Consider the following 72,089-nt stretch of genomic DNA (forward strand, 5'->3'; position numbering starts at 1 on the left):
ATTATGTTTGATACTTGATTATATTATGTTTAACTAAATTATGTTTCATTTTATTGTAGATTTTATTGTAGATTTAAGAATGTACTTGATAATTTCAAATGTACATTTTAAAAAATGTAATTAACATTTTAAATAATATTGATTAAAAATAAAACATTTTATTTTTATTATTTTTATATTTATGTGCAGTCATATTCTAGAAGTTTATAGAACGCACTCTTCTATCACAGATGTATTAATAAATAAATTAATAAATTGAAAAATGTTCTCTTTTATCTTTCTACGTCCATACTTAAAATGTCTTATTTAGAATAATTTCTTTATAAATAGAAATCATGTTTCAAATTTAAAATAAAAAAATCCGTTTATGCATGTATATTAATTTTTCGATTTAATTCTTGAAAACTTACCTTCGTTACATTATAAAAGCTGGATATTTTATTTTATTTTTTTTTTGTTTATACGTATTATGATGTATATTTGAAAATACGTACAAACTGCATCGACAAATATACTTTATTAATTTTTTTAATTCGTATATTATACATAAAATATTAGAATTTTATGTTATTATCAATAATTGTTTCTAGTTTTAAGAAAATAATTTACCATTAAAAGAAAGATAATAATCAGATAGCTTCATACCATAATTTTTACAATATTCACAGTGTACATCCATTTAAGATCATTGTCATTTATATTTAATCATATTTAAAAAAACATATTTAAAATAAAGCATATTTAACTTACCATGTTGATGTGGTGCTGAGAAAGCAGAGTGCCTTCGCGGTGACATATTCGAATGATTTCCTTGTGAACCAGGTGGTTGCATCGACGAAAGCGCTCCAAGCGGAGTGTAAGATTTGCACGGTTGCTCCTTCTGCAAAAAAAGTTATATTCCCTTACTGGTACCGGAGAAGAACCTACATGTAAACATCGAAACATGTTATCTGTCACTTCAAATACTACAACAATAGCTTAAGCTGAATTCCCTTCAAAATTAACAACGAAAATTTATAAATTTTTTATCTTATTATCTTTAAAATATTTCATTAATGATTTTAGTACTAATTTTAAATATACAAAACATTAAGGAAAAGAAAATTCATTTTTTCATTTTTTCATTTCTTAACATATAAATAACAAGTAATGTACTTCTAGAATTTTCAAATTTGTTATCACTTATTCAAATTTTAATTTATTTATATCGAGATACGGAGTGCTAAATGTAATCAACTATTATATTTATTAGTTTATTGATAAAGTTAAAATAAAGTTAGCCTTCCATATATAACCAACATATATTTCAAGTATTCAACGTTAGACTTGTAATAAAAATAAAATTGTATAAAAATGGAATATTTGATTAAAAGATATCAATGTTTATAAGTAATGTCTCATAATTATAAAATATTAAATGACATCTAACTTACCCAATTAAAAATGATACTTACATACGTACACATTGAAAACATTGAATATTTAAGAATATTAAATATTCGTCAATTTTTAAAAGCATAATATTTGCACTAATATAAATATAAAATCCAGAAAATTTTTTAAAAATTCATAAATATTGAAATCTCAGCTTAATCACAATCGTAATTTTAATTTTATATTTAATCGATATTGATCTTCATAAAAAATATCGATATTTCATATGGCCTTGAGAATTATTTTAAAGCATTTTTATCAATGGAATTTATAAATACATTATTTTAAATATTAGAATCCAATGATTCATTATTAAAATTTTTATTTTTTACATAATATTGAAAAAATATAAAGAAATAGAAAATATTTTTTAATGTACTCTTATAATACATTTCTATATGAACAATTCATTTCACAAAAAAGAGAAATTCAACGATTATTATACCTGATCGTGTAGCTCTGTAGCAACCGCTGTTGCAGCAGTTTGTGTGTGGCTAGTAGAACATATTCTGTACTGCATTCCAGCAATACTACAGAATCCTTCATGATGAGTAGATCGAGTTTGATTTACATAAACACCTGAAACAAATAAATTAATATATAATTTACGGTGTTTGTAATATTTCAAAAGAAATATTTGGACACTTTTGAATTTACTTATAAAAAATCTAATAAAATATATTTGTTATTATTATATGAGAGATGTTATTTTATTTATTGTCCAATTTAATTCATTTTTAAAGTTTAATTTATATAAAATATTAAGAAAAAATAATATTAAGAAAAAAAGTTAATATTCAAATAAATTTTTCAAATAATTATTTCATGCTTTCTCGTTTAAATTAGGAATATTTTTATAGTCTATTAAATTTGTATTTTTTACTACGTTTATATAAAAATACAAAAATCGTTGATAGTGACAAATTAAAAACGTATTTCAATGTGTACATATAAGATATTTACAATAAAATTTAAGCATGTGTTCCTCAAAAAAAATTTTTAAATCTTAAATTATTTCAGGATTGAATTACAGATATTAATTAAATATAAATGATAAAATTTGTATTCTAAGTATTCATATAGAAATATTCCACTCATTTAAGAATTTTGATAAACAACAGAAAAAGTTGTTATAAATAATAAAATATCAATATTGAATAAAAACCTACCAGTTATTGTAACATCAGTGTCCTGATTAACTATCATTACTTTCTTGGAAGGTTTGACCAAATCATCGGCATCTGAACCGCCTTGACGCTGCTTTCTCTTATCTATGTCTGAATCACTTTGACGTCGTCTTTTAATAAATTCAACATCTGATTCACTACTTGAAGAAGATTCACTACTAGTACCTAAACGATTCTTTTCATCGGAATATGATGCGGCAAGAATAGCAGAAGCATTTAAACTAGCCATACGTTTACAAACCACCATATCTTTAAGGTCCATAATTTCCGTGTTCTTTTTTCTTCGTTTTTGTTTTGGCTTTTTCATCGGAACAACCTCTATCTCGTTCCCTTCTTCCCCTTTTTTCTTTTCTCTCTCTTTTTCTTCTTCTAACTTTTTTTCCTTCACCCGTTCTAGTCTTTCCTTTTCCTTTTCTTTTTTCTTTTTTTCTTTTTCCTTCTCTCGACGCATTTCTATATCTTCATCGGAAGAAGAGGAAGAAGTTAATCCCTCAAGCACGTCATAATGTTTTCCACGCAATCCAGGAACATTTCTTAACTTTCTCTTTGCAGATGTCTCTTCACCTTTACTCTTATTGCATTTTTTATCCTTTTGCTGAATTTTATCTTCTTTTTCTTCCTTGCATTTTCTCGGCTTGTTTTCCTTATCCTTTTCCTTCTCTTTTTCAGGCTTAGGCTTACAGAAACCTCCCAGATAAACACCTCCATTCTCATTCTCATAAAGACAATGCACTTTTGCTAATGCGTTCAATGAAGCTACTCTATGTCTTTTCGGTCCGCTCCAAAATCCAAAGAGTTTCATTCGATTGGTCATGACTCGTTCCTCAGAAGGGGTACGTTCTTTGATTTTTGAAAAGGTCTTAGATCTACTTCTTCGAGCATAATCCTCGTCACCATCTTCTGATTCCGAAGTAGATACGCTTTCACTACTCTCGCCATTTACAGTTTCGACTTTTAAATTCACTTTTATCAAATCTTGCTCTTCCTTTGTCGAATTAACGGCATTTTTAGATTGATTTTCTATAGTCTTTGATTGTTGCTTTATGTTCTCATCAGATGTAATTTCAGTTTTGTCGGTATCAGTATCGTTTGAAATTTTTGAATTTTTAAATGATTTTTTAATTATCTTTTTGGCAATTTTTAATTTTGAACTTTTTTTAGAATCTTCTTTAATTTTATTTATTTCCTGTTCATCGATAATTTCTTTCTTAATATTATCTGTATGTACAACGCAAGATTCCTCTTTTGGAGATTTCTTTATTTCGCTAAAATTTGTATCTAAATCTTTGATGAAATCTGATTTTTTCATAGAATTTTTATCAAGATTTCCATTTTTTACCTTATCCTCGTTTTTTACAATTAAATTCATTTTTGTATTTTTTTGTGACAGCCTTATTGTTGCTTTCACAGATTTCTCATCATTAAACTTCTTCGCTAACATATCTTTGACTTTTGATGATACCGACTTTTTCTTGTCTTGTTTTAAATCTTTTATTATCTCAAGATTCATCAATGATGATGAACTAGTCGACAAATTCTCGGCTCCTTGTGCAGATTTGACTAGCTTCGATTTCTTATCGAATAATTTTTTAACTATTGGTACATGGGGTTTTTTCGTACCAAAGGCAGTCTTTCTATGTGAATTTTTTTTCGATGATTGTTTCATCTTTAGTTCCTTCTTAATCCTAATTGGAGATGATTTTTGTAATGTTTCTTGTTCTGGAGATTTTTTACGTTCTGGTTTTTTGATATCTTTGACAGTTATAATTTTTAAATTATCCTTAGATTCTAATTTCATTAATTTTGCTTCTCTTCTTTTATTCTCCTCCTTTAATCTTTTTTTAACCGGTAGCATTGATATTTTATCGTCAATTTTATTTTCAAGAGTGATTTTTTCTTCGATACCGTTTAGAGATTTGGTTTTTTCATCTTTTTCCTCAATTTTATCAAATTGCTTTTTTGCTTCTTGAGTGTATTGTTTGTCATTTTTACTTTTGTCATCGGGTTTATATATTTTTTTCTTATCCGAACTATCATTTAAATCTATATCTTCTCTATCTTCGATTTTTTTTTCTATCATTCTGTCACACTTTTTTTCAGGTTTTTCTATGGATTCTTTAATAATTTTCTGTTTCCGTTCGTCGACTTTCGGTAATTTTTCTTTTTTCTTCTCGACTATTACTTTCTTTTTCTTTAATTCCGAAACAATTTTTTTTTTTGACTCACCCAGTTTTGTTAACTTTTTAAAACATTTTTCTTTTTTTAATTCCAGTATAGCAGACTTTTCAAGAGATGCACTTCGTTTTTTGGCAACCACCGATGTTTTGGTTGCCTTTCGGCCAATTATTGACTTTTTCTGCGGCTTCATTCCGCTCTTCAATGTTCACATTTTCGAAGATATCGTAAACTTGTAAGTATTATGATTATGAATAGATATCCAACAATCTTAAACTACCTGACAACCATTTTTAAATAATGTAATTGTGAAATCTTGCTGCATATTCATTTATCTGAAATTATAAATAAATATTTTATTTTAATTTTGTTTAAATTGCAACTTAAACTGAAATAAAAACATGTATTTCATAAAAATGTGTTCAACTTGATTAAATAAACATTGCATATATATTAAAGATTTAGAAATATATTATTTTCAAATATTCAATTGTTTTCTTTCATTTTATTTGATAATTAACTTTTTACAAAATTGAAACCTTAAATAAATGTTCATCTTCTACAAAAAATAATTTAACATATGTTTAACATTTTTGGTGTTATATATTTTCATTAATTTTAAATAATATATAATAAAATTTAACAATAAATTAATGTCATAATACATGTTTTAAATAAATAGATATGCTATCTAATATTTGTATAAAATATTGTATTATTTATAAACATATAAAAAAGAGAGTAAAAATAATCACAAATAATTATGTAAAATAAAAATTAGAGACTTTTACTGTGCATCAATTTGAAAATTCATTCATGAAATTTCTCTTTGACTCAAAATATCAAAATGAAAATGTTTTAACTCGCTAAATTGAAAGTATTGAAAATACATGAAATATCAATGAAATATTTTACCAAAAAGTATATAAAATTTAGGGTAATATATTAATAAATACGGTTATTAATAAAAAAAAAAGATTCAGAAATTTATAAAATTTAAATAGATCCAATTAAGTGTCAGTACACAATTCAGATTTATATTTGTTCTTGTCTTATCAAATTTAAAATTAAAAATATTTTTTTCTAAATGTAAGACAACTTAGATAAAAATAAAGTAAATAATATTTATAGTTCCATGGTAAATTTGTGTATTTAATTAAGACATCAAAATAAAATTATTTACTAACATTTTCAAAGAATATATAAATAAAAAGACCTGTTAAAATTCTTCGAATAACTGAAAGTATATTTATGTACAATACATTAGACTCAGATGATGATCATAATATTGCAAAAAATCTGTTAACCATCAGCGTATCATAAAACTAATCCCGTAACGCTGAAAAGGTTCGATATGCCGTTAAACAAGAAAATCGCCGAATAAATAATGCAGATACATCGATACTATTGAGAAATACGAAAGCGAGATTTAAATTATTAAATTAGTAACAAAAATAAAGTTTGCGGCTTCTAACAAACTTTGAACTTTAAAAATGAGGATATGTCATATTTCCTTATTATTAGACTAAAGGCCATGAACTTTTCCACCAACATCTAATTCGATTATATTTAAATATTGACTGTTGTACCTATTAAAGTGATTAATTAAAATTTAATAAAAGTGATCAAATAATTAAAAATTATTTTAAAAAATGTAAAATTAAATTCAAATTGTAATAGTAGCAATTACTAAGTTAAAACATTATTTCTATGCAAGATGTATTATAAATGTTGTGTACATCTAAAAGAATACATTAAATCATTTTTAATAATTGAAATAATTCACTTTGTGACTTTCAACATAGTTTTAATGATAGAGTTGTTGCTATTTGATCAATGAAAATATTGTTATCCACTTTAAAATAAAATTAACATTCGTTTTTCATAAAACAATTTACATCAATGTTCAAAAAGAAATTTTTTTGGAAATAAATTTTATTAGATAAATATAATCGACTACACGTTATAATAAAATAAAAAACACAAGTGTTAACAATAATTTAATATGATCCCATTTTTAATTAAATTTTTAATAGTTCGTTTATATTTATTATTATATTTATAAAATTAAAATTTATGCCGTATTCCAATTTCTTTTATCATTTTAATTTATTGCAGCAGTTTAATATAGTTAGAAATATGCTTTATAATCAGCAATCATTAAATATTTTTATACTGTTATTACTTTTGCTAAAATTAACGAACTTCATAATAATAACTTATACTTCTTAAGATTTTAGTTTCCTATTATTCCTAATTGTAACTTTGATCATTACAAAATTTACGCTAAAATTAGAATAATTTATCGATATGACCAAAGGCATATTGTAATTTTAAATCTATGTAAATTAATTTATAATTAACGTAATTACCTATTTTTATTCCATAAAATAACAACACATTATACATATTATACATTCTCGCGTATTAGATTAACATTTTTATTAATTTAAACTAAATTATAAATATTAATAATAAAATACAAAATACAATTGATTCTTACAGAAAATTTCTTATCTGATTCATGTAGTAACTATTACAAATATAAAAAAATCAACTGATACCATTAATTACACAATATATAAAATAATTTTTATATAGCATTTTAATATGAAGTCTATTTCATTGAAATCGTTAATATATATTAAATTTATTATCAATTTCTTAATTAAAAATACAATTAATTTTTTTAAAGTATTAATTAACAATATTTGTTATTATTTGATACATCTAAATTTTATAAATAAATGTATATCTTTCTAAAAATTAAATAAAAACATTTTGAATACACCTCAATAGATATAGGATAGTTTTAGATAAGTAAGATGTTTTTTATATAACATACAAAATGTTTAAATTTTAATTAAAATAAATATTGTGTAATTGCATAATATATGAGCATATGATATTATGTTATGAATTGAATAATATATGAGCATACGATATTATGTTATGAATTGAATAATATACGAGTATACGATATTATGTTATGAAGGATTAAATAGATCATAGTATAGTTTTTCAAAATTAATATATTAATAGAGATTTATAAATAAAATAAAAATAAAGAAATAAAAAATATTACTTAATCAAGTAATTATTAAGAGTTATTATTTTGTAAAAATATCGTTCAAAAACACTTTTAATATATACGATATTTATATTTACTGGTATATACATAAATGATAAAAATAATATATACATTTGACTTATTATTGAAACTACTTTTATCAGTATATTACATTATTTCTTATACTAATATACAATCAATATACAATACGGTTCAAATAAAATATTTTATATATTTTATATAATCTTTTGACATTAAGCACTGAATATTTAATTTTATAAATATTTAATCTATTAACATGTAAATATTAAAAATTCAATTTTTAATTAAAATTTTAATTAGAATTATACGTTTTTATAAATAAGATTTATTTTTCGTTCTTTTACGATTAATTTAATTTAATAAAGAGTGACCGATATAGCTATAACTTTTTTTTAATATAATAAACACGTGTAAGAATAAATCAAACCGTTTTCAATAATGCGTGTTTATTTATTTATTTATAAAATATTAAATATAATTTATATTTAATGTAGCAAACAAAAATTTCTAAAAGTAAAATGAAAAGTAAGACAAAAAAAAGTTAAATTAAAAAAATAACATATAATAAAATGTGACTGAATAAAGGAAAAAATAAAAGCCTCATATATTTTGTCCAAATAGATTTATTAGAAGCAAAGACAGTTTATAATAATGCAATTAAATAAAAATATTACTGTTACTATTAAATAAATCTTTCACCATAACTAATAGGATAATGATGATTAAGATCACAAATTTAATCAAGATATAAGAACAAATGATAATTTTACAAATACAAAGATATTGTTCTATTTTAATTATATTTAAAAAGTAGTAGTCCAGACTAGAAATATATTTTATAATATATTAAATCAAATTTTATAATTTTAGAATAAATTTGCTATACGTGCAGAATAAAGATGAGAATTCTAACTAATATTATCTCTTATTTTAGCAACTTATATTACAATAAAGTAATAAATGATTAATTAAATTATGTTATACATACGATTGCGTTAGTATGTACATTACATATATGTATGTATATATATATATACATATATATATACTTTTCCAAATTACATGTTGATTATAGAATTATAATAATTTTCTTTGATTAAAAGAATGTTAGTTGAATTTAAAATAGCAAATACTATATGTTGTGACTAAACATAAGAACATTCCAAATTCACAAATAAGAATATATTAACTGGATCAAAATTAATTTTTTATACTATTAATTAACTTTAGAATAATTATATATATATATATATATATATATATATATGTGTGTGTGTGTATATATATATATAACACATTATGTATCATAAATTATCAATTGTGTTTAAGTTTTTGACACATTATTTAATCTTAAAAAATTACTCTAAGTGGGAACTGCTTTAGAGTTATTACTACTCTATAAAATGTCATTAATGTTTTGAATATATAAGGATAAGAAAAAGCTTTCTTCGTCTATAAGTAAATAAGAAAGTGCTTAATAATATAACAAATAGATTTTATTTTCCATATTTTAAGTATATTACCCGAAAATTTATAATTTGCTTTTAATTTTATAAATTACAGAATCAAATTCTATACAATAAACAAATTTTATATTTTTACACATATAATAATGTACTATATATGTACTATAATAATAACCAATATATTGAATAATCTTAAATATATTATTAACCACTGGGGATATAGTTTTAGATTAAAATATTTTGTCCCTTATTGCTTGAATAGCGAATAAAAATATACGATTTTTTTTTGTCACTATGTTCCTTATTTTATTTTCTCTTTAAATATATTTCGCAAATTAACTAATAGAAATACATATTTTAAAATGAACAAAATATAAACATGCAATAAGTGTTCCTGGAAAATTCAAAGAATCTATATTTAATTAAATAATTGAGCTATTAAGAGATTTATTTTCTAATTAATTTAATAAAGTAGTTTATAAAATATTTAAATTGAAATGCGTGTTTATTTTCATCTGAATGCAATACAAAATAGAAAACAATGATATTCATGTATAGTAATTTAATGTTGGTTATTCATAATAAAATCATCGGTATTTTGTACAAAACCAAATTTCTTTATATTTATATTAAACTTGCTCAATCAAAAGAATTATGGTAACATATCTACTATTTTATGTTAATATTTTGTCATATTTATCTACTATTTCTCAATAGACTCTATTTTAGATTGTATTGATTATATTATTATATTATATATTATTATTGTATTTATTATATTTATTATATTATATTATTCATACAATATTACATCAAAAATATTATTAAATTATATTATTATAATACATAATAAGAAAATCATTTTAAATAAACAAAACATTATTTTAAAGCTAATTATATAGATAGATAATTAATATGTTTGCAAGTGAGCGAGTAAGAAAGTGTTTGTATGCTCGCTTATAACAAATTTGTATAAATAACGCTATTAAATAGTTACTGAAAATGAAGTTATATAAATATTTTTAACAGGTCTCTTTTTTTACGTAAAATTACCATACTTTAAATATTTGTATGAAATATTAAAAGAGGCGGATTCAAACAATATTTCAGAATCAGTCTAGATAAATCAATTATAAACTGCATATTTAACGAATTTCATTTTAATTAAGTTTACAATTTAGTTTATAATTACACTTTTAACTGCAATAGTATCACATAAAAAAAGAAATATACAACATATGTCCGTAATTTTTTATAATAAATAGCTTTTTGAAATAATTTAATAATTTTATTGTAAAATACTTAAACCTTATTATGTATCAAATCTATAATGAACACTTTTATTTTATTCAATATTGTTATTCGGTAATAATTATTTTATTTTATATAAATATTTATAAATATATTTTCTTTAGTCACTATTAACATATTTTGTATAAATATAAACTTTTACAATATTTATTGAAATTACATTTTAAATTTCAAAAATACCGATAGAATGGCTATAGTTTGTTCAGTATATCGTTGTTATAAATAACATTCGACTTTATAATAATTTAAAAGCATTTATAAAAATTGTCATTCACTTAAAAGATTATTTTCCATTTAAATATAATTGTACATAAAAACCAATATATACCGTGATTTGGAATTTCGAACTCTCTTTATGAATATATCATCGAATATATTAAATTCTTATTTTAGTTTAATCGCATTTCAAATAGTTAATCTATTTATTTTTAATTATTTTACAAAACGTATGTGTTGAAAATTATCAATTCATGTTGAGTCAACAATTTAATATTTATTTTATTACATATATACATTAAAAAATAAAATATATGTTTATCTATATTATTTGTAGATATGTTTAATCTACATGTTGTATTTTTATTTTAAATTGATATCTACAAAATATATAAATAGAATTATAAAATACCATAAATACAAAATATATAATTATAAAAATTTCAACACATATTTTCCATATCTTTTTTGTGTAAAAGCTTTAAAGGTAATTAAATGCTTTATTATTTTTTTAAATAATACTACAAAGTTAATTTATAATAATAATCATTACAAGTAATTATATACGTAAAAAATATTCATTTTGTTGAAAATAATGTGAACATATCATTAATTCTATAAACGTTAATAATTATAAATATTTGAAATAGTAATTTGTAATAAAATATTTATCAAAAAATAAAAGCTTTTATTTGTAAAAATTCAGTTAAAATGATCTAATTCCTTATTTATTATTGTAATTTATTGCGTGCATAAATAATTTCAGTAACAATAATCTGTAATTTCGAATATATATGGTAGCATTCCAAATGTACAATAATTATTTATTTGGTAAATAATTAATTTGCCAAAAAACATGCCAAATTCTTAAAATTTAATTGTCATTTATATTATTTGAAGGTGAATATATTAAAATTTTAAAAATTAACAAATTTTCTTGACAAAGCACTAAAGTAATAATTATAGTTGTTATAAAACTCTGTAAATTGAAAATATATTAAGTCCATTAATACGGTTACCGATAAAATGGCAACTCCAAAAGGAAAGTTACTAATTTGCAAAGTAGCGATAGGAATATTTTGCATTTTTCAGACGTATACCTTCATTTTAAACTATGATCTAACGTATCTAGAGACTTCTCACTTACGTTTACAACTTAAAAAAAAAGGATTTTGTTCGTCTAAATATATGATAAAATAACGGTAGTTGTATATAGTAAACTTCGCTAATTAAAATAATTAACAGTTGAAAAGTATCTCTTTTCCTACATTTGTACTTTCTTATCCGAAAGGTAGAATAAAATCAGATTCTCAACAAATTGCTACGGTAAGGTTTCTTTCTGTTAATAATTAAATGTCCTATTTTCAACTAACGTTTGCGTTAGTCACCAATATTATTTTCTCTATTTGACTCTGACGAACCCTCTTCTCTTAATATTTCTTTGACCGATCAGGATAAAACTCTACGACGACTACCGCCGTAATGATCGATTTCCTTCATCCACGATTTGTCTCTATTCTATAATACGCTACTCTCCCTTATCAAAAATATGAAGAAAAAAAATTGAATGTCTTCAATTCACGAAGAGTGTTGTTGAAAAAAATAAATGAACAAAATGGAGCAAAGAAAACAGCAGGTAAAGTTATAACCTATAAAAAAAAGAAGGGGTCAGACACGAAAGCGGAAGAGAAAATTATTAGAAAGACGACGTGGCTTTATACTCTTACGTATAATCCCTTAGTATTTTTCTTTCTACTCAACTCCAAGGGATTGTTATAGTTATAGATACGAATGTTGCAAGAAAGCACGAGGACAATCGTGTTTACCTGTGCCTCCGTCTGGCTCTGGTTATAGTAATCAAAAAGAAGTCTGCTGTAAGGGTATTGTTGCCACTGGCATATATTATGTATTTATTAATCGGCCTATATAGCCCACGACCGTATACACGTTCACAAACACATTCGCACACGCACTTTGTCCTTCTCTCCCCCTCTCTCCTTCTCGTTATCGTTGATTGCACTGTGTAGCTATATACAGACTACTCTTTTTTATACTCCTTGACACTGAGCTACTACATAACATACACCTTTCATGATCCGATGGTATTTATAATATCGCGACAGAGAGAAAGAGAGAGGGAGAGAGACAGAAGGGGAAGTATACACGCGCCTATTCTCTTCGTTGTCTTTTTCTTCTTCCTTCCTCTTCTCACTCGATTGCTCTCTCTCTCTCTCTTTCGCGTGCTTTATTTTTTGGAGCGCGCACTCACGAGGATTGCTAAGTATTGTGTGCACGAACGTCGCAGCAGCGGCGCGCGTAGCTACTTGATGCGTACGTGCACAAATTTGTCTCACTCGCCTTTTTTTCAGCGACATCAACGTCGACGTACACTAGCGAATATCCACGACGAGTCCGTGTATGTTTCGACGCGGCACAACACTTTATAGCCCCGTCGTCAGGATGACTGGGATGCACTATCGTGAACGACGGCACCGCGCTCACATACACGGAGAGCAGTCGGCAGCTCCACAATACGTCCCTGCCCTTTTCTCTCAACTTTGCTGCTGCTGACACTACTGGCCCCAGCATCGGCCATTTTCTCAAGAACAAGCAGCGTACAGCGCTCTGTGAGCCACTTCTGGCGCTGCACCGAACACTATATCAACTTTAAATAGACTGCAACTGTGGTGTAGTAACTGCGGTCGGTATGGAAGAAAGACGTTGTGAATAATGAAAGCAAATGCTAGAATCAACATTTACCTAGAAAATACGAAGGCGGCGTTACTCATTGTGCATACATTTTTTTATTATGATTGATAGCTATGAATGCTTTTCTGATTTTTTTGATAATCGCGCATAATACTATGGTAATATTTTGCAAACACTAATTCCAAGGTTGTGCAAACTCGACTGTAAGAGTATGTATATACATATATTTCATACAATGCATTAATGCCTTATAAATACAATTATATTTAAATAGATTACGACGTTGCCTTTATATAATTGAAAAAATAATGCGAATAGACGCACTTGAAATTTTTGTACGAATTTTTGGAAATATTTATGAATCAAGATAATCAAAAGAGAATAATACGAAAAAAAAGTGTACATCAAAGTACATCTTAAATATTCACGTAATTATTATTCGTTGAAATCTAAATTTTAAATATAATGAACTAATTCTGTACAATACACTAGTTATATATAAAGCATAAATTAAAAATTAATTGAGAAAGTAAGTTTCGGCTATAAAGTATTGGAAATTATTTAGAATAGTGTATCAAGTCTTTCGATTAAAAGTAACTATTAACATATTCATTGATTCCTATGTTATCTATAAAACATGAATAAATTATATCAAAGCTCATAAATATTTATATAAATTATATATTTATAATAATGAATTTCATATATTTATTAAACTTCATATGTTATTTATAGATATTAATTATAAAATAAACATGTTTAATATATATATATATATATATATATAAATATTTATACTATGATCGTTATGAAGATAGACCTACAAAATACAAATTTTTAACAATTTAACATTATGTATATAACATTTAGTAATATTATGTATATTATTATAAATACATTTTATTATAATTTATATTTATCGTATTAATTAATATAAAATTACTAGTATTTGGTATTTTAAAAAAGATTATTAGTAAAAAAAATAATTAAACACATTACCATATTTAATTTTTATTTTATTTATTCAATATTCTATATTTTCATTTGATTAGACAAAATTAGAAAAAGTTACTTATCAGTTATACAACAATCATTTTGAAATATATAAAATTGAATATAATAGTTAAGTAATCTTAATAATGAATATTATATATATATATATATATATATTATTATATATATAAAATAATTTAACTTTAACATAAATATTTGATGTCTATATAACAAAGTAATCTTATTTATCTGTAAAATTAAAAAAAAAAACAGATTTTCGAAATTTAGGATCTTTGTAATAAAAACTTAAATAAATTATTAATGGTGTTACATAACCAGTTTATTCTTTGATGTCATGAAATTAAAAATATTATTATTTTATGTAATAATAAATATATATAATTATGACTTTATATGAATTCAAATAGATGAATAACTACCCTTAATTATTTCTAAATAATTATTTGCTCATGAAAGGTTTAAAATTAATAAATAATTTCTTTGCTGTTTATTAAAAAATTGTACCATTATCTATATAAGCTAACAAAACAGCTCAATGTTTAGTTTTACTAATAAAACGAAAGTTTATTATCAATAAATAATAATTAATTCATTTTAGAGTGTAAATATAAAAAGTAATTTTTAAAGTCTAAAGATAAACATACACATTTTCTAATTAACGATATAATTTATGAACTATTTATATTATATTCATAGCTTTAAATTAAAACACGTATAAGAAATAATTGAAAGTATTTAAATAATGATGTCCAATGTATAAATTTTGGAATTTTTTACAGTAAATTAAATAATTTATATCTATAAATATTACATATCGTTTTAATAACTTATATTTATTATATACTTACATATTTTCTTTCTCTGATTTATCATTGGTATAAAATTATGAATTCAAAACAATATCGGAAAGCTTATTAAATTTTTTATCAATCTTTCTATGAATTAATAAAAATAAAGATAACAAAATGAAAATAAAATACGATGAAGTAAATATAAAATCTATAATAATATATGTCGATTTTCATTGAAACGATGTAAACAATATTAGTAAAAAATAATAAGTAAAAAGTAAAATCCCAATTTAAATACAAAAATTACTGTTTTGTGAAAACATATACGTCTAATTGAATATTGTAAAAGTCCTGTTAATTCGCAATTAAAAAATAAAAATTTATACGATTAAATTTTTACTGTCAAACTATAATTTAATTTGCTTGATTTTCTGTTATATATCTTGTTATTAGTTTATCACTAGAATATTTTAAAATCTAAAAATAAAACTAATTATCCATTTTATATGATCGCATTTCAAAATTAGAACATTTTGTCCCATTTTCATAATTTGCATTATTTACAATTTTAATTTCAAAGTTTTAAATTTTTTAATTTTTAGGTCACAGTTCTTGAAACTCGACTACTTTAACAAAACCCATAACAATTAATTTAAATTTCAATAAACTGTCAAGTTAGAATAAAATGTAATAAAATGAATTACTAAAATACCTCCGAATAATATAAAATATATTGTTTCGTTAATCAAATTACTTTTTATTTTAAATATATATTTATAAGACAATACAAGATATTTTAGAAGCAACTCAAAATTGAAACAATGATCCGGATTAGTTAAGATAAGGTTTTCAGTACATATAGTGCTTATAAATTATTTAAATAAAGCAGAAAAAAATATCACAGAAATCATTTATAAAATATTTTTATTAGATTATATTTTAGATTATTAATCAAGACAATTTCACTTCATACGATTTATTCAGCTGATGCCATCTAAAAAATTAACTTATACAAATGGTATTTGTTCCAGATTCCAAGAATCTCTCGTATCTTATAAAACTCCAATCTTTGTCATTTCTGAGAAAACCTCAACCGTTATAATTTCTGGGAAATCCTCTAATGGTTATAATTTTTGAGAAAATCTCCAACAGTCGTTAGACATCCGGAAAAGCCGTATATCCGATAAAACAACCACAATCGCATCCACTGTTTCTAGCACCACAGTCGCCTTCATTGTTATTAGCTAACTAAGCTACCGTGTGGATATTTGAGGTAAGCGCACTCTCTCAAGGAATCTCACGCATAGTGCCAGAGCGCACAAAGCGGTTGCAAGTAAACTCTCAGCAAGGAACCTCTCACTCAGTGCCAAAGCGCACACTCTCAAGGAACCTGAGACTCAGTGTCAAAGCACACTCTCAGCAAATGTTCGCTTCCCCGAGTCAATGCAAGTAAACACCACTCGACGCCACATCAAGGTATCGAACCATTTCTTCACATTTCCACTCTGGAAGACATCAAGATTATGCAGTTTTTGCACCTCACTGAGCTTGCGGCTTTTGAGGATCATTGATTCAAAGAGATCACGGAATATAGGTCATGCTGCGTTCGCCTGAGAATTTGGAAAGTGAACGTGGAAGCCAGGTCAATTCCCTTGACTACCATATCGTTGGCGATACATCATCCGACTTCGTTGTTGTCCTTTTTGATTCATTTAATACGCAGCTTGTTGATGGTTGATTGCATGATTGAATCAAACGAGTAATGTTTAAGTTCTTCCTCTTGCGCGTTCTTCGTGAAGTATTCATAATTTTACAACACTGACGGCCATGTTAACTAAAGATAGCTGTGTTCTTTGTTAAAGGTCTTGTGTAGATCTTTAACCTACCCCTTTACGCCTAGGACTTCTTCAATGGGTATGTCCAAATGAGATGAAGGGAACTCGTTAGCGCTCCTTTATTGCTGAAATACGATTCCACTGACTTTGAGCTTTCAAAAGCTCAGCGGGTAATCGCTCTGTAGCAATACTGCAGGTTATGCGTTCTTCCCTATCTTGTGTAATAGGCACTTCAGGTTTGTAGTTTTCTTTGTTTCCTTCTTCTCACGAATTGGTATTATATTAATGATTATGTAGTATATGAGAAGAACAACAAACGGGAATAGTTACATCGGTGAGAAGATTTGTTGGTAAGTTGTGGCACAGACTACTATGTGTCCTTATGATAGAAACAGCAGTGTTGCGATGGTATAAGATCAGAGAGTGTAACGGCACGTCTGCTTATCATATAAATACTGAAGGAATGAGCTGATTTCTACTTATCCGGTTCAACGGACCAAAATGTTTAGAATTAGACAGTGTCCACTGTGAACACATCGTGATCCACAGAGAAAAGTGTGGATAAGTGGAAGGGGTAGCTTTATTTGGTATTGTTATTGCGTTTTATTTTACAACTACACTATATTGATTTTACGTTGACGATGAGTCACTGAGATCTTGCCGTTCCTCGGTTGGTGCCACGTGGTGTTAGCATACACTACATGTAGAGGTAGGAGATCGTAAATCTCCGGATCCTCTTGACGTGGGGCACTTGGTGGTGGATTTTACATGGAGAAGTGTGCGGTCGTAAATTTTTGGACACTTCTTCGTGTAGCTCCTCGTTGATGTCTTGTAGAGTGGAAGTGCGAAGAAATTGTCTCATACCTTGATGTGGCGTCGAGTGGTGTTTACTTACACTGACTCGTGGAAGAGAGCACTTGCTGAGAGTGCACCTTGGGACTGTGTGAAACGCTCCTTGTTGAGAATACGTTTTGGCATTGGCATTTGGTATAGGTTCCTGGTTTAATCCTAAACATCTTGGTCCTTCGACCCGGGTGAATGGAATTCGAAACAGTATTCGATTTAAAGGAAAATAAAGTCAACTAAGCTAGCTCCATCTAAGATACTTCAAAAAAAGCCAATGGTATATATAATTTTTCTTTTATTCTAAATTTTTATTTCAATTTTCATACAAAACAAACAAATCCTTAGGAGTTCCAAAGCTTATGCAACAAAGATAATGCCTATTGAAGACGCACTGATCCCATGAGATAAGCGGTGAGGGAGGAAAAAAAGGACTCATTTCACAAAGGTTCATTTGAATATATGATACACATTGATTTTATGATTTTCTTATGATTATAAATAATCATATAAATGTATCTATAATTATATGATTTATACTAAATTTATATTTTTATATTCAATATTATATATGTACGCCGTACGCAAATTTGATGAGAATATTTTAGAAATTGACAGGATTATCATAATAAAATTCAATCTAAGTCAAAATCTGTTTTCTTTTAGTGGTAATTCATTATTATATCCTTGCAATCAATACATTGTAATCTAAACATATAGTTTATGTAATAAATCATAAAGTTTATTGAAAGACACTTGAATTTTTATTAGTAATAACAGTAGGTTATGTAGTAGACACATTTATAAAATATTTTTCTGTTTTTGAAATTTCATATTAACAAGCAATATATTATCTTATTAAAAAAAAAGAACTATAATTTATATAATTAATACTCTAATAAAATAATTTAATTAACACTTTTATCGGTAATGAGGCATCTTCATTCTAATAAAAAATAATATTTGTATACACAGCTCCTGTATTAACTCTTTTTAATGTTTAGAATGGTGTAATATATATTAATATTACATAAGTTCTCAAAATATATAGATAGTAAAAATGCCATAGCTAAAATAAAATATTTGTTATATAAAAAAGGGCATTTTTCGTAAATATAAAAACATTATATAAAGTCTGTGAAGTCTGCATATAAATACATAAAAACTTTTTAAAATTCTATTTCGTTTTATTTATCAAGTCTTTAAAAATATAAACTGAATCCATTATAAAAAGTAGTAGTAAGATTTTCGTGAAACATGTAACCACTATACTACACCAGATTATTCCATTTTTTTAGCATTTTAAAATTTATAATTAATTAAAATATAATGATTACCTATTAAATCGTTATTTTGCCTATATGAAATTTAACTTCAATTCGAGTGAAAAACGTGACAGGCTTCCGAATTAAAGACGTTAAAAAGGAATACAGCGTCAACGAGTCACGAATAAATGTTTTCAGCAAACAAAAGCCTTATATTGGCTCGTAATTATTAAATATATAACTACTACATATAAATTGTTATTTAAGATAGTAAAAGATTCAGCTTTCTTGTTTCATTATAATTCAGGAAGTAAGAAGATTCCTCGGAATTAGTTCCAAAAAATCTGAAGATTATATGTTCTCGTTTTTAATAAATGTTGGTTTCAAAACCAAGTAAATTTTTTTTTTACAATGAATTTACTATATTTTTATGGGGAGGGGATAAAGAGGTTAAAATAAAAAAAAAAATTTTAACAATTCACGTGTATCAGGTAATTTTTGTTAAAATTTATTCAAACAATTGAAAAGTGAATACTCGTGTACATAGGACTATGAATTATTTAATGTAAAATTTACTTGATATCTAACAATTTAGCTTTCTTAATACCAAAAAATTTTGTGAACAAAATAATTATATCATACGGATATAAATAATTAAGAAGATAATTAAATTTGAATAATTAAGAAATAAAATTTAAATAAAATTTAAATATAATTGAATATATTGAAATTATTGAAACATTCTCTTCAATTTCTTAGAATAAAAAGATCATTAGTATAAGAATAAGTAAAATTGAATTTGCAAATAATTTCATTTACTAATCATGTTAATTACCAAATATTAAGTGGCGTAAATAAATATTTAAATAAACCAAATTACATTACTTATCGGTTTATTTCAAAGTAATAATTATTAATAACAACAGTTTTTTAATAGATTAAAAAGTACTAGTAATTTGTTACATATATACATTAAATTATATACATTAATTATATGCAATAAAAATATAATTACCACCATAATTTTGTGTAAATTTTTGTAAAAATAAAATGATACATAAAAATCTTAATTACCAATTCAATCATTTTACAATTGATTTTTTGACAAGTTGCCCAATTAAAGTTATGGGTTCGTTATCAATAAATGACATATTTTTTCGCATTACAAAATTATTATACAATAAAAATTCATATCTATATTATATTTATATAAGCAACAATAAAACACTGTAAAAAGCTATTGCATATTGATTTAGCATTAAACTATTATAAATAGTATAATGGGTACTATTGCCAATATTTTTACTCGTACATTTGTTCAAATATATACAATTTATGCATAGATCGGTGTGGCAAAATATTATAAATTAGTTATTATTGACAATAAAGAAACAGCTATTCTTGCAAATACAAAATTTCATCGTTTCTTTAATAGTGCTAGAAATTTTTTGCAATCATTAACTTTTAATATTACAATATATTTTAGATGTATTGCATATATATAGAATATGGCACTGCCACAACTTAGAATTTTGCTGCATTATGATTAATATTCAAATTCATTACGTTTATAAAAAATAATAGAAACCGGTTTTATCACATAAACTTTTGCAGTTTTATTTTGATCTTATATTTTATAAATTAAGTTTATTTAGAAAAATTTATATTAGCAATTATTTTATAAGCTATATACATTCATATTTCATTTCACACATCATTTCGTATATTTCACTTGCTAATAATTTTCTTAAAGAGTTTTATATTAAAAAGTATTTTCAGTAACAGTGGTAGTATTAAAAGCTTTTTTTTGATCCGAGTAAATATTAAGATACTTGAAAGTTGAAGTAATTTTTATTTTTTTTAACTTTAAACATTTTATACTGTACGTGTTATCATTTGTTACTCTATATTATTGATATTTTAGGATTTATAAAGCTTTTTATCCTTTAAATACATTTTGAAATATCTAACTTTTATTTATTGATTAATAAATATTGGTCAAATGTTTCTATTTTTCTGAAATTCAGAATCAAATAATTGATTGAACATCCTTATGTTCTTTTCTCATGCAAGAGTGCATTGTATCAAATTTGTCTGTATATTTAAAATTGTATTTAGAAATTAATTAGCTGAATTTCATTTTATTGATTTTTATCGTCATAAACTAGGATTTAATTTTTCGTAACCAAAAGAGAAATGGAACGAAAGAACTGCTTATACTATTAGTGTATCAATTAATCTATGATTTTATATCTGATGGAAATGATTGCATGTTTAACTATAGTCATATCGCCGATTGTTAAATTGAAGAGAAATTAGTAAGCGATAAGTTTATAAAATATATATAATAAAAGACATACATTTTATTTTATCATATATTTTATTAAAATGATATAATTAGTAAAATAGTATTTAAATTATTTGAATTAAATTTTGAGTCATGATACTCTATAACTCATAGGTCAACTTAAAATATTATGAATTTATTTTACATGATAATCATTATTAATTTTTAAATAATTTCTTAAGAAATTTATGTTCATTATACTAGCACTACGCTAATGTTAGAATTTGTTTAAATATTACAAATTTATTTATCAAAATTAATTTAAAAATAATATAATTATTACAAAAATAGGATAGCGATTTATTATACATAAAAATATTTCTATAATTTTATTATTTAATAAAAATGATATTCAAATACCAAAAGATTAAAAAAATATTTAAAAGTTAAAATTATTTTACTAATGATTACTTCAGTGATTTTTTTTTATTCTAAATATTGTTTACATTGTAATTAAATTCAAGTAACATTGCGTCCACCAATGTTCCTTTGTCGAGTTCTTGTATTGACGAAGATTTTTGTGGCAGTATCAATAAAGCATTTGCATTTCTGCAGCTAAGTAACTTACTACTACATTGACTACCAGTACTATATGCCTGCGGATAAATTTGATTATCTGTCCATCTAAGTATAACTCGTGCAAACTCCTGTCTTGAGTCCAATATGTATTTGGATGTTAACTGTTAATTAATTATTAAAATTAATAGTTCATATGAATGAATTTATCATTCTTTAAATTGTCAACAAAACAAAAATAATGGCGACGTAGCCATACAATCAATTTATTCTTATATAATGTAGAAATAACGGTATAAATTCTATTAAATATAAATGGATGATGTAAATCATAACACATAAGACTTTATTTTTTACTTTAAATATTTTAAAAATCTATCAGTATTCACCTGTATTGTGCAAATATACATATCAAATTTCCAAATCGACTTATAAAAACATTAATTACAAATGGTGGATTGGAACCATTAATAAATTATGGTGTAATAATGGTTAAACCACATTAAATAGTTTGAGTAATAAGTAATAAAATATTTAATATTGTTTTGTCTAAAAAAAATAAGCTGTTTTCTGAAGTTTTTCATTTTTAAAATTCCAAGAATAATTATTTTATTGTTGATATATTTAAAATAACTTATTAACTTCTTTAAGTGGTAAATGTTATTTGTGCGTGCGTGCGTGTGTGTACAGGGGCGACAGTAATGCAGAAATAAGTTATTTCATAAAATGGAATGGAAAAGACGTTGATAAACAATTTAATGTATAAAATTATATTTAAAAAATCTTATTAAATTAATATTTATAAATTTTCCAAAGTTATTATTGCTTAGTATTGCTTTCTGGAAGATTTAAATTGCTTTAGAAAGAATTTATAAGAATAAATTGTTGATAATAAAGAGACGTGTTTATAACATAAGAATTTTGAGGATAAATAAAATTTAAGATAGATTAAAATGTTAATTTTCAATTACCATAGCTTTTACTATAGTAAGCCGTTCATTGTTGTTCGTTAAATAATTCAATAATGGAAAGACGAATAAATTTACGGCTACCATCGCAGAAACAGGATTACCAGGTAGACACAACATATACTTCTTTTTTCCAAAATAATTACAAGTAGCATACGTTGTTGGCATTCCAGGTTTCAAATTAACACGACCTTCATCAAAATTAAATTGTTGTTTTTTAGTTTGATCCATAATATGATGTCTCATATTTGATTAAATATAAAAGATTAAAATATAAAAATAGTATTTAGAGATAATTTAAAAAAGTCACTTACTAAAAAAATCTAGAATAAATAGCTAAATAATGAGGTTATAGATAAAATATTGTCAATAATTTCAAAAACTACCTTTTTAAAAAAAATAAAGTAAAAATCCATTTATTAACAATTTGAATTGAATATATACGTTAATTTATTAAACGTATAATCATGTTTAAATAAAGTTTCAATTATTTTAAAGTCTTTATCAAGAATTAAATATTTTATTTTTAATTTAAATAACAATTTAAATAATATAAATAATTTTAAAAACAGAAAATATTTGAATGTTTAAACTGCATTAAAATTAAAAATCAGGTAGTTAATGTAAGTTATGATATAATTTTATTAATAAAAATTTTAAAAAATAATTTACTTACCAAAATGAATCGTTGCATTTAAAGCTTCTTTTAATACACGTTTTAATATATCTTTATCGCCCATTGAGACAGATCCCGTTGTAATAAGAACATCCACTTTTTTCAAAACTCTTCCAATTCTGTCCACCATTAATGATTCTCTATAATTTTCAATTTAAAAGTTAAAAAATAATATCAGATCTCTTTTTAAATTTAATGCTTACTCATCGGATACTATGCCAAAATCGATTGGATTAAACCCTTTTGCTTGTAACATCATTCTTAATGTAATTCTATTACTATCATAAATATAACCAGGGCGTAATATTTCACCAACGTCTTGCAATTCACTTCCAGTCGATAGAATTCCAATTTCTGGATTGGGTGTTACAAAAATTCTATTACATCCGCAAGAAGCTAATATTCCGATTTCTACAGCACCCATTTTTGTACCTGCCATTAAAACAGCACTGTTTCGTTTTATATCACTTCCAATTGATCTTGAAAAATTAAAGATTGTCAATCATAAAGCAAATTAATTCAATAATGCATATTAAATAATATTTTTTGATACATCAACAGCATGCATCTAAAAATGTTTGAATAATCAAAAATAAAATTATTTTATAAATAGTATGTAATAATGAACTATTTATCTTTATGATAATTTTTTAGAATCATTGTTTAAACATTTATTTCAATTATTTATAAATAATAAATCATGTATGTAATAAATGTCATTTGATAAATTAATTTTATCAATTAACAGTTTTCAAATTATGAAAAAGCTATAGTTCATACATTTTCAGAAACTTAAAAAACAAAATTATTGAAAATTGAAGATATTCATTCTTATAAATTAATTTAGATTTAATAATAAAATGTATATATATTAATTTTTTATAACATTAAAATTTTTAAACCCATAAAAAACAAAAACGAAAAATACCTAATATTTAATCCATCCGTCGGTTCAATAAGAATTTCTATTTCTTTTTCTTCTATATCATCAACCGCTGCTTGTAATAATTTTGTATCTTCAACTTGCACTATTGCTGTAGCATCTGAATGTTTAATTCATTTATTTAATATAAGTAAATTTGAATATAATATAATTATAAACACATACCATCTGGAACAACTGCACCAGTATTAATTCTAGCACAAGTACCAGGTAAGATTTTCACACTTCTTAACTAAACGTATAAAGTTAGATTTGTTGCATTTATGTTAAATTAAAAAATTCGTTTAATAAACTTATGTAATTAATTATTATCTATAAAAATATAAATTTTTTATGTTTTAAAGCATATTATAAGTAAAATGTAGATAAAACTTATTCAAATAATTTGTAGTATTTAAGACTTTTTAAATAAATACTTTGTTTCATAAAAATTCAAAAATAAAAATAAAAATAAAAATTCATAAAAAATTTAAAAAATACCTAAGTTTATAATGATCATATAGTAGTAAAAATATTAAAAAAGTATTATGAAAATTAAATTATTATTAAAATTTTCAAACATATTTATATATTTGAAATATTATGAATTATGAATCATACAATAAGGATGAAATAAATATCAATACTCAAATCTGTATCTAAATATAAAAATTTAAAAGAAAACTTTCAATTTAAAAATTTAAAAAATAAACTTTTATTTAAAATGTAGAATGTACACGTAAAAATGAAATGGGAAATAGAGATATTTATAATTTAAATTACATTTACATGTATGTTGATTAATATTTAATTAAAAAATTTGTTTTTTCATTTCATTTTATAAAACATACTTCAATGTTAACTTGCACCTTCAATTAAACATATATATTACACTTACATTATGACCTGCTACCAAACCACATATAACTGTACGTTTGCCTTTACCATCTTGAGCAATTACTGCATATCCATCTTTAATAGATGCATTAAACGATGGTACATCAATAGGAGAGTAAACTGTTTCTGCCAGTACTCTTCCAAAAGATGACCCTAAATCTATAGTTACAGAAGGTATTTGTTTCTCTACAGTATTTCTTAATATATCTTGGGATTCTTCTAAAGAAATTAGTGGAAAAGGTGATTTTCGATCTCGATGCGCAATTTTATATAAATTCAAGGGATTTTTTGAATTTTTGCATAAATAATTGTTATGTGTATCATCTTGATTGCTATGAGTCATTACTACACTTTTTTTATTATCTAAAATTAGATCAACAGCATGAGGTATAATATTAGCTATAGCATTAAAGCACTCTTTTACTGCTTTTGGTGATCCAGGTAAATTTATAATTAAAGTTTGATTACGAATACCACAAACAGCCCTAAAAAAATTATATAGTTAGTAATATTTAAATTCATTAATATATTTTAAAAATTTTACAATAAATGAATATTTATAAAAGTCATAAAAAGAAAATTTATTTTATGAAATTATAATTATAATTAACTGATAAGCAAACAATTTTATTAAGAAAAACCTTCAAAGCTATGAAAAAACTATAAATTATATTAGTAAATATAGCTTTATTAATACCTGGAACATGTTTTGTATAAAAAATTTTATGATATATTTCATTATAAATATATAAAAAATCTGAATTTATTATTATAAAATAATCTTAATTAAATAATCTCATGATTTAAATAAATAAATAAAAATGACTATTTTTTATTCTAATAATAAATCAAAATTCTCAATACAATGAAGAATTGAATAATTCGTATATTTCGATTATTTAGAGTTAATAAAGTTTTTATACAACTTAATTTGTAAAACTAGGTCACAAAGAATAAATTTTTAAATAGATTTTTAATTATTTAATACCTAGATAGAATTGCCATTGGAGTAATTTTTAAGCATTCAGAAATCATAGCATATACAATTCCTGGAGCTTCTTTTTGAATAATTTTTTTTGTAGCTTCCGGAGTAACATCATGACTTGAAAAACCAGTTCCTCCAGTCGTTAAAATAACATTAATTTTTTCTGTGTCAGACCACCTAGTTAATATTTCCTATAATGTATCAAAATTAAATAATTAATAGTCTGATATTAGTTTAATATTAGAGTAATTTAAACATTTTTAACATACCATTATAATAAATTCATTATCTGGGACAATATCACTACATTGTATTTGAAATTCTTGTACATTATCATTTTTAGATTCTTGATTATTAACTATGTTTTTTAATATTGAACCACTTACATCTTTTGCTTTATGTTTAAAACAAGAATCACTTACTAAAAATGAAAATCAGATTTAAAAAAAAAGGACATAACCTTGATTACCTTTTATCATTTATTTTGTATTATGCAAAAAATAACAATATATATCTTTATAACTACAATTAACTATAATCAATAATTATAATTTTAATTTTGGATTATTTTTTTAAAAATAAATAAATATGTATTTATTATCTTACTTGTTAAAATACCAACTGTAATCAAACACATTTTGTTGCAATATAACCCTGTTTAAAGTTATTCCTACTTTGCAGAAATGAAATACAATTTTAGTTTAACAATGAAACGTATTATTCTTTAAAATTATAATGATCAATATGCATTAATTATACAAACTAAAAATTTTAAACAATACTTCAATGAAGTAAGCAATGAAAGGTACAAAGAAAATATACAATAAATATTTAACATTAAAACTATTTATTACACAAAATTATTAAATCAGATAACATAAAACAAAATTGATAATTAAAAAAATTCACAGCATTTAGATATCAATGCCAAAATATTGTCCTCAGATTATTGCAATTAAATTAATAATCAACTAAACCACTGTAAAAATATAAATATTATATTATTTTATATATAATTCATATCACACTAATATATTTATAAATAAAACAAATTTATACCGATTATTCCTAGGGCTTGAATGGCGAGGTGGTGTGCGATATCGTTTTCGCAAATCTTGTCTGCTACTTTTATCTTTATCATCATTTCTTTTTTGACGAGTTCTATCTCTATCACAGTCACCTTCATAGTCATTTCTGTATTCTCGATCTCGTCTATCCTTACGTGTTGAACTACGTGAGCTTCTACTCGGACTTGGAGAGCGTGACTCTGATGAACGTGAATCCGAACTGTGACCTTCGTAACGATGCCTTCGTTCCCTTTGTCTATGAATTATGCACTTTTAACATTCGCCATAATTTTTTATATTTTTTTTATAATTAAATTAGAAAAATTAAAATATAAAATTACTAAGATTTAGTATTTAAAATTGATAGCATTATTTAAATTTATTCACAATTTGATTTGATTTTAAAGATTACTCATGCATATTTACTTTCTACGAAGTTTCAATGACATTTCTCGTATTTCATCCTCTCTATCTTGTCTTTGTTGCTCCATCTTTTCAATACGAGCCTGTTCAGCTTTTTTATCGGCTTTATCTAAAAAAAAAACATTAAAGAAGATAATATGTTGTATACAAAATAATTTAAATAATTTAATTTCATTTAAATATTTACTTACATTGCCTATTTAATAAAGTCTGCATTTTTTTTTTTAGTCGCTCTTGAGGTGTAATTTTTAAAGACTGAAAAATTAAAATCTTATGGATATTTAATAAATATAGACGAGACAGACTCATCTTTAAAAATGATTCATATATTTACAAAAATTTGCAATTCGATTAAGTATATATTGTAGTACATAAAAAGATGCACCAAAAGAAAGATGGAGAGTGAGCAGGTATTTTATTTTGCTTAATATAATGATAAATAGATCAATTAAAAATAAGAATAGGAAATCCGCATGCTGTTTTTGTGAATAAAAATATAAATAAATATATTTTTTATTTCTTTTATAAAAAAGGTTTTAAAGAGGAAAATTGTACGTTTTTTTGCATTGTGCATTAAATGACTAATAAAGCGTTACGGTTCTTACTGACTTTGTGTCCGCCACCAGAATTTGTACTTAACCCTGCTTTTGGCTTGTTCCTGTAAATATAATAAATATTTAATTAAATTATTGATATAATAAATAATTAAAATAATAGAAATAAAAAAATTACATGTTTGAATTAGTTGAAGTTTTTGATACAGACTGAAAATTTTTAGTTTCATTATCAGATAATTCTATTTCTAAACTTGATGACTTTCCTCGCCGACCATAATACCTAAAAAAATATGATTATTCAATTTTCAAGTAATAACAAATCTACATGTATCATTGAGAAAATTATCATTAATTTAATATATGCAATTAAACATTAATTGACGTAATATTTTTTTAATTAAATTCAAATTTAAATGATTTTACATTGTATCACAACATTTATTAACTATACATATGCATATAAAGTAATATTTTCTTTATTTTTAGGTTCACAACAATATTGATAATAAAATGATTATTTTATACATTTAAATTTCAAACATTTGAAAAGATTAAAATATTGTTTTGGTTTCATATATAATTTTCAATAATATCAGCTTCTATTATCAATAATATTAGTATACATAAATATATTTTATTTTCAAAATATTTGAAAAATAGTAAGCGAACTGAATTTTTCTGATATTACATAGGTTTTAAATAATTTTTAACATTTTAATATATACTTTTACAATTTATAAGTATTTCAATGGAAAATAATTTCTGTAAAATTATTGATAACAAATTACCTCGATACAGTAGGCTTATTTTCTATGCTTTTGGAACGTTTACTATTTGATCTACTTCTAGATCTGGACGATTTTGATCTACTATGACTTTTACTTCTTGATCTCGATCTTGATCTCGTTCTAGATCTAGTCATGGATTTTGTCTTAGATCTCGATCTTGATTCAGATTTTGATCTTGACTTTGTAGTCATTGATCTTGATCTTGATCTCGATCTTGATTCAGTTTTGGTTCTTGATTTAGACCTAGACTTGGATTCTGAAAATCGTTGCTTTTTCAATTCATCCTTTGATTTTGACCTTGAAAATGATCTTGAGTATCTGCTACTCTCACTACTACTTGTAGATGATCTACTAGAGCTTAACGATGATCTTTTAGAATACGAATGAGAGCGTGATCTTATTCGTGATCTTGATCTTGATCTTGAAATTGATCTTGTTTGTGAAAAAGATCGGGATCTGCTATCTGTTCGTGATCTACTTCGACCACGAGACCTTGATCTAGAAAACGAGCGAGACCAGCGAGTATGATTCCACGTTTTGGACCTTCCATATTTTCTGTTTCTTGAATTTCTACGTGATCTATAAAATACAAATTTAAAATCAAATATAATTCATAAAAAAAAATGAAACCAATAATAATTAAGTTTAAATGGTGTAGCATCTTTTCATTTTTATATTGCAATATATATTGACAAATATACAATTAAATAATCAACTAAAATATGTAAATAATAACTTTTAATATTTATAGACATACTTAATAATTAATATAGTTTTAATGTATATAAAAACTATTTTTATTGAACTAAATTATAGAAATTATAATTTCTATTTTTAAAACTGCAGGTTGTTTTATTTTATAATCTAATAATTATAAATATAATTTATTAATTATTTTAATTTAACAATAAACATGTCTTTCTTTAATTTTTAAATATTAAATAATAAATATTTGATTTTATCAATGCAGTATAGAAACAATGAAAAAGGTATACATTTGTTCAATAAAAAAAATTTTAACATATATTTTAAATACATTAATATATTTTTAATAAAGTGCAATAAGAATATTTATATTTTAGTAATTACCTAGAATATGAGGGGCTAAATCTTCTTGAGTCATTTTTTCGATATGGTTTATTTTTGGAACATGAATTACTTCGTGATCTAGACTTCACCAGTTTTTTATTTGATAATTTATCATTTGAAATGGGACTATCTGGTTTTCTTTTCTTTAAATTTATAAAATTACTTTTTTTTGAATTTATTACTTGAGAAGAGCTACCTTGAATTGCATCTTCTTCACCACCAAAACTAGTAATATATGTAATTTGTCCTGCATTGGCAGGTGATGCTGAGCGAGAATGAGATTTGGAAGATGATTTTCTATATGGATTATATTCTGGGCTTTCTCTAGCAGCATAACTGTAAGATCATATTTAAATATAAATAATATATATAATAAAAGCTGAATCCTTGAATAATTTAATTAACAATTATGATTAATAAGTAACAGTCTACAGTCACATTATTCATTTTGGTACAGATATGAACACTATATGAAAAAATAATTGTATTTTATTAATATTTTTTAAATTTAATACATTATACTATAAAATTAAGAAATAATCTTCAACTACATTGCTTCCATAACAACCCAATGTTTTAAGGAGTCAAAAGCCAAATGAATTTTTCATTAAATTGTTTCCCTCTAATAAAAAATATTTAAAAAACAATAATTACATGATTGTTTGGAACAAAAAGAAATAAAATAAGTAAAAATTACTTGTATTTCTACAAAATAATTTTAAAGCCAGAATTAAACACATTTTTAAAAATTTATTAATTTAATGAAATTAATAACCATTTATTGAAATTTTATATTGCTTAATTGGTATAAAACTAGTAATTTTGAAACAAATGCATAAACAATTTCAATAAGACTCAGAGCACACATATATTTTTCTTATATTTATTCATATATGTATATAAATTAAAAACACTGTTTCTCAATACATTTGATATTATGCTATATTTTATCAGGCTTTATGCATTTTAATTAAAAAAATTGATTTTTTAAAAATTCTTGTGATACTTTCCCTCAAATATATTCATGTAAGTACAAATATATTCATATTTGTTGTATTTATATATTACAATCATAATTAATTTTTATATTACATACCTTGGAGGACTCATTATTCGACCAATCATCTTTTTTTCTCTAAATGCACGTCTCTCTCTTCTCGATCTTCGACCCTATGTAATAGTTATTATTTTCTTTTGTATTGCTTTGGATATTTGCTAATTAATAGAATAATACCTACAGAATACATTGCCTTTTCTTCCTCTTGTTTTCTTGCTTGACGTAATGTTTCAGCTTCTTCAAAATCTTGAGTTAAGAAACTGAAATAATCAGCACCTAAAAGTCCATACTTTTGAGCCACTAAATTCATTTCATGAGCTTGTGAAGGCTCAATTTGAGATACATCTACACAAATATCTAAATCAATATCACTGTCTTCATCTTCTTTTTCCTCTGATAAATTAGGATCTATTGTTTTTGAAATTTCTGATATTGCTTCTTCTGTTTCATAATTATAGCCAATTGCTGCAGTATTACTTGATTTTTTTTTATCTTTTGCAAATTCTAATTTAGTTGACGATCCAAATTGCTCTTCAAGATGGATTTGATGAAGAAATTTTTCTTCAGTTACTAAAAAATTAATGTAATAAATCTTTATGTTTTGTGTTAATGTTTTATTGATACCATGACATTATGTTTCTATTACATTTATAATTGGTAATAACTTGTGTTTTTTTAATAACGTATGTTATATTTACTATGTTGCATATAAAATTGACAATTTTAAATACAATATTCAAAACATTGTTTAATAATTTTATGCTAACTATGCTATTTTAAATTTTAATCCATTATAAATATAAATACCTGTCAGGAATTCATTTTGGACAATTATACGATATCTTTCATAATTAATATGTCTATCTTCGCTAGTTAATGGAATATCAATGTCATTTGTATTAGTAGCTTCTGGAATCCAATCAAGATGTGCTCTAACATCAAATCGATCGATTAAGTTATCTTTATTTCCTTGCCAAGGCATCCTTTATAAAAATATAATTTTTATAAAAAGAATATCAAAAAATTGAAGAAATAATTATAAATATTAAATTCTATAAACTTGCATATTTGCAGGGCTATCACCAGCAGCTGCAATTACAGGATCTAAATGAACCTTACATGGTCTTCCATGTAATTGAAGAAATTGAGTAGGATCTGATTTCTACATAAAAATTATGTTTTTCTTATTAAATGGTATGACTATTTAATTTAAAGTATTTACATATACATAAGTAAATTTAAGAAAAACCTTATAAAAATAAAATATTTAATCAATTTTATTAAATTATTAATTTAATATATAACAAATTAAAATAAAAGTAATGCTACAATTAATATAATTTATAAATTTGTATTTTAGTATATATAATAAAACTATTTAATACACTTTAGATTTAATGTTATTTTATAATTAAATTACATTGCTTGAAAATGTATCTCAAAGTTTCATAAATTTAATTTCATTTACTTAAATCAAATACCATTTTGTGTACTATTTTTTTATATGCATAAATTTTTCTATCCACTATTGTTCTACTATGAGTATTTTACTAAAGATTAATTTAAACTTTAATGTACAAAATGCAAATTATAAAGCATAACAAAGACAAATTATTAAATTCAAATGTTAATAGTTTAGTTTAAAGACAAATACAATACTTCATCAACCACTCCCAAAAAGTATTTAAAAATAAAGATAAAACAAAATTCGCACGCAAGATAAAACTTACAATTTTTTCGTAGTAGTCTCTTCGCCGTTCAGCACGTCGTCGATAATCAACCAACATTCCACGAATTTTTTTCTCTTGCTTTCGTGCCTCATGCCACATTCTACCCCCAGTCTTTTTCACGGAGAAACTCATTTTGCATCGATCAAAATAAAATAACACTTTTACCTTCAATTTCTGTAGATGAAAGAAGTACTATCGATTTATACTGTACTAAAATAATAAAATCCTTATACGATATATAATTATACTGCAAAAATTAACATTTGCCATATCATTTTTCGGAGTTACGCTACAAATTGTAGCAGGATCACTTTTGGGTGATCGGAGACTAGTATGAAGGTGTATGACCCATGGATTTAATAAATTATGGCAATTAAATATGAGTAAAGTGTATTCCTATATTCTGTCATATTACGGTTATATAACAGTAAAAGGCTCCTGTCATTTTCTATTATAGCAAAATCAAATAATTCCCCAACTATTTCGTATTCTAACTTCGAGTTGCATTATTATCAAACGTAAAATGTCGCATTCGTGAGTAACCCACGTTCAGGAGATTTATTAAAATATTATCGCGCGAAATTTCAAATATATTTATATAAAAATGTTAAAAATGTATTAATAAGGCAATATATGACTAGAGTACTTATATTATGAAAAAATTTACTTTATTATGCTAAAATATAATAAAAATAAATAATATCAAAATATGTAAACTTTGCAAAAATGCAAATTGTTAACAATGAGTTACCAATTACTGAAATAATTAAAAAAAGTTCAAGACAGTATTATCCATATATGTCACTTTATTTTATGTAAATTACGTTTCATAAGTGTATTGTCATACTTGTATTGTACTATTAAATAATAATACATAATACATTTGAATATATTATTTTTAATATATAATTTATTTTAATAAAGTTTTATTTTATCCTACTTATAATCAATCTTATATTTTTTTATCAAGCCTACCCTTATAACTTTTCTTTTCAGTAAAAATAATATTTTATTATTTAGATGTGCTGAATGGATGAATTAAAAATTCATATCGCGGTACATAATATAAATCGCTTGTAATACTTACATAAACAATTTTTTCATGTTAATAAAAATATACCAATAATTAACTTGTAATGCATATGTTAAATATAGTACCCAATTTTTGCATGACTTATCATCAAAAAACAAATAAGAGGTAAATCTTTATATAAAACATCTCATCAGAGTGATTTAGAAGTAATACATTTTTAATCTTAATATTTTTTGCTAGAATGTTGACAAACAAAGAAATGTTTAAACATAAATCAGCTGTATAAATCTCTTACAATTTGTATATTCATTTCACTTTTCAAATATTTTGTTACCATTAAATAATTTTTTTTAATTTTATTATATTTGCTTTGTTTTAAAATATTCTAATTTAATTATGCATATATAAAATAATACATATTTTTCTTTAAATTTGAAACAGTAACATTTTTTAATAAACATATTCAGCTTCGTCAATATGATATCAATAAACAGTCTGAATCTTTTATAAATTTATAATTTTAATGTATAAAATATAACTTCTATGTAATTTGTCAATTTTCTATCTTATTATAAAGATTCAATTTTTTTTTATTAATGATATAAATTTTAAAAAATTTAATTGAATAGGTTCGTTAATCTAAAGTTGATAATTATGTATTGTATGTGTACATCTTATTTACAAACAAACATTAATAAAACTGAAATTATTTTATCAAATATAATTTATATATGCAAATTTTCAATTTAACAAAGAATTTTGATTTTTATAGTTTAGAATAAATGTATATATATATTTTTATTTGTACATTTGAAATTTAATAAATTAAATTTTAATTCAATAATAAAATGTAAAAATATGTATTTGAATGAATGTAAAGATTAAATACACTAAAAACATTATACTAAAATAAAAACAATATAATAAAAACATATTAAAAATTAAATAAGCATCAATAGATATAGTAGAGAATAATTTTTTTTGTATTTTTTTTAATTTATTCATAGCATCTTTAAGCATTTTATATAATTGTTTGAATTACTTTTTTAAATTTCAAAAAATTATTATTGTCTTTAAAATTTAATTTGTTCTACGATATGAGAATAGCCTTATTTAATAAAAATTAATTAGTTTGTTGAATATGAATCACTTTTTTTATTCATTTATTAATAATTCTTCTATTGATTCTTCTGAATATTAATTCTTCTAATGATTTAGTAATAATTATTTTATTCGTATACATATTATATAATTATCTATTAATTTTTTTTTTATTTTAAATTGAAATAATTTAATTAGTAATTATATTATTTATTAGAATAGAATCATATTTTATATTATACATCTACTATTTTTATAGTAAATAGTACACTTTCATAAATTCTATATTTTCTTCTTAAGATAAACTATATATGCGGCAAAATAGTAATCGAGCAAATGAGTTAATTTTTCTAACAAAAATCTATATTTATATCTATTTTAATAATTAATTATTAACATTTTTTTTATTTTTGCAATTAAATATTTTATGTTTATATTTGTTACATTTAGGAGGGAATAAAAATATAAAAATAAAATACGTAATAATGTTCTCAATGAGCCCGCTATTTTATTTTAATTTTAATATAACCTAGTCGCATACAAAATTCTGTACTGAGAAAATAGTCATTTTTACAGTGAATTTAATATTACAATTATATAGATGTTTAGTTATTAAAGTTCATCGAGTTTTAAATATTTACTTGTAATATTTTAAATAGTTATTGTTGTAAGCTAACTAGAACAATTAAGCAATGGATGAATCAAGTTTGTTAGATTTACTCCCTTTATATTATTCAAGATTATTTCCTTACATTGATTATTATCGATGGTTAAGTTGTGGCGAAGGTAATTCCTTGTGTTTTATTATAATAAACATAATTTTTATAATAACTATATGCATATAAATTACTTATTTTTAGCAAATACTTTTGCTCGTAGAGAATTTTCATTTACTTTACGGGATGATATATATATTCGATTTCAATCATTTAGAAAAATTAATGATTTCAAAAATGAAATAAAAAGGCTTTGTCCATACAAAATAGATATTGGAGCTGTATATAATGTTGAGTATGTATTTTATTATTTTTATTATAACATAATGTTATGTCAAATAAACAGTTAAATTAATATAATTATACTTAGACCATCTAACAAAAAGCGAGAAGTAAAATTTGAACCTATCCAAAAGGAATTTGTAATAGATATTGACATGACTGATTACGATGAAATAAGAGTATGTTGTTCTGGAGCAGATATTTGTATCAAATGTTGGAAATATATGGCATTAGCTGTTAAAATATTAGATATAGCTTTGAGAAGTATTTTTTTTAATGATTATAGTTTATAAGTTTTTAAAATAATGTTATTAAAAACAGTCTATTTTATTATAGATGATTTTGGATTTGATCATATCTTGTGGGTATTTTCTGGAAGAAGAGGTGTACATTGTTGGGTATGTGACAAAAAAGCTCGCTTTTTAACACAAAATTGTAGAAAAGGTATAGCAAATTATTTGCAATTAATAACTGGTGGAGATTGTACAAAAAAAAAAGTAAAAATAAGGAAAATGCATCATTCCATTAAGTAAATTTTCAAAAGTAATTTTATTTTTATATAAATATACATTTTATTTTTATAGCTGTAAAATATTAATTTGTAGAAGAGCATTAAGCATCATTGAACCAGTATTTATCAAAATATGTATTGAAGAACAAAATATGCTAGGCACAAAAGATAATGTAACAAAATTTCTAGGGATTATTACAGAAGATGAAATGCGAAATGAAGTGAAAGATGTACTTAATAAACATTTGACAAGTATAACAAAATGGGAAGCTTTTGTAAGCTTTTTTAAAGATCAAATTCAATCAGTAAGTATTATTTTAATTTTTTTTCAGAATTTATATTCCAAATAACTATTATAGGATTTATCATAGGGCTCAAAGAAATGGTGTAAAATGAGGTACCTTATTGAAGAAATAATGATTCAATATGCATATCCAAGATTAGACATAAATGTGACTAAAGGTTTGAACCATTTGTTGAAATCTCCTTTTTGTATTCATCCTAAAACTGGCAAGGTTTGCATACCTATAAATCCAAAATTAGTTGATCAATTTGATCCACATAATGTACCAACTATCATGACTTTAATTAATGAAATCAATACATTTGACACAAAAGAAATAACTGAACAAGGAGAATCAACTGATAATTTAAAGAGAATCAAAGATTATAAAAAAACCAGTTTGAATAAGCCTTACTATATATTTCAAGAATTTTTAAGAAGTCTTGAAAATTCGCAAAAAGGAGAAAAAATTAAGCAAAGTGGTATGGTATTTATACAAGTAAATAAAATAAATTGCTATACATCAAAGTTTTAATTTTTTTTATATTACAGATATGAAAATGGAATTTTAAAAATACTCAATTTATTTGAGTATATTTAAGTAAATTTTATAATAATACTTTGTGTTAGTTTTTTAAGAATTTGTATAGAGTGTAGTTGAATTCAATTTCTACAAATTTTAAACATAAAATTACATTTATAGATAACCCATTATTTAATTACAATTATAATTTAGTTAATAAGTACTTTTTTTTGTTTGTGATTAATAAATGAAAATAATATTATTTGTATAATTTATTTCATTAATTTATATTATAATTAAATTAATTTTATATAATATTTATATTTTTCGCCTTAATAAATACTAAATTATTCACATAATAATTTTTTATGAATATATAATATAAAAATCATTTTTAAAGTATTAAAAGAATATAGTATTAATAAAATTAAATAATTTGGATATCAAAATTAATTGAAATATGTTAAGTAATCGTTTATTATCTCATGTATTGTCTTTGAAACTGCAAATGTACTGTATTTGTAATTTACATTATTTATAAAAAAAATTCAGTTTTTTACAAAAACTAATTATCGAATAATTTTAAATATTTGATAAGTTGCTTGCATCTCTTATTTGTTAGTTCACTTGCATGTATATATTATAACTGATATTTGTTTTTAACCATAAACGTGTCAGAATTAATGTGGACAATTAAATATCATTGTATTGAGCTATCTATTAAATACTTTATTAAATTTTTAATTAGAATTTTGGATCAGATATTGTTTATTCAAAAATTTGTTCTCCATATTATAAAATAACATTGACGATCTTAATTGCTGATTTTTATTTTATTTTGTTTAAATAATTTGTTATATATTATGTAGTTTTTGGTACTTTATCTCTAATGGTGTGAAGTTTCCTTTCCCAAGAAAGACATACCTTTCCAAAATAAGTTACTTCCAGATATATAGGTGTGTAATCAATGCCTCTTGTTAAATATAAATTGTATATATTACATGCTTCTTTGTTCATATATTTTCTTTTTTTTAATTAATATTCCGACCTATATTTTTATTGTTGCATAAATTCTTTCTAAAGATTTATTTGATTAGAAGGATATAAAAGTCACTATTATATATTTCATTTTTAAACGCTTAAAATATTTTCATCACTTCCAATTACAATTACAATTCTCACGTCTAATTTTTTATTATTCATCGTGGTATATAGTTAATATAAACATATAATAATTTCATGTAGTTTTATAAGTATTAAAATATACTTGTTTAGCAAATTGAGAATCTCGAGTAATCTGTTTTAAAATGATTATTTTTTATGCGATATTTTAGTTATTAATATTAATTTTTTTTCTTAAAGATTATTCTCTTATAATTTCAATTACTGATTTTATTTCATACTTTGGTGGTTTAGATGTCAAAATTTATTTGTGAGTTTGCTGATACTGAGTAGACTGCTAAGTTCCTCTACTACCGTGATATCATACAATTATGAAAGTTCCGTTAATTTCAGAGACAGCTTCAGTACCTTCACGAGTTTTAGTAAAGAGTATATTGCTGACCAATAAATAGATAAAATCCTCAAAAATATTAGACCCAAAATAAATATTTTCAAGAATAACCAAAGTAACATACATTGAATATTTAGTGCATTTCGATAAAGGAAAAGAAAGCATTAACCTTAGACACCATCATCGTTATTAGCACATCTTAGTATTGTTCAAAATATAAACAGCGAAAAAACGCGTAGATAAAAATTCGGCAAAGATTTTGTTCTGTTTAAAATAAAAATGTAATAATGACATGTAGTTATCACTCGTCAGCATTGGAAAATGACAGAAGTTGAGTTAAACTGTCTCAATAATATGATCTTTATGTGGCTATACAGACGATGCTATATAATCCCTCTCTAAAGCAATATCACAAAAATTTTATATGTATCTTTATATTTATATAATTCACTCAAATAAAATTATCGGCGATTTTGATAGCTAAGAAGGATTGAAAAATGAAATGTAATTTTTATTTAAATTTTGTTTGTATAAATTAATTTATAATTATTTTATTTACTATTAATCAATCACTTATTATTTAATAATCAATTAAGTTTTTATTAAGAATGTTAATCTCTTTACATTTTACATAAGGTTTCTTCTTGCAGCTTTTTTTCCAAATATACATGAATGAAGTTATCCATCATAGTTTGAGAGTTGCTTTCATTCTGTTCAATTTATAATTATTCAATGACAAACATTCTGATTAATATTAAATAGAACAATAATTAAGATTAACAACCCAATAATAATTAATATAAAATTAATATTAAAATTTTAACAAATAATAATTTTAGTAATTATGAATATAAGGCTTATGGTATTATTAAAAACAATTATTTGTATAAAATAAAATAAAAAAATAAAATAAGCTTAACTTTTAAACATCGTGTAATAATTTGAATAAAATCCTCACTTTTAGATACTCTTCCATTGTCTTGTAACACTCTTAAGTACAAAAAAAAGGCTTCATCTCAGATCACAAATTGTTCAGTTCGAAGTGAGAAACTGCACAAAAAAATCCATTCATTCTTTAATTTGTATAAATAACTTGAATAAACATAATTAATAAATAAAATGTTTTAGAAATACATTTTTATAACTACATCTTGTATTGTGGATCATTTATTAATCTAAATAATTGAAACTAAATCCAATTCTTGGTAGGATAATTGCTTGATATTATTCAATAAGAATTATATAAATGTAACACTATTGTCTTCTTAACTAATGCACATTATAAAATATAGGCTAAAAGTAGAGTAAATGTGTATAATTATGGTATGTGATAAATTCTATTTTAATACATAATTATTTTTTATATAATAAACAATAAAATAACAATTTTTTACACTTGTATCATACTTCCATCCTTGGATAATCATGGATATATATGTGAAAACTATTAGTAATGCTGATAAAAATATAAACTGAAAAGCCAAAACATACAAGAAATCACTTATAATACTTTTAAAATAATTTTAATTAGTTTAAGCAACTATTTATAATATGTAAAATTTACTTTATTTTATTATGCAACAAACATTTCAAAAATGAAATCATATTAAAATGGTTCTGATTTATAAACCAAAATTCCAAATTGATCACAAGCTTCTTTAATAGTAGGATATTGATAATTGAACCCTGATTTCAGAACCTGTATTGGTAAAACTTTTGGACATTCAAGTACAATCTAAAAATTAAAATAATATCAAATTCAGTTTAAATATGACAATATTACATAAGAAAAATAATCTTTAACTTTTGCACGCTCTTCATTTAATACAGTTTTTAACAAAACTGCTGGTATGGGTAAGATTGCAGGTCTTTTTAAAGATGATGCAAAAGCTTGTGTGAATTCGTTGTTTGTGATAATCTAAACAATGTAACATTTCCAGATTTTTATTAGCATAAAAATATATCAAATAAAAATTAATTACCTGAGGTGCAACACCATTTAAAATGCCTGTGATACTTTCCTTTTTTAGTACATGAATAAATAAATTAACGAGGTCTTTAATATGAATCCAAGGCATATACTGTTTACCACTACCTAATGGTCCACCAAGGCCAAAATAGAATGGGAGAAAAATTTGTTTAATCATACCACCTGTTCTACCTAAAACAATACCTGATCGAATATTTACTGTTCTTATTAAACACTGTTCAGACAGTTCTGTAGCAGCTTCCAAGTTATGGCATAACTCTTAATAATTAAATAAAAATTAAATTTATTTGATATTTTACATACAAATTTATAAACAAATGCAATATATTTACCTGAGAAAAAATCATATTTTTCACATTTATCATTTTCTGAATATTCTTTTCCATCAGCTGGATAATAGGAAACTCCAGAAATTGTAATAAAAACTTTAGTATCTATATTTTGTAATGCTTTAGCCAAATTTTTTGATGTCTGTATTCTACTGTTTAATATATTTTGTTTAAATTCTTTGGTCCATCTTTGCTTAAAATCTAAAATATTTAAACCTGTAACATTTATTACAGCATTTGTATCCTTAGGAAGTCCATTACTTTCTAAATCTTGCTGTAAAGATAAAAAGTATATAAAAGAATAAACTCAATAAATTAATATAAATGAAATATTTAATAAAATATAATTAATAAATACTTTTTCCTATTCTATATATGCAGCAAAAATATATTATTTTACAAAGTATATTCAAACTTATTATTAAAACATGTTTTTACTAATCATATTTATTAAAATATTTATCCTGAATAGTTAATTTTAACAAAGCTGTGTAACATATATATTAAATAATAATGTAAGAGCCTTAATTTAAATATTTTAAAAATATGAATTAAAAATTTTTATTTGATTATAAAATTTTCTCATAATATAAAGTATAAAATAAAAACAAAAATTAAATATAAAATATAAGATTTAATAAACTAATTATTAATTAAATGAAAATTATATTTTATCAAACTTGTAATTTTACTAAAAGAATGATTATTATTAATTATTAACATATAGGAAAATTATTAAAAAAATACAGAAACAATATTATTGGTCTATATAAGAAAATATAAATTAAATTCTCGTACCCATGTTATTCTTCCTATACCAGGTGTACGTGATATTATGGTAGTTTTAATATTTAAATTATGTAAAGCAGTAGATATACATGAACCAATATATCCAGTTCCACCGCCTGCAAAAAATATATATAATCCGTTTTAAAAGATTCACTTCTATACTTGCGATTACCATTAAACAAATAGTTAAAATGTGTAGAATTAAAATTTTTATAAAAATTTCTAACCAATAACAATATGCTTAATTGACATTTTAATCAAATTATAAATAGATATAAATATGCCAGTAAGTTTTTTTTTATTTTATTATGTATACACTGTGTAGAAAGGAAACCTCTTTTATTTGTTAATAATTTTACGAAGAATGTTGATTCCGAGTATAAATTTAACTATTGTTATAGTGTAGTTATATGTAATCACTACTTTCAATAACCAATCGTAACAAAAATGGAAACTTTGTATTTTAAAATAAGAAACTAGATGTTTTGTTTTAATTTAATAATTATATGGATTTAACTTATTTATACAACTTAAACAAAGAGAGAAAAATGAATAAGAAATTTGTAAAATTTGATATAATTGCAGTTTCTGAAGAGTCTAGAAAAATATTTATATTTTAAAAATTTTATTTATATTAATATTCCTATTTAGCTTGTATTATTTTGTACAATTTTTACATCTTTTTCTTATATAGTTTTTTGTAAATATTTTTTTTTAATTTCAACATAAATCTAGTATTGGTTCTTACTCAAATTTCTTTAAATTGCACAATTTAATGATCTTCGCATTCTTAATTTATATAAGTGAATTATAGTATAATTGTATTTAATATTAATTTTAATTATTTTAGCGCATCATCATGGATTAGATAAAATGTGAACAACCATTGACAATAATAGTAGATTATCCAAAATATCATTTACTTAGTTATTTAATATGCACATAAATTATTAATTTTAAATATATCAATATTTTTCTTAAAAAATTTAATTTTATTGACTCATATATTGGTGTAATTTAAATATTTGTATTTATATGGATTACCATTAACAATAATTAAATAAATATAATGTTTCTTGATGTATATTTTTGAGCTTTTTTTATATGGAGCAGTTATAGTGTATAATTAGTATCATGAGCTTTCATCTATATGAGCAAAACAGAATAATTAAGAAAAACACAAACATAATAATGAAACTATAAATTCGGAATTATTATATATTTTTTATATAAACATTAACGGTAATAAAAATGTGAATATATGTACTTTTATCTTATTTTTAATAAAATTTTAAAGATTTAAAATAATTTGGATAATGATTGTTTTTCTTTAATCAATTCTTCTGTAATAAAACTATATGAAAACAAGTATTTGTGTATCAAAACATTATGCAACATTAAAACTCATAAATAGTTTTATTTATTTTTATTTATTTAAAAGATTTACAATACCTATTCAAATCTATTGTATTTTAAAATTATCGCTACAGATGTCACTATTAGATACAACTACAAATCTAATGTCAACCTTATTCACTAATTTAAACAAATACGATCTACCACTTTCAATTATTACTACTACAGGACTTTACAATCTAAATAATTTTCTAAAACAAAGTGATTTAATATCACTCCATAATTTGAATTCGTACCAATTATTGCTTAGCTCAAATTTCTGTTATACATAATCATATTATTATTTCATATTATAATCATGAACTACTTTTTATATTGGAATAGAAGTATTTTTATCAACAAACATAAAACAGGAAATTATAAAATAAGAATCGAAGCCCACATGCAGAATATATTTATACTAAAAGACCAGATTATTATGTAGAAAATTTAATAAATTATGTTATATATACAATATAAATGGAATATCTACTAAGTAAAAAGTATTGAAATTATAAAATAAAGGATAAAATAAAAATAAATTAATTAAGAAAGTTAATTTTTAAAAAAGGTTTCTTAGCGTGGACATTTCAAACATTTCAATAATAAATTAATAATAATAATGAAACAATATCTTTACATAAATTAAATTGCATACATAAAGTACATGATCCAAGACAAAATATGTTTTTTAACAAATTAATTTCATAAATTAGTCTTTGTAACTAAATTTCTAATTACATAAATTGTAAAACCACAAATCAAAAAGCTAGAAATGCAGTTATTTAAATAATTATTAAATTAATTATAAAAATAATTAGATGGCATTTGAAACTTATCAATATATTTATATATATTTAAATTCATATTCTAAAACACAAACAAATTTTAAATAAAATGTCCTCCAGAAGTCCGCATTATAAAATTATTAAAATGTCTTAAATGTGAATTTCCATTGTTTTAAACTTTTTAAATTTAATGACAAAATGAATAAAAAAACTAAAAAATTATAATATTTAAATAAATCTTGTATCTACATGTGTAATCTGTAGGGTAAAAAATTTTTTTCACACGTTTTAGTGTTAAGCATGGATGGATTAAACACGAAATAGCATGGCAATCAATGTGCATTTACAACTCCGAAGAAATGAATTTTTTTAAACTATTTAGAATAGTAAATGATAATTAATAAAAAGATTAGAAATGTGTCTGATAAGAAAATATATAAATGTATTTTAATATTCTAAATTTTATATACAATATTGGTTTTTGGTTTATTTTCTTAATTTATTGTCATCTTATAATACGTGGATGACAAGAATTCTTTTTAAATATTCATATTTACAATTTACAATTTCTTCCAGATTTTTACTAGCCAAGAAATTGTTTTTTACCGTGTCTTTTATCTTATTATCTATTCATTTTATGTATATATAATGATGTACAATTGTTTTCTTAATAGAAAGATATGTTCATTATTTTTATTTAATTCATTAATTCTAAAAATTTTAATTTTTTTTATAAATTTTTTTTTACAGAAAATTATAAAATTTATATTTTATAATTAGCAAGTTTCTATGTCAATTATTCAAATTTAATAGGTTTTATATATTTTCAACAACTCATGCATTTATTATATTAAATTATTTTACTTCGAATAAGTTTCTTGTCACCATGTATATTACTTTATTATCCAGTAATACCAGTGTTTTATTTTTCCATAGAAATTATTCATAATTAAGCTGTCTATTTTCTTGGCATAAAGTGCTGATATGAAAACAATGGTGATATTAAATTTATATAAATATATATTTTTTAATATCTGGTCTTTATAAAATGAGCATAAGTTTAAAATTTACAACAAATTTAGTATGAACCTCACTTTTCAATTTAGAATCTTTATATAAATTATTTTGTTTTAATTTGCTCTGAAAATACCACAAATATACACATATACAATACAGATGGTAAATATAACGGATTAGATTTTCATAGTACATATGCTTTGAATCGACAGATTGCAATTTAGATATGCAATTGAATTAACTCCATTTATTTATAAAAATATTATAAGCGTTTAAATAAATTAATTCAAATATAAACATTAATAAATGAATAACTGAAATTTGCTATTGTTGATAAAAAAGTATATTAATATATGTATACAAGTATATTTTATTTTGCATAAATTGTATTGTATCTATATATATTGTATTTGTAACCAACAGCATATCTAAAAACTGTATTATCAATTTCCATTGCAATTAATTTTTTTAAAGTACAAAACTAATATTTTTATACTTTTTTTATACTTATCAAAAACGCTAAGAATCAATTAGTTAAAAACTCTATTATATAGAATTCAAACGCAACAATCTTGAATTTTGGTAGTTTTAAGTGTGAAACTAAGAGATAAAATAAATCGACAATTCAAAAAAAAGTATGTTACTATAAAAATATATTAAATAAAATGAATATAATGTATGTGATCTACTTTTAAAACCAAACCTAACCACAAAATATTATTTTCTTCGATTCATTAATATTAGAATAATTTATTAAAAAGCTGAATCACAAACGAAAATATTTAGTGATATATATTATTTAGGGAGGTAAATAGAAGATATCCTAAGAAACTTATATATATTATTTAGATTAATTTCCTTATAATAATATTAACAGCAGAATAATAGATTGCTTTTAATTCAATTTAATTTAATGTAAACAATGGAAGATCTTTAATGTTATGTTTAGTATAGATCATCATAGGAGCCATTGAATGTTGATAAATAATAAAATTCAATACTAAGCACCTGTTGGTTGCAATTGATGATTTATCAAGTTTAATTCTAAGTTAAGTTAAATCTCGAATACATAGAATCGAAAATTATTAATTAGTATATCGTAATTAAATTAAATAAATTATTGACAAATAATTATTAATATAATTAAAAATAACAAGATTAATACATAAACTCTTATTACGTCATTAAATCATTTAACAATTTATTAAAAAATTGCATATAAATCTATTCACATTTTAAACAATAGTTTATAAATTAATACTAATAACTCAATTATCAGATAAAAAGAAAAAATAATTTAATGATTAAATAAACACAGCATGATACACTTCTTCAAAATATATTATTACCAATACCATTAAACTGTTAATAAATAGTCCCAACAATATTCTTCATTAATTATTTAATGAATAATTCCATATAAGCAAGTACAAATTTAATTATGAGAATTTGATTTGTTATCATTAATGTTTTTTTGTATCTGATATAAATATGCCATCGAATGAGATCAATATATATGAAAATAACTGACATTTTATATTTATTGACGATACGTTAATAAATACTGGGTAGATTAAACACCATTGATCAACAATTAAAATTCCTCCACAATTGATTTAATTAAGTAAAGCGAGCAACTTTCCATTTATTTAACAATATTCATTTATATAAATAATCGAATATTTTTTTAATCTTTTACGACAGCTTAACTCAATTTGTGATAAACTTTCTTGATTATTTTTTAATCCACCTAGAATCTTTTTTACTACATAAAAATTTGAAATAGGCGCAGACTATTATGTTTACATTGCGCAGAAACGAGAACCTTTAGCTACCGTTAATGCTCTTTTTATTTTCACTTTAGCGTTTTATCTACAAAATTTTAAGCCATCATTGGTCAGTGTTGTAAACAATATGGTGACTGATAATTATTATTTTTTGTATAATATTTAGAAATCGCTATTTCTTTTTATGTAAATTTAAATTACTAACAGTATGGTTCGTAAATAAAAGATTTTTTTTTATTATAGTAAATCGTTTTTTTATATTACATAAGTTTCTCTACAATTCAAAAACAGTTCAATTTAAACACATCCAAAGGAACTTTGGCGCCAATGAGTTTCATATATGTTAAAAAATATTTCATATTTATAAAAACTAACATATTATTAATTAGATTAAAGCTATTATAGTTACTGAAACTTAATAGAAAAGTAATTTTTTAAGTATCCAAAAATATTTGATATGAATTAATAGTTACTGTTTTAGGTTAAGTTAATGAAACATTACAAAAATTAGTTTTTTAGTAAATAGAAACCTATGTTAATAATTTACCATATATATAAATGTAGTTTATTTATATGTAATAATTACAGATGCCTAGTACCATGAAAGATGAATCAGAAGCAGAAGGAGATGAAATGTCACACATTAGCAATGATAGTAATGCGACATCTTCATCCTCAGAGAGTAGCGAGGAAAATAGTGATAGCGATGATTCTTCTGAGATGGATGAAGATGAATGTGAACAACGTAAAATTGAATGCTTAGACAATTTGGTAGACCTAGAAAGACAATTTTATCTACTCAGGGAAAAGTATGTAAATTTAAATTCTATATAAAAATTAATTATTTATATATAATTTAATGTAATAAAGTTTATTAAACAAAATATTTTTATTATATTTTAATAAATAAAATATTAAATGATTTTATTTAATCAGGTGGGTTATTATTTTGGTATAAATTTTTTAAAATACTTTTTAATATTGTATTTTATAGGATATATGAAGAAAAAATTTCTCAAATAGAGAAAAATTTAATTGAAATAAGAGCTGAGAAATCTGAAGATTATCTAAAACATGTTGAGCATTTAAAAGAAATTATGAAAACTAAAGAAGCTGTAGCTGAAGTTTTAAAAAAATATAGACTTGACAATATAAGCAATTTATTTCTATCAGAAGAATTAGCTGCAGCACAAAATTTAGATAGTGAAAAGGGACTTTTATGGGATGATATACAAGGTGATCTTCAAGAAAAAATTCGTAGATTAGAAGAAGATAGAAACAGTAGTGATATTCATACTGATTTGTGGTTATACTCTAACGGTAGAAGAAGAAAAAATAGGTCTCAAAGAAGAAGAGCTGTTGCTGTCACTGGTCCATATATTGTCTACATGTTAAATGATGCTGAAATTTTAGAAGATTGGGCTCTTATTAAAAAAAGTTTAACTACATTTAAAACGGAAATACTTTAAAGTAGTTAAATATATAAAGTTGAACTGTGAGATTATATAAAAGAATGTAATGTTACTTGAAATATTAGGCATACATTGATTTATTTAACATTTTTATTTTGAAAATGTGGTAATTGTTATTTAAATATTTCTACTCAATTAAATTCTGCTTTAAATTAAAATTAAATTTTAATTAATGAAAATTCAATAAATTTACAGATTTGATTCAATTACAAAATGATATTAACATAATTTATTATTAAATGAATCTAATTGTTACCTTATAATTGCATAAGTGATCGTATGGTTATAAAATGACTTGATATTTCTGACCTATTAATATTTAATAATTTTGTGCAAGTGGTTCAACAATTTATAAAAATTTATTATTTTTATGTGACTAAACTATTCTAATATTTTATTTACATTGATTTGGTAACATGAGATTACACGGAATAATATATCTTATATATTCATATTGAATTTTCAAATCATATAAAGCTGAAAAAACTTCTATAATTATCTTTATATTTATTTTCAATATTTAATTTTATCTACATAAAAGTTTTAAAAAATATTTTATAATGATTATATAAATATATAACATAAGGAATATATTAAATTTACCAAAGTAAGTGTTATAAATATGTAAATAATAGCTTAGATAATTATTTATTATGCTATTAAAAAGTATAATATGGATTATATTAACTATATTCGGACGCTTAACAGGCTTGTGTAATATAAATCATATGTGACAGTAAATAATTCAAATTTTATGCTTTGCTATCAGCAGGTACGCTTAATACAGAGTAGTTTATAATTTTAAAATTACTAATATGAATTACAATAATTTATATTTATCAGATAACATAAAATTTTGTTTAATTATATTGGACTGAAACCTAATATCAAATATTTAATTTATATCTTCAATGTATCATGTATCTTCTAACGACTATTAAAATAAGATAAAAAGAAATCTATCTTTTTATCTGATTCTTAGAGAATGAAAGATTTCAGAAAAGAAAATAACTAAATAAAAATGGGTATAAAAGTTTTAATGTGAAGTTTGTATATAAATCAAAATGAAAAGAAATGAATATTTTAATAAAATAACTATTTTTAAATTATACACTAAAATTATAAAATACTAGATTTACCCAATTTATAAAAACATTATGTATAAAAATAGTTATAAAAATTTCATAAATAATAACTTTCTTTTTATATTTAAATATATTTGTATTTGCATACATATATATGTATATATAGAATGTTTTTAAGTAAATAAATACACTGATTTTATCTTGACTGATATACTTTATAAGAAACTTTTATAAATTTCAATTAATATTAAAAATATCTTGCTATTTTATATAATTCACAATTATTTAAAAAAAATAACATTTTTATATTTACAATATTAATATAATTTTTAATTCAGATATATTTAAATTATTAGTTTACATTAAACACTTTTGAATCAGACAAAAAATGTTATAAATAACTAAATGTATGATCAAACATTTATAAAAGGTTCAATCTTACTTATTTTTATGTTAAAATAAGTGTACTGATAATAAAGTTTCTTATCTTTTGACACATACTGTACATGATTTTCATCTATTGCTGTAAGATTATAGTCAATTTCAGTCTTATACATTTGTTGAAGGACTATTTTATATTTTTTGTTTATAATTGTATGCATTCAAATTAACAAATTAATAATATTACTTGCCATTATTAATTATTGGGTTGCTGTATGTGACCGTTAATTTCCTTATCCTTTTAATCATACTTTGTATTGGCCATTCTTACAATATTTATTAAGATTTTAAACGTAATATACATGATATATGTCAGAATTATTATATTATTTATAACTTTCTTTTATTAAAAACTATTTTTGTACAGATTTTTTAAATTCATTATTTTATATATTTTATAACATATAATAAATATAATTATCAATCCTTTACGCATTTAGACTATTATTTCATTTCATAAATAACAATTAATTTAATTGAAATGTTTATGCACCAACGAGATTTACCTGGATACAGGTTTATAATATATATGTAATAGAGTAGTAAAGAATTTTCTACTTGTTTGGTAATATATATTTAATATAAATGTAATGCATATAACTTATATTTAAATCACGGATAAGCTTGTGATCGCATTGATGTACATAAATCATTTTATACTAAAGAAAATAGGTTATGAAATTTAAGTAAATTTTAAATTGTTATATATAAGAAAAGATGATAGTCAAGAGTACTCATGTTGAATTTACAGAAAAATGTTTATTTACAATTATGCTAAAATTCAAGTATATATAACACTTAACATTCGTATTTTGAATTTTTACGGTTTTCAACACTTAACTTTACAAATTCTTCTATTATCTCTTTATTCTGACTAGCTAGTTGCATTATCTATTAGGCAAACATAATCAAAGTTCTATACTAGTTTCATAACAACATTAGTTAATATATATAATTAATTGTAATTATAAAATTAATTATAATTTATTCAAAATGAAATGAAATTGATTTTAATGGAAACATGTAAAAAAATCAATAAAATGATAATGAATAAAGAAAGATGACAAATTAATAGATGACAAAAATTAATAGTAAATAATAGTCCAAATAAATACTAAATCGTTCCTAATTATGATAGCAATCTATGTTCTATTAAAACATGTTAAATTCAAAAGTTGCGTAATCTACCTTAAAACGTTTAACCGTTGAATAAATAATTCACTTATTCTTTTTATTAAAGGAAAAATAAATATCAAAGCACAACAAATTATTCATATTAATTATATTTAATATAAAACTATTTATAACCGTAATAATATTCTCTTTCCTTAGATGAAAAATAATAATTTAAATACTATTTCGATTTTCGTTGTCTAAAAATTGCTACACTTAATTATTAAATATAATTATATATTTTATATTTTATATTCGATTTTAGATTATAATTAAGTAAAAAATAAGTTTAAATATATGTAGATTTTAAACGTATATAATATATTATGAATGTTTTTATTAAATAGCGAATGTTAAGTTAGTTCGTAAATTTACACATATTATTAAAATGATAACTAAAATTAAGCTATTTGAATTCATATCACACTTTCATGTTCGTGGCGTGTAGGTGTAATCAATAATGTCTCTATTTATAAAAGATAGTGGCGATGAATTGTTGTGATTAACAAATTAATGTAATTGATGTAATATTTTTTTCAAGCATCGACTTTCACAACGTAAGAAAGGTAATTTTAGTTTTTCTAGAAACATTTTTAAAAATATGATTTTCTACAAATATATAAAATTTGTTTGCTGAGTAATTTGTTTTATATACTCTATGAGAAATTGGGATTATGTATATTGTTTATTAAATTGTACCCTACAGGTAGGATATTACGAAATTATATCTCTTATCATTGTTTTTATTAGTCATTTTAAGAATAAAAACTGTTCTTATTGAATCTCATCATGTAAATTATTTCTCAAATTTAAAGACTATCTGACCAAGGCAATACATTTTATTTCATTATTCAATGTGAAATATCAAGTATAGAATTTAACAGAGGTATGACATGTTTATTGTTCTGATTTATATAAATAAATAACAGTATATTAATTTCAGACCTATGTTTGATTTCTCAAATACATTGTTAAAATAGCAATTTTAGTATTGAAGTATATTATAAACAAAGCATACTCTGTAAGGATGCAGTTAGCTTTGTTCAGAACATATTGAAAAATATTATCTCAATAAATGTATTTTATATCCTTTTCCAATATGATTTCTTTGTCTTTCCGATTTTGCATGATACAAAATAATAGATAAAGCTTGGAAGTATTCAATATTTTCATCAATTTTTAAAAAAAAAATCGATGATATAATCAGTTTCCAAGAGATTTCTTTATATAAAAACTATGTTATTCATTTGTGTAATAGCCTTATTGCAAATGTATTACATAGGTTAAAAATGATTAAGAGTTATTTAAAAAGAAATAATCAATTACTGTTGCTGTTTGCACATAATTCCAATTTCATATAGTGCATTTTATTCAAACAAAAATTTATACAATTATGAATATTTCAATTTTTTACTTTAGAAATTTATCGTAAAATTTTGAATAAAAATTTCCATTGTATCCTGTTTTACTTTGATAATTATATATAAAGTTTGTTTAAAATTTAATGTTACATTAATATTATACATTACATGTAACAATAATCTATTATAAATAAATTTCAAATTAATTTTTAAATTTAATAATTTTAAAATGTTTCAGAATATTTAAGAATATTGAAACATTCATTATATATTATAAATATATTGAAATTATCAAATCAAATTACTTAAATCGTATTAAAATGAAGAAAAAATATTGTAGGAGCAATAATTAAAAATATTGTTCGAAAGTAAAAAATTACTTTATAAGAAATTCATTGTATCAATTTGATCAACAGTTATTATTATTTAATTTAAAAATGATAAATGACAAAATATTCTATATTTCTTTCTTCAATTAAAAAAAAAATTTAATTGTTAATAAATTTAATAAAATTAGTAAATAAATAAATGGGATTACTTTAAGCTATATATTTATTGCAAATAAATTTGTCAATTATGCATAATAATTTTAATTTTATTGTAAACATATCAGAATTCACTTGTTCTTTTTTCTCTGTCATATATAAATTGACAAATTATTAATATACATTATTATTTAATAAAATTTTATTAAGTTATTCATCCATTAATATATATATATATATATATATATATATATATTTGTTAATAACATAGAGACTCCATGCTACCCTCCCCAATTTGCTTTCATTTATTATTAAATTTCATACATTGAAATCATTATCACTATTATTTAAAAATGCTGGTAAATGTTTTAAAATAAAAATATAGTCTTAAGAAATTTATTATTATCTGAATTTCCAATTCATATATTTTGAATTTATTCAAAATATAAAAAAATTTTTAAAAATTTGAATAAAACATTTGTTTAATGCATATAATTTTAATACAAATCTAATTATCTTTATAATTTTTTGTAATTTTTCTGAATAAAATTAATTATTCTTTTAATTAATATATATAAAGACTGTTTAAATTAAAAAAAAATCAATTATATAATTATTCAAAACTAAAAATCAATATACATTCAAGTTAAAATAATTGTAAATCATAAATTGATATTAATCAGTGCACAAAAACTTTATTTGTAAAATTATTAATTCACTTAAAAATTCAGAGTAATTTAAAAGTTCTAGATTTTTAATATCTGTATAGAATTAAATTGAAAAACAAAATAGGGGGACTTATGATAATAAAGTTTACTAGAAATAGTTACACACACATTTCATATTTCACATATTATATAAAAATATATATAGCTTAAAGGATCACAGATTCAGTATATATACGCGCAATAATCTCTTTGATTTCTCTCTCACTCACTCTTTCAACTTTCGCCCTCTTGATATATTTGTATTTATTATATAATTCAATTATCGGAGGACTCACTACTGCTAGGTAACGGTAGCATTACTCGTTTGCGATAGCCACGCCTTGCTATATCCACTTTCTTTTTAAACCACTCAAGATTCTTAATTGTTCTTTCACGATCTGAACTTTCCGCTCTATCTCCTGTCATCAAGACATTATTCTTTTCTGTTGTCGAGACACCAGATGTAATACCACTGTCGGAAGTAATTGAGTGTTTAGAATCCTTTGTTGGTGTCACTAGCGTCTCTCCATTATCGATATTATTATGCAAAATCGTTACTTCCTTTGCGACGTTTTCATTACGATCATCGATTCCTTCATTTCGCATCTGACATTTACTCTTATTACGACTATCACGATGTACGTATGAAGCCAATCCCATTGAACTTTTGTTCTTGCTACGTGATGTCTTTCTTTTTTGAAGTTCCTTTGTTGAGTTGTCAGAGTCCGTTTTTACATTTCGTTTTTTATTTGTATGATTACTAATAATTGTAATTTCATTATCTTCCGAACTACTACTACTAGGATGTCTCTTTCGTGATTCCGCGATTGTCGGTGTAGCTACGAAATGAGAACAACAAGCCGAAATCACACCACTGCTTGTACTTGGTTGTGTTGCATCGAGTGGTTGCTATGATTTGAGAAAATACTTTTTAATATTGCTTATAAGTTTTCTTATGTTCATAAATCAAAGCTTTAATAATAGATCATATAATTTTATATATTTTTATCAAATTAAATATTAAATTAAATGTTCATATAACTATTATATTTGAAATAAATAATTACATAGTAAAAAACAAATTGCACTTCCGAAAAAGCAATGATTTAGCTTATAACTATTTTTTTATATGCAATAAACTTTTTTATATATAATAAATATATGATAAACACGACTGACAGAATTTATATTGCCATTACAAATTTATTTAACGATACTTAATTTCTATCGTTGATATTTTATTTATAATTTATTACTTGAGTTTTGCAATACTAAAAATATTTACTTCATAAAGTTTTAATAAAATTATAATAGCATTGTTTATTCAGTTTTTTAACTTTTAAAATAAATATTTTTTTATTTTAAAATAATATTATATAAACATTATTTTCAATCAATTTATACTGGGATATTATTTAATATGATTTCAAAATAAAATAAAATTATTTAAAAACAAATCCACATTAATAGTTTTGTATTATCTAAATAAATCATAACATTAAATTTTAGTACTACTAAATTCAAACAATGATACTTACGTAAGTATTTATAAGCTCATGTGATTGATCATCCGGTTCAGAATCACTATCTGCTTTGATATTGGAAAGTTTTCTTCGTGCACGATTTCTGGTAGCCAATAACCGACTATTGTATTTTCTTTTTATGGTTTTCGAATTTAGCATAATCTTGCTTTTTTTGCTTTTATTATTATGTGTCAAGTTATTATTTTCATTTAACAAGCTAAATTCAGCATCTTGTGTTAATGTTGTTACCACTGCTGGAGTCGACCTTGTAGTGGTATTTGTTACAGAAATAGTCGTCGACGTAGTCGTCGTTGTCGATAATGATGCACCTGCAATACTATTCTTAAATTGCGAGCCAGCCTCAAGAGCAGCAAGACGCATGAGTTTTTCACGTCGATTTGCAATAAGTCGAGTTATACGATTAGGCGACTCAAGTGGTCGTTCAGGTGCAGTAGAAGAAGCAAGTGAATTAAATGTTGATGCAATAAAGCGACGCATTAGTTGATTTTCTGATGCCGTTGAGTCTAAAAAAATAAAATAATAATGGTTATGAATTTAATAAATATAAATAATCTATTAGAAATAAAAAATAATATATAAATAGCTATTATAAATGTTGAGTAAAAAATATGATTAAATATAATAAATAAAATTTAAATGGATATCATTATCCTAACCATAGATTCTTTATCATTTCAACAAATTTTGGTCCTAAATAAAATTATATTAATTGATTAATTAAAACTTGTCTACGAAATAATTAAAATATAATATATATATATATATATATAACTGGTTATTCAATTACTCGTTTTAACAGAATCTAAAGATTATTTAAATAAATATATATTTTTACAAAAATTAATAGTAAATTCATATACAATTATATCCTTATCTAATATAGTATTTGAATATATTATATATCTAAAAAAATATATTTATATAATATATTATATAATATATTTTAAAATAAATATACATAATTTAAATGTGATTTAAAGAAGGCATTTACCTTTTTCTAATTTTATCATTAAATAATTTTTGAAATTTTAAAAATAAATTAAAAGACAAATTTATTTTTAATTAATTACTAATTTTAATTATATTTGTAATTGTCTTAATTTATATAAATGTTGAAAAAGTGTTCGTAATTAAAAGTACTTACCTTCTGAATCTGATGCATTATTACGATCCGTAGCATTATTATTTTCAGGATCACTTGGACTTTGTGGAGTTGGCACATCTTCTGAACTCCAACTTTCAATTTCTCTTTGAACAAGAGAATCAAAAAATGCCATCATTCGTTGATCTTCATCAGTTGATTGATGACTATAGTCATGAGTCATAAATTGTCCACTTCTTAAAACTAAACCAATATATTCATCATGTGTATATACTCTACGTTGTTTTTCCTCTTTGTCATCATCTCTCTAAAAGACATGTGTATGTATATATATAAATTCATAAATATTTATAAATAGAATGAAATAATTTTATTCTTTACAAACTCTTACCTTCAGACCTCCTAAACATTTACGACTAAGAGGGAATGGTGACCATAACTTTATAATCTTCTCAACTCCTGATGATGCAAGGACATAACTGGCTGGATTGTAACGAACTTGATTAACAATTGATCTGTGACCACGCAAAATCATGTGTGCTGAGTCTATCCACTTAATGCTATCATCTGTAGGTATTTTCCACATATATAAATTAAAGTCATCTGAACCTATATTAAAAATATTTAATTTCAATTATCAAAAAAGATTTCACCAAGTTATTAGTTTTAAATAAATTACATACCTGATAATATATATTCATCATTATTTCCAGCAAAACAGCACGATTTCATTGTACAACTATTATAGTATCCAGGATGATCAAATTGACATAAATGCGTTGCAGAGTTCACAGCATATAAAACAGGAGGTAATCTTCTTCGAAGAGCAAGTAATATTGTACCTGCTTCATTAAATCTAACATTCATGCAACTTTGTGCTGGTCCTTCTGATCCATATCTCAAAACTGGCCTAAATTTAATGTATTGTAAATATATAAATTATAAAATTTATTAATGTTTATTATATCTATACCTTTTAGTGAACAATTAAAAAATTCTTTATACAATTAAAATACAATTATTTTCTTACTTTAGTGGTTTTCGTATATCCCACATACTAACTCCTTCTTTTGCATTAGCAGTGACTAACATTACTGGATCAGCAGGATTGAACATTACAGAGTGGAAAGAATTTTTATGTTGAGCCAAACAAAAAAAAGATTCAGCAGAACTAGCAGACCCTCTAATATCATAAATAAGAACTCTTCCATCATCACAAGCGCTTGAAAATATATTGTCATTATATGGATGAACTGATAAACCATACACTGGTTTCTCATGTCGAAAGAAGTTTAAAACGTCAGTTCTATAAATAATAAATTTAATTTCAAAATAAAATAAAATTAGATAAATTTAAATATGATTGTAATTTCTTTAATTTTAATAACTTTAAATTAATTAAGAATTAATATATATATTATATATAATATTTAATATTTATATATTTAATATTTTTATATTATATTAAAAAATACAATATATATAACATTATATAAATAAAATACAAAATAGATGAAATTTATGAAATGAAAATATTTGTGAATTATAAATATGTAATAAGTTATTTATTGTTTGAACATAATATATAAATGTAACTTAAATGTATGTTAATTATAAACAAAATTAAATTTATAGCTTTATAAAAAATTTGCATTTTACATTGTTGCGAAACAATCATTTAATATGTACTTAAAAATATTTACTTACGTTTGTAAATCATGAACAATAACTTGATCATCGTTTCCTGCAGAAAATATTCTGGATTTGCTACTATTATAGCCAAGGCAAAATATATTGCTCATATGTTGAGCCTTCATTACTACAGGTTTCCCATGTTCTTGAATAGCTTTTTCTACATTCCATAAAAGAACCCTTTTATCATCTCCACCTATGAATATATAAATATATATATTTATATAATATTAAAAAAAAAAACACGAAATATATTAGTTTTAAGTTTATAATTAGTTGATACAGTGTTTTTAATACAATTAATTTCGACTCACTTTTGTTAATATTTAAATAATAATAAGAAATCATCTTTATATGTATCAATAAGTTTTTATGTTACATAAATTAAAAATATTTATAATATTTGGGCTAGACATTATACTATTATATTTGGTAATATTTTAAACCATTGTTAGCATGAGTCATTATTCTATATTTAATATTTTATTTTCTACTAGATATGATTAGATAACATAATAATTAGTTATGGTTATAATTACTAATTTGACAATTTATGCAAAAACATACATATTAATTTTTATAAAAATCTAGCAACTGAAGCAAGAAATGAAAGAAATATCTATATTAAATATTTCTTTACTTCAATATTCATTTAATTTGCATTAATGCACAAGATCACCTGTAATTTTATTTAATCAATCAAAAATAGTCTATACTATAAATAATAATTCTAATTCTTGTTAAAGCCTTAAATATTAAAGATATATGTTTATACATTTTTAAGTTGATTTTTTAATTAAATATATTTGACATCTATCATTTGGTTATTTAAAAAATCTATTAATTTATCAAAAATAATTAAAAATACATATACAAAATACATATAATTATGTATGTGCATATGTATATGTGTATTTACATATGATGATTATCCAATTTAATATTTATAACTCAAAAAGAATAATATTATATCTTTATAAACATTGATATTTAATAAAATTATAACTTTTATTTAAAATAATGGTACAGTTTCAATTTATAATTACCTAAATCAATTTATAACATTTATTCAAGGAATCTAAGTTTATTGACAAATCATGAATTAAAACTTAAATCTAAATAATGAATAAAATTAAAAAAATAAAATATTACAAAATAGTTTAACATATCAAAAATCTTAAATAAAATTTATTTTATTATAATATTAAATGAAATTTTAGAGTGAAGATGACTTAAAAATGATTTTTCCTTGATTTATTAAAATTTTTATTGATAAAATCATAAAAATTAATTCATTTCTTATACAGTATAAAATTAATAGTCTAAGACACACCATGAAATGCTATTATATTAATTTATCTATCATTAAATATTTTAAATTGATACAATTTTGTAAATATTAAATTTATTAATAGTATTATTTATAATATTTTATTAAACTATATTGAAATAAAGAATATATACAAATTATTCACCAAACTAACACTGCATATAGATATAAAAAAATAAAAATCAATTAATCTGAAATATAACATTATAATTTTGAATTAAAATATCATTTGCTATTACATAATTTATAATAACAATTTGTTCACAAAAATTCTAGAATTTTAATTATGGATCTTAGTACATAAATTTATAAATATAAACTTACCAGAAACAAGTAAATCTCCCTCTTTGGAAAACTCGATAGCATTAATGCATCCATAATGTGAATAAAGATCTTTTCTAAATAAATTTTGTGCACTAGAGAACCTGGTATCTACAAGGTCTTTGCAATAATTAATCCTGTCATTAATCTGTCTATTCAAAATGTACCCTAGTGGATTGCAGAGATGGTTATTAAAGCTAGATCTGGACATCCTACTTTCTGCCTTACTGTCACTTTGGTGATGATCGTCCTGATGATTATCCAGTTTCCTTTTTTTTCTACCACAACGACGGCAGCACGATCGCCAGCGACCTGCCGTCAAAATCGTCGCTACTTCCTTCCTAATACTCCTGTCTCCCATTTAACATTAAAAACTCGCTCTTTTATTTGTCATGTGTATACATCAGAGAGGCTAGAGTTGTCTTTTTTTACAGCAAACCTTTTTTCTCGAACTCTCTCTTCATTTCCTCTGAAATTTTTTTATTTTTGATTCTCCATTATTACTATTTTTTACATGACTATTATTTTTTCTCCTTTCTTTTTTTATTTAAACAAAATTTCTTTTTAAAATTTATATTACGACACTTTACACTGTATTTTTTTATTTCTTTTTTCCTTTCTTTTTGCCTGTTTTTTGTAATCTACACTTATTTATTTTAGTAACTAGTGAAATAAAATAGTATTTCAATAATAATTAAAATATAGCGTTTTCTTTCAGAAGCTGTAAAGAAAAAGAAAATGGAAATGGGGTTGAACTGCCTGCTTCTATTGGGATCAGCTGATTATCGTAGTATGCGTAGTTTGTACTGAATTGATGCCTTATAATAATTTGAATTTTGAACTTGATTAAAAATTTAAGTTTTTATCGAGTACTACCTTCTACCGATGCTCTATTGTTTATGCACTATTAATAAATTTTAAAGAAATTATATTTTTTATATTTGGCAATCGAATATTATGTATATATATATATGCATATATATAGAACGTTAAATTATTTCTTAATAAAATTAATAAATTTTCTACAGAAGTCTATTCAGACTGTATCCGTATATAGTATTGGGAAAACACCTATGTACACACCACAATATCGAACAATGGTTTTTTTAATTTTATTTCTATGAATTTTTATTATTTTATCATAATGAAATGACTTGATATGTAATTAAATACTATATGTAGTCTTAAATATGATTATATATTATAGACAAATTTATAATATTGTCTCACGATATACCCTGAATTTATTTAGATTCATTAAGCTTTATTTATAATTTACGAATCCTTATAAAAAAAATAAAAATGTGCTTTACTATAGTTAACATTAAGATACATACAATATATGTTATTTTTAGTAATGATTTTATCGCGAATAATAAGTTTATTATTTTATTTTATTTAAAATATAGCATTATTTAGATTTAAAAGTCATATATCACAACAAAATACAAGTAACTAAAATTGAATTTAATGTCATACATTACAGCGCGTCCATAAGATTATATAGAGAAGATAGAAGCGACTCCAAGTGGAAAAGGAAAGCATTAAATTTGCATATTTCTTGTCATTATGCCATAGTTGATATCCATTTTTACTTAGTAACTTATTTCTATTAATTATTACAATCTAATTAATATATATTGAACAATTTTCAAAATTCATATAACTTCATAAAAATTCATATAAATTAAAATGAATTTATGCTTTTAAAGTTTAAATGAAATTTATTGTTTTAAATTGTTATTATATAAATGTATAATGTGTATTATATAATTCCTATGGAATTAATTATTATTTTTATACAATATAAAAAATATAAAATATATTACGGAATATAGTAAGATATGTAATATTATGACTAGAATTTATCTATAAATCTAATTTATATATAAATGTATTTATATATAATCCATATTATATATCTATGAGACATTGTGACTTAAAAATTAGATTTTCACTAAAAGAATTAAGAAACCTAAAGAAATATTTATAGAACAATTATATATCTATTATAATAATATCTATATACAATAATATAATATTGTTATATACAATTATTCTATTCAATATTTATGTATTATGAATTGCCTCGAATTAAGTTTTTATATTCTAATTATAAAACTTCTAACAATTACATATTCGAGTAATAATAAAAAAATAAATCAAAATTTACAAGTTACAACCTTCTAAATTGAGATTAAGTTTGGAGCGTTGTGATTGGCTGATATTGTATTGCTTTATATCCGGTATTTTCTCCTCATTATTTTTCAAATACCCTTGTATTATAGAAACAGTATAGTATAAACTATTTAGTATTTAGTATTCTATTTTTAATACTATGTTAAATATTTGATGTGTTTAATACTTTAATACTTTAAATCTATTTTAAAAGCTAGTATTTTAATTTAATATTAATTTTTCCATTAACAGTTATTATTTTATCATCATGATTGAGTTTGCGATGATAGAACACCACATATAATTTGTACCATTACTTATAATTAAAATTAATTACAGCTTCAAATGAGTTCAAATCGACATTTATCAGCTTAATATAACTCAAAAATTAATTTCCAGATGATTCAAACGGATTTTTCAAATTATTATTGGAGCAAAAAAGTAGCTCAATCGTTTCGTAGCCACTGTATAGCAAGATCGATTTCAGTTACAAATAAAAACATTTCACTTACTATTTATTTCGTTACTAATGATACGAAAGAAAAGTCGTATCGCTTATTTATAACTTCACTAATTATTATGAAATATTAGTAAGAGCTACTGGGACTGCATTTGTGACAAAGGAAGATCGGAAAGCTTTCTTCTATGCGTATTATTCTAGTGTTAGGACAGATCGTTAAGTTGCATAATTCCAAATTAATTACCTTATATTCTTGAAATATTATTTTCTCACATTAGCTAGATAAAAATTCTAAGATATAGATATATGTAACAAGAAAATATCTTATTTTTCTGGGTGATATCGTAAAAAATGATAAATGATTCGTAATAGCTTTCTTTTACTCAAATCAATGTATATGACAACAGAAAATGTTAATTTATTTCTATCTTTGTAATCCATAACTTTAAAACGTCAATTTCTGAAAAACGATCAGGATAACATTCACAATTTTATCTATCAATATGAATAAATATATAACAAATGTTCAAGTTCTATTGTTTAAAATAACAAAATAATTATATTATTTAATATACTTCTTATTTATAAGATTTTTAATTATTTCTGTATTAAATTCAGATATATAGAATAATTGAAAAATAAAAGTTATAGCTACTAAGGAATTAACAAAATTTAAATAATATGCATTATTATTTTTATGATGAACTGCAAAAAATAAACCAAATAGAACCTTCAGAATTTCAAGACTATTAGAATATCATTAAAAATGGTCTTGTTAACGATATTAATACCTGATGCCAAAACTTGCACAACTGTGCTGTGCATATTACGGAGTATGTACAGTAGGTACTATGAAAAATATATAGAGATAATTTAAAATATGTACAAGTATTTCAATTTTCTTTTTTTTCGTAATTTTTTATAAGAGACAAGTATCTACTATTAATTATTAAGCAAGTGATTAATATTCTAAGATAATAAAAATCCTATTAAGAATGCACTATTAAACTTTGTCGAAATTAAAGAGTATTTTAAAGATTTTAGTACAATTCAAACTATTAAACATTTTTATTTGGTCATGTATTATTATAGATGGAATTAATTTTTTAGAAATTTCAAATTTATTAAATTTGTATGTGCACTATTAATTAATTATTGTTTATCTAATATATTTTAAAATTTAGCATTTGAAAGTTTTCTTTTACAACAAAAGCCCATTCTATCTTATAATTTAAAAATAAAAAACTAATTGTAAAACAATCTATGCATTTATAGTAATTAATATTTGTTTTCATATTCATAGCAAATGCTTTACACCTTTAACTTTGAAAATATTTGATTCTCTTTAATCTTATATAAATTTTAACTATTTCTAAATTTAAATAATTATTATTTTCATAAGTATTGAATAATTTTTATTGCATAATTATAATTCTGTTAAATGATTATTATAGAGTAATATAATAGTTTGCTTCTAAAATACCTTCATACTTATTAATAATTATTACAGTTGCAAAATAATACAAAAAATAACTATTTATATTAACATGTATTAAATTTCAAAACATTTACATAAATAATATAAAATTAATTATTTATTTTTTCTAATTTAATCTATGTTATAGAAATAATTTTATTTTAGATTTTATAATAAATAAATTATGCAAAAGCAAATAGAAATTAAAATTTATTTTATAAATAAAAATTATTATATACTTTTAAATTCTATAATTTGTTTAAGAAACTTAAAATATTATATTTATGATAAAGAAAATATTCTAAAATCCTATTATAACTTACTTTATATCGTATCACTGTTACAAAAAAATATTTTGTTTATTTATAGGCAATATTGAATTTCAAATTATTCATTTTCAATAAAATTTTTATAAAAAAATTACGTTTAGTTTTATATTTCAATTGATATTTTTAAGAAACATTTTAGACACATTAAAATGATATTGAAACTATAATAATTTAAAAATATTTATTCGTTTATTCACCTATTTCTATGTATAAATTCAACTAAATTTTCATTGCAATATTTTATCGTAAACAATTTGATATAATTAAAAATATTTCGAGAATAAACATGACACTATTGACGTATTCTTATTTATTATTAATAAAAAATTATAAGACTATGTATTATTAATAAAAAATTATCTACCTTTCTTGTTTCACTTGCATTCGGTCAAATTAGTTTATATAATTTCCGCTAGGTTCGCAGAATTCTTTATTTGAATATTATGTCAACAAACTCCCTATTAATTATCTCTCTGGTGTAAAATCTAATTCATCTAGATTCAATTTCAATGTGTATGACATTATCTTCAATATTATAATAATTATTTTTAAATTATGTCTATTGAAATAGAATCTGCAGAGTAATTATCTTATAATTTTTTTATAATATTAATACTTAATATCATGGTTAATTTATAATATAATAATTAATGAATATTGTATTATAATCTATTCTGAATTACAATTTTTATTTAGTGATAATTTCGGTGTATTTAAATTAATTTTTTTTTATAATATTATTAATTTACATTTATTTATTAATTATTATTTTAAAAAATCCAGTAATTTATCTAACATAATGTTCTTTAGATTATAATTAGAATTATTTAAAAAGCATTATTTATTATATAAAAAATAAATTATATTTACTTTTATTTATCCTAATGTTCTTTTTTAAATGCTTAAACATTAATAATAAATATTATTTATGAAATATTAAGATATAATGGTTTGATTACAGTGTTATTCGTCTAATTCAACAATACTTAAAGGAATCAAATCTTGTTAAAACATTGCAAACATTACAGGTAATACGTTTTTTGAATTTTAGATAAAAATTTTTAAATGATTTTAAATAAAAATATTTGTTTAAATAAGTAATTAAATTTTAGGAAGAAACAGGTGTTTCTTTAAATACAGTTGATAGTGTAGATGGATTTGTAGCTGATATAAATAATGGACACTGGGATACAGTACTTAAAGCCATTCAATCTCTTAAATTGCCAGATAAAAAATTAATTGATTTGTATGAACAGGTATAAAGAATAAGTATATTATATTAGTTATTTCTTAATAAAACTAATTAATTATTAAACATTTATTTTTTATTTATTACAAAGGTAGTCTTGGAATTAATTGAATTAAGAGAACTTGGAGCTGCTAGAAGTTTATTAAGACAGACTGAACCAATGGTAATGATGAAACAACAAGAACCCGAAAGATATATTCACTTAGGTATTCATAATATTTAAAATTATTAAAATATTTTTATAATCAATAAATAGTCTTTTAAATGTAAATGATAAATTTAAAAAGTTTATCATAACATTCAATAAATCTGAATGTTTGTTTTGCAGAAAATCTTCTTGCCCGTTCATATTTTGATCCTAGAGAAGCATATCCAGATGGAAGTACAAAAGAGAAAAGAAGAGCATATATAGCAACATCTTTATCAGGAGAAGTTTCAGTAGTACCATCTAGTAGATTACTAGCATTATTAGGACAAGCTTTAAAGTGGCAGCAACATCAAGGACTTTTACCACCTGGTACAACTATTGATTTGTTTCGAGGTAAAGCTGCTGTTCGTGATCAAGAGGATGAAAAATATCCGACACAATTATCAAAACAAATCAAATTTGGAACAAAATCACATGTTGAGTGTGCCCGTTTTTCTCCAGATGGTCAATATTTAGTCACAGGATCTGTTGATGGTTTCATTGAAGTGTGGAATTTTACTACAGGTAAAATTAGAAAAGATTTGAAGTACCAAGCCCAAGATAATTTTATGATGATGGAACAAGCTGTTTTATCAATGGCTTTTAGTCGTGACAGTGAAATGTTAGCTGGTGGTGCACAAGATGGAAAAATAAAAATTTGGAAAGTGCAAAATGGTCAGTGTTTAAGAAAATTTGAAAAAGCCCATATGAAAGGTGTTACTTGTTTACAATTTAGTAGAGACAATGGACAAGTACTTTCAGCATCTTTTGATGCTACAATTAGGTGAATATTAATTGTTTATATAATATTTTTATAGTTATTTGTAATAAATAACTTTAAAAGAATTTAGGAATATTTATTTTCAAAATTTTTAATCGATAATATTTTCAGAATTCATGGATTAAAATCTGGAAAAACATTAAAGGAATTTAGAGGACATTCTTCATATGTTAATGAAGTTATATTTTCTTCTGATTCTCATAATATTATTAGGTTTGTTTAATCTAATTTATGGATATATAGCAATATAATTTTTCATTTTCAAAAAAGTTAGTATTAATTAGGTGATATTGAATTTTTTTAAGTACAGATTTAAAAATTGGTTAATTCTGAATAGTGATGAAATACTGATAAAATGTAAATAAATGAACGAAATTTTAATAATTAATGTAATTGTTAAATATAATTATAATTATATAGTTTACTGTAAATGAAATTATAATTTGAATTTAGTTACACTATATAAAGATTTAATACAGCACTTTAGCTATACTATATTTTTGTATTCTATGTTTTATTTTCACTTTTATGTCAGTATTTTGTTCAGGTTACAATTAATATGGATATATATTTAATGACTAACCTAATCACAGTTTCTATATGACCATTATTTAAAAATATTGTAGTATCGAATCTGTACTATATTACGTGTAATTTAATTTTTCAAAATGTGATGGTTAATATCAATTGTTTCTACAACAAATTATTTGCAATTTTATTTCAGTGCATCTTCGGATGGAACAGTGAAAGTTTGGAGTTTAAAGACTACAGAATGCACTGGAACATACAAATCATTAGGAGCTGCAGATCTAACTGTAAATAGTATACATGCATTACCAAAAAATCCTGAACACTTTGTAGTTTGTAATCGCTCTAATAGTGTTGTTATAATGAATATGCAAGGACAAATAGTTAGATCTTTTTCAAGTGGTAAACGAGAAGGTGGTGATTTTGTTTGTGCAGTTGTGTCTCCCAAAGGAGAATATATTTATTGTGTTGGTGAAGATTTTGTACTTTATTGTTTCTCTACAACATCTGGAAAACTAGAAAGAACGTTAAATGTAAAAATATTAATATTTATTTTTATACAAAATATTTATTGTTATTATTAAATTTCAGATTATTAAAATATCTATTTCTATATAAATTTTCAATTTATTTTCAGATTCATGAAAAAGATGTTATTGGACTCGCACATCATCCTCATCAAAATTTATTATGCTCATATAGCGAAGATGGTCTTGTAAAACTTTGGAAGCCTTAATTTAGAAAGACTTAACTTTTAATTTAAGGTATTTTATACCAAATGGAATTATAGACTATTAGGTTTTATTATGATTATTATAAGAATAATAAATAATTTATAAGACAAAAAATGAGAAATAATTATTTAACAAATTATTTATCTTCAGTCAATACTCTTCGTGCAATACAACCTTGCTCATAATTGTATACCATCAAATCTAATAATTATAATTTTAATAAGCAATTGAAACTAGTAGTTATTTATGAATTTTATTCAGATTAGCAAGATCATGTATGATTAAAATTACTATAAATTTATATTTAAACTGTTATTTTTTAAATATGTTAAAATATAATATATAAAATATAAAATAAAATACAAAAATGCTAAATTTATAATTTATTTACTTTTATTTAGCCATGTTAGAAATTCAGAAATAATTACAGTTTTATTGAAATACAATTCAGTTGAAGAATACAGTTTAATGTTACAATTATTTTAAAGAATTTATTGTAAAAACAATTGTACAGAATTTATAGTTTCAATTATAAATGCATATGACCAATGTCTGTACTAAAAATCTGCCATTACTTTTTAAATATTCAAAAATTATAAATATTTTATAATTGTTAAAAATTAAATGTGTCAATATTTATTAATACTGTAATATCTCAAATCTAATGGAAATTGTAAGAGCACAAGCTTATGAAATAAAAGAATGACTAATTTTAATGTTAATAATGATAATATTAAGATTGTTCAGAAGAAAGATAACATGATTGGCAAACTATTTAAATATTTTACTTCTTACATTTTCAGTTAGACAGATGTTCTTTTACTCATATACTTAATTATTAAATTTAAATTAATTATTAAATTATTAAATTATTAAAACTTTATAGAGTAATTTATATTTTATTTATATATTTGAAAAGTATATAAATATAATATAAAAACGTATATAAATTTATTAACACAGATTATATTATAATAGAATAGATATTTATTGACTTATATTATTATTTATATAACAATGAACTTAACAAAGTTCCAAATTTTTCTTTTATATTGAATTCGAATTGTTTTAAATCATATCTAATCTAAATCTAATCTAATCATATCTAAAAAAATTATTATTTTAATTTTTGTTTACATATTATTTTTTTAATATATTTTACTTACATATTAATATTTCGATTCTTATAAATTTTAAGTAGAATATTTCATATTACAAGGCAATAATGAAAAAATTTTGTAAGAAATATTATTTTTCTATTACTGGTATATGACAATTAAAAGTTTTTTTTTTATAAATTTGATTAAAAAAAAATACGCAATAAACTATTCGTGATAAATAATATTTTTTTCAGAGCTTAAAATTTTAGGAGGTCTAACATTTAATTAATTAAAATTGTATTTTATACAATAGTTATAAAGTACTTTAATTTGCATATGATACTTAAAACTAGAATTTTAAATAAAAATTACGTTCAATATGAGAAAGTATAAAAGCATCTGCACACTTAAAATAAATCTATGCAGATTAAAAATTATATTAGTTTTGTTTTATATAAAGCTATTTAATTTTAATGTATAATAAAAAATTTTTTTATATAAATTGTAATATTGTGAATTTATGTCTCTAAATTATGATTTTTTAAGTGCATACAAAAGTACATAAACAAATGTAATTTAATTATGAATATTAAGAATAAATGCTTTATGATTTTGCAAATAAAATAATTTATATAACTTCAAAAATGGTATGCTTATACAATATGAAACGTGTGGTATAAGATTATTTTAAAAGTAAACAATTACACAAACTTAGAAAAAATAATAGATATTTTAATATTATTTAACTTATTATATCATATTACTTTCATTTCTAAAATTGAACAAACAATAATTTGCACAAAATTATTTTATAAGATAAGATTGAACGTGCAGAGCTTGAAAAGATCAAAATATTAAAAAAATTAGATACTTAATTTTAATACTGAAAAGTATTGGGATTTATTGAAAAATATTAATCTATTAATTAAGATTCTTAATCTGAAAAATTTTACTTTACAAAACTATTAAATATTTAATAATTATAATAATAACTAAATAAAATTGTTTTCATCCAAAATAAAAAGTTAATATTACAATAAAATTTTTTAAATTTATAAAATAAAATATCTTATTTTTATTTATCTTAATTGAGCAAGGCATGTATGAAATGATATTAAATGTTATACTAATTTCAGTTTATTTTAAACACTTAGAATTCGCGCAGTATTGCTTCAAATTAATTGGTCATAATACAAAAGTAAAAAGAACTTATATGTGTATAAAAGAATCAATTGTGTAGGAACACCGGTAGGATATTGCGAACATTTACTCCTTTCTCTTTCTGATTTTCATCAATTTTGTAGTGTGGATACAGTTCGAAGTACGGATTGTAGAGTGGGTTCAACGACTAGTATTGTAACTTTAAGACGTAATTCACGTGAACAAGTTATAAAAGTTAGACATTAGCTTTATAAAGATTTTACATTTTGTAAGTATAATAATTAATTTAAATTTCTTATATTGTAATTTCTACACTCTATAATCTTAAAAAAGATACTTAAAGAAACTCTTGGGATATATTCATTGTTAAGACGTAGCCAAATTTGACCGATCTTTTATAATTTAATACGTTTTTAGTTTCATTAAAGAAGATAAAATCATATATATTTTGTATATGTAAAATTGTCTATTGTAAAAGTAGCTTTTTTTGTAATTAACATAATTTCTATATTATTTCATAATATTGGATGACGTCATTTTAATGTTCGAAACGGTAATTCGATTGCAAAACTATACGATTCTAGATTATTCTATGAATTGATAATGGTCATGTATCTTTGTTTTTAAAGCTTATCACTTAACTACTATATATTTTTTGTTTGTTAAATTTTTAATTAATTTTTGTATAAAAAAAAAATTTGTTATGTTTTTGAAATTTCATATATAGAAATTTATTATTTAGTATAAATTTAGTAGTATGAAAATTAAAATTTTTAATCCTAAAAAAATCTTACGTAAATTTATAATTTAACAGTATTAATGTTTTAAAACAATATTTACATGTAAATAAAAATAATTAAATATTTTAAATATATATTTATTATTACCATAATTCATATATTCTTATATTGTAGTATATACTATATTTTTAAATTATTTCAGAAATAAATAAAAATGCCAGTTCCAGCATTGCAGAAGCCAGCACCAGCATTCAAAGGAACTGCTGTTATTAATGGCCAATTTAAAGAAATTTCACTTTCTGATTATAAAGGCAAATATGTTGTCATTTTCTTCTATCCTCTTGATTTGTAAGTTTATTATACTTTTATTATATGTTTTAAAATGTTAAAAAATTATAGTTTCTTAGTTATACAAAAGTTATACCAAAGCATTAATACACATTTATTATAATATATGTATATACAACAATAGAAATATAATTTTTAATGATTATATAATTGTATTATAATATAAATTTTAAGAAAATAAATAAACAATTTATATATTTAAAATTTTTAAATTTATAGAGTAATTAAAATTATTTATTTTATTGTCCTTGTATATGTATAAAATATGTATACATATATATATATATATATATATATCTATTATTTTTTACTATATAAAATAAAAAAATAAACAATATTTATTTGTTTTAGCACATTTGTCTGTCCAACAGAGATCATTGCTTTTTCAGACCGTATTAAAGAATTTCAAGCTCTTGGAGTACAAATAATTGCTGCATCTACTGACTCCCATTATAGCCATTTAGCATGGATTAATACACCTCGTAAACAAGGTGGTTTAGGTGAAATGAATATTCCTCTTCTTGCTGATAAAAGTGGAAAAATTGCCCGCGATTATGGAGTTCTTGATGAGGATAGTGGTATCCCTTTCCGTGGTCTTTTTATTATCGATGATAAACAAAACCTGCGTCAAGTAACAATAAATGATCTTCCTGTAGGGAGGTATATG

The 72,089-nt window shown here is 22.5% G+C and overlaps 9 protein-coding genes and 1 long non-coding RNA gene across 15 annotated transcripts in view; 4 read left to right on the top strand and 6 right to left on the bottom strand.

Annotated features, from left to right (window-relative positions):
• LOC105368115 (Histone gene-specific Epigenetic Repressor in late S phase) overlaps positions 1 to 13,656 on the bottom strand; it is a 45,747-nt gene extending 32,091 nt beyond the window's left edge. Inside the window, exons 1-4 of the mRNA XM_011507031.1 lie at positions 12,728 to 13,656; positions 2,604 to 5,131; positions 1,880 to 2,013; positions 751 to 880 (exon numbers count right to left, since the gene is read on the bottom strand). Of these exons, the coding sequence (XP_011505333.1) occupies positions 751 to 880; positions 1,880 to 2,013; positions 2,604 to 4,989 (2,650 nt within the window). The 5' untranslated portion in view covers positions 4,990 to 5,131; positions 12,728 to 13,656. The remainder of the gene's footprint in view (positions 1 to 750; positions 881 to 1,879; positions 2,014 to 2,603; positions 5,132 to 12,727) is intronic.
• An 8,455-nt stretch (positions 13,657 to 22,111) lies between these two features.
• On the bottom strand, positions 22,112 to 27,337 carry cin (Molybdenum cofactor synthesis protein cinnamon). The gene is made up of 10 exons (XM_011507032.1): positions 27,276 to 27,337; positions 26,939 to 27,090; positions 26,673 to 26,860; positions 25,686 to 26,169; positions 24,974 to 25,040; positions 24,794 to 24,908; positions 24,069 to 24,344; positions 23,866 to 24,005; positions 23,193 to 23,380; positions 22,112 to 22,385 (listed from the first exon to the last, which is right to left on the bottom strand). Exons 1-10 carry the CDS (start codon positions 27,304 to 27,306, stop codon positions 22,137 to 22,139), a joined length of 1,890 nt encoding a protein of 629 aa, XP_011505334.1. The 5' UTR covers positions 27,307 to 27,337; the 3' UTR covers positions 22,112 to 22,136.
• Positions 27,338 to 27,703: 366 nt separating this feature from the next.
• Positions 27,704 to 33,873, bottom strand: LOC105368117 (CLK4-associating serine/arginine rich protein; the record flags this gene model as incomplete). Its single annotated transcript, XM_011507033.1, has 12 exons — positions 33,381 to 33,873; positions 32,715 to 32,812; positions 32,458 to 32,633; positions 31,832 to 32,220; positions 31,690 to 31,763; positions 30,594 to 30,929; positions 29,505 to 30,083; positions 28,892 to 28,996; positions 28,769 to 28,817; positions 28,351 to 28,414; positions 28,163 to 28,268; positions 27,704 to 27,992 (listed from the first exon to the last, which is right to left on the bottom strand). Coding segments are annotated over exons 1-12 (2,397 nt in total), but the record flags the coding sequence as incomplete, so codon positions are not given.
• A 2,201-nt stretch (positions 33,874 to 36,074) lies between these two features.
• On the top strand, positions 36,075 to 39,374 carry DNApol-alpha50 (DNA primase small subunit). Its single transcript, XM_011507461.1, has 7 exons — positions 36,075 to 36,300; positions 36,375 to 36,525; positions 36,601 to 36,776; positions 36,849 to 37,041; positions 37,118 to 37,328; positions 37,395 to 37,805; positions 39,345 to 39,374. Exons 1-7 carry the CDS (start codon positions 36,207 to 36,209, stop codon positions 39,372 to 39,374), a joined length of 1,266 nt encoding a protein of 421 aa, XP_011505763.1. The 5' UTR covers positions 36,075 to 36,206.
• Positions 39,375 to 40,018: 644 nt separating this feature from the next.
• On the bottom strand, positions 40,019 to 40,511 carry LOC105368118 (uncharacterized). Of its 2 annotated transcripts, none has more exons than XR_913093.1 (3): positions 40,477 to 40,511; positions 40,301 to 40,392; positions 40,019 to 40,052 (listed from the first exon to the last, which is right to left on the bottom strand). It is a non-coding gene; the product is annotated as an uncharacterized LOC105368118 (long non-coding RNA). The 2 variants fall into 2 exon arrangements; XR_913092.1 differs by having other exon boundaries at positions 40,019 to 40,086.
• Positions 40,512 to 40,682: 171 nt separating this feature from the next.
• Positions 40,683 to 43,308, bottom strand: LOC105368451 (epimerase family protein SDR39U1). The gene is made up of 8 exons (XM_011507462.1): positions 43,304 to 43,308; positions 43,199 to 43,206; positions 42,460 to 42,566; positions 41,665 to 41,935; positions 41,325 to 41,590; positions 41,147 to 41,260; positions 40,907 to 41,077; positions 40,683 to 40,814 (listed from the first exon to the last, which is right to left on the bottom strand). The coding sequence occupies exons 1-7, from the start codon at positions 43,306 to 43,308 to the stop codon at positions 40,949 to 40,951; spliced, it is 900 nt and encodes a 299-aa protein (XP_011505764.1). The 3' UTR covers positions 40,683 to 40,814; positions 40,907 to 40,948.
• A 4,223-nt stretch (positions 43,309 to 47,531) lies between these two features.
• Positions 47,532 to 48,970, top strand: LOC105368119 (breast cancer metastasis-suppressor 1-like protein). Of its 5 annotated transcripts, none has more exons than XM_011507038.1 (3): positions 47,532 to 47,546; positions 48,026 to 48,246; positions 48,432 to 48,970. In XM_011507038.1, exons 2-3 carry the CDS (start codon positions 48,026 to 48,028, stop codon positions 48,904 to 48,906), a joined length of 696 nt encoding a protein of 231 aa, XP_011505340.1. In that variant the 5' UTR covers positions 47,532 to 47,546; the 3' UTR covers positions 48,907 to 48,970. The 5 variants fall into 5 exon arrangements, with proteins under 5 accessions (XP_011505340.1, XP_011505337.1, XP_011505336.1 ...); XM_011507035.1 differs by having other exon boundaries at positions 47,538 to 47,567; XM_011507034.1 differs by lacking the exon at positions 47,532 to 47,546 and adding an exon at positions 47,612 to 47,648.
• A 5,262-nt stretch (positions 48,971 to 54,232) lies between these two features.
• LOC105368121 (DDB1- and CUL4-associated factor 5) lies at positions 54,233 to 60,685 on the bottom strand. Its single transcript, XM_011507039.1, has 8 exons — positions 60,154 to 60,685; positions 58,515 to 58,695; positions 57,838 to 58,113; positions 57,491 to 57,717; positions 57,199 to 57,416; positions 56,850 to 57,114; positions 55,700 to 56,208; positions 54,233 to 55,070 (listed from the first exon to the last, which is right to left on the bottom strand). Exons 1-8 carry the CDS (start codon positions 60,509 to 60,511, stop codon positions 54,438 to 54,440), a joined length of 2,667 nt encoding a protein of 888 aa, XP_011505341.1. The 5' UTR covers positions 60,512 to 60,685; the 3' UTR covers positions 54,233 to 54,437.
• A 4,398-nt stretch (positions 60,686 to 65,083) lies between these two features.
• On the top strand, positions 65,084 to 68,181 carry Smu1 (Smu1 spliceosomal factor). The gene is made up of 8 exons (XM_011507040.1): positions 65,084 to 65,175; positions 65,556 to 65,622; positions 65,707 to 65,850; positions 65,935 to 66,049; positions 66,172 to 66,814; positions 66,923 to 67,024; positions 67,536 to 67,872; positions 67,977 to 68,181. The coding sequence occupies exons 1-8, from the start codon at positions 65,150 to 65,152 to the stop codon at positions 68,073 to 68,075; spliced, it is 1,533 nt and encodes a 510-aa protein (XP_011505342.1). The 5' UTR covers positions 65,084 to 65,149; the 3' UTR covers positions 68,076 to 68,181.
• Positions 68,182 to 70,421: 2,240 nt separating this feature from the next.
• Prx2 (Peroxiredoxin 2) overlaps positions 70,422 to 72,089 on the top strand; it is a 2,573-nt gene continuing 905 nt past the window's right edge. The window contains exons 1-3 of the mRNA XM_011507041.1: positions 70,422 to 70,602; positions 71,277 to 71,422; positions 71,774 to 72,082. Of these exons, the coding sequence (XP_011505343.1) occupies positions 71,289 to 71,422; positions 71,774 to 72,082 (443 nt within the window). The 5' untranslated portion in view covers positions 70,422 to 70,602; positions 71,277 to 71,288. The remainder of the gene's footprint in view (positions 70,603 to 71,276; positions 71,423 to 71,773; positions 72,083 to 72,089) is intronic.

This window comes from Ceratosolen solmsi, unplaced genomic scaffold (genome assembly GCF_000503995.2).
Source record: "Ceratosolen solmsi marchali unplaced genomic scaffold, CerSol_1.0 scaffold6, whole genome shotgun sequence".
Taxonomy (NCBI): Eukaryota; Metazoa; Arthropoda; class Insecta; order Hymenoptera; family Agaonidae; genus Ceratosolen; species Ceratosolen solmsi.

Coding starts and splice junctions, on each gene's coding strand:
- Smu1 (XM_011507040.1), top strand. CDS start 65,150: ATGTCTATTGAAATAGAATCTGCAGA. Junction 65,623..65,706: donor AAACATTGCAAACATTACAG/GTAATACGTTTT, acceptor ATTAAATTTTAG/GAAGAAACAGGTGTTTCTTT. Junction 66,815..66,922: donor TCTTTTGATGCTACAATTAG/GTGAATATTAAT, acceptor TAATATTTTCAG/AATTCATGGATTAAAATCTG.
- LOC105368121 (XM_011507039.1), bottom strand. CDS start 60,511: ATGGGAGACAGGAGTATTAGGAAGGAAGTAGCGACGATTTTGACGGCA. Junction 58,696..60,153: donor GGGAGATTTACTTGTTTCTG/GTAAGTTTATAT, acceptor ATATATTCATAG/GTGGAGATGATAAAAGGGTT. Junction 56,209..56,849: donor TAATGCATCAGATTCAGAAG/GTAAGTACTTTT, acceptor TTATTTTTTTAG/ACTCAACGGCATCAGAAAAT.
- cin (XM_011507032.1), bottom strand. CDS start 27,306: ATGTGTTTGATTACAGTTGGTATTTTAACAA. Junction 26,861..26,938: donor ATAATGAATTTATTATAATG/GTATGTTAAAAA, acceptor GATACATTATAG/GAAATATTAACTAGGTGGTC. Junction 24,909..24,973: donor TGGTGCAGTTGTTCCAGATG/GTATGTGTTTAT, acceptor TTAAACATTCAG/ATGCTACAGCAATAGTGCAA.
- LOC105368119 (XM_011507035.1), top strand. Junction 48,247..48,431: donor TTTTATCTACTCAGGGAAAA/GTATGTAAATTT, acceptor TGTATTTTATAG/GATATATGAAGAAAAAATTT.
- LOC105368451 (XM_011507462.1), bottom strand. Junction 41,261..41,324: donor TAAATGGTGTTGCACCTCAG/GTAATTAATTTT, acceptor TACATTGTTTAG/ATTATCACAAACAACGAATT. Junction 41,078..41,146: donor TAAATGAAGAGCGTGCAAAA/GTTAAAGATTAT, acceptor TTTAATTTTTAG/ATTGTACTTGAATGTCCAAA.
- DNApol-alpha50 (XM_011507461.1), top strand. CDS start 36,207: ATGGATGAATCAAGTTTGTTAGATTTACTCCCTTTATATTATTCAAGA. Junction 36,301..36,374: donor ATGGTTAAGTTGTGGCGAAG/GTAATTCCTTGT, acceptor ACTTATTTTTAG/CAAATACTTTTGCTCGTAGA. Junction 36,777..36,848: donor ATTAGATATAGCTTTGAGAA/GTATTTTTTTTA, acceptor ATTTTATTATAG/ATGATTTTGGATTTGATCAT.